This window comes from Lathyrus oleraceus, chromosome 4 (genome assembly GCF_024323335.1).
Source record: "Lathyrus oleraceus cultivar Zhongwan6 chromosome 4, CAAS_Psat_ZW6_1.0, whole genome shotgun sequence".
NCBI classification, from domain to species: Eukaryota; Viridiplantae; Streptophyta; class Magnoliopsida; order Fabales; family Fabaceae; genus Lathyrus; species Lathyrus oleraceus.
In genome coordinates this window covers 144,010,049-144,082,137 of record NC_066582.1, presented here as the reverse complement: position 1 = coordinate 144,082,137, position 72,089 = coordinate 144,010,049, and the positions used below count along the sequence as shown (strand labels likewise).

The window sequence follows — 72,089 nt, the reverse complement described above, 5'->3', positions numbered from 1 at the left end:
AAAGTGATGAAGAGTTATCCGATGAATTGTCTCATCTACTTGAGCACGAGGAAAATCCATTCAGCCGTTTGAAGAGAAAATTGAGTTAGTCAACTTGGGTTCCGAAGATGATGTGAAGGAAGTCAAGATTGGATCTCGACTGTATCCTGAGGTTAAGAAGGGGTTGATTGATCTTCTTCAAGAGTATTCAAATGTGTTTTCTTGGTCCTATCAAGACATACATGGTTTGGATTCTGAGATTGTGGAGCATAGATTGCCGTTGAAGCCAGAATGCTCGTCAGTCAAGCAGAAGTTGAGAAGGACTCATCCTGACATGGCAGCAAAGATCAAAGAAGAAATGTAGAAACAGATTGATGTTGGTTTCCTTGTTACTGCTGAGTATCCATAGTGGGTGGCCAACATTGTGCATGTTCTGAAGAAGGACGGAAAAGTCCGTATATGCGTTAATTAAAGAGATTTGAACAAAGCTACCCCGAAAGATGATTTCCCTCTGCCACACATTAATATGTTGGTAGACAATACATCTAAATTCAAAGTCTTTTCATTTATGGATGGATTTTCCGGATATAATCAGATCAAGATGGCACCCGAAGATATGGAGAAGACCACATTCATTACACCTTGGGGAACATTCTGCTATAGAGTGATGCCTTTCGATTTAAAGAATATTGGTGTAACTTACCAGAGAGCAATGACCACTCTTTTTCATGATATGATGCATAAGGAGATCGAAGTCTATGTTAATGATGTGATTGCTAAATCCAGTAATGAAGAAGAACCTGTTGAGCATTTGTTGAAGTTATTCCAGTGTTTGAGGAAGTACAAAGTCCGCTTGAATCCTAATAAATGTACATTTGGTGTTCGTTCTGGTAAGTTGTTGGGCTTTATTGTCAGCGAAAAGGGTATGAAGTTGATCATGCCAAGGTCAAAGAAATACAAGAGATGCCTGCGCCCAAAACTGAGAAGCAAGTCAGACGTTTTCTCGATCGCTTGAATTATATCTCCATATTCATTTCACACATGACTGCCACATATGTGCCTATATTCAAGCTTCTTTAGAAAGATCAGTCTTGTGATTAGACCAAAGATTTCCAAAAAGCTTTTGACAGTATCAAAGAGTATCTGCTTGAGCCTCCAATTTTATCTCCATCTGTTACAGGAAGACCATTGATCATGTATTTGACTGCGCTCGATGAAAGTATGGGTTGTGTTCTGGGTCAGCAAGATGAAACTGGAAAGAAAGAATATGCTATTTACTACCCTTAGTAAGAAGTTCACCGAATGTGAGACTCGATATTCTATGCTTGAAAAGAATTATTACGCATTGGGTTGGGCTGCTAAGTGTCTGCGTCAGTATATGTTGAATCATACCACTTGGTTGATATCCAAAATGGATCTAATCAAGTATATTTTTGAGAAGCCTGCTTTAAATAGGAGGATTGCCCGTTGGCAGATGTTGTTATCAGAGTATGATATCGAATAACGATCTCAGAAAGCGATTAAAGGTAGTGTCTTAGCTGACCATTTGGCTCACCAACCGATTGAAGATTTCCAGTCAGTGCAGTATGACTTCCCTGATGAAGAGATTTTGTACCTGAAAATGAAAGATTGTGATGAACCATTGCTTGAGGAAGGGCCAGAACCTGGTTCCCATTGGGGCATGGTATTTGATGGAGTTGTTACTCAGTATGGTAATGGCATTGGGGCAGTGATTATTACTCTTAAAGGAACGCATTTTCTGTTTACAGCTAGATTGACTTTCAAGTGTATAAACAATATGGATGAGTATGAAGCTAGCATTATGGGGCTTGAAGAGGCCATTGATCTCAGAATCAAGTATTTAGACGTCTATGGAGATTCAGTTTTGGTTGTGAATCAAATCAAAGATGAATGGGAGACGAATCAACCCGGTTTGATACTATATAGGGATTATGCGAGGAGGATTTCAACTTTATTTACAAAGGTTGAGTTTCATCATATCCCTCGAGATGAAAACCGGATGGCAGATGCTCTTGCAACGTTGGCTTCAATGATTATGGTGAAGTATTGGAATGAAGTTTCCAATTTGATTGTGATGCGTCTTGATAGGCCAACTCATGTATTTGTTGTTGAAGAGATCAAAGATGAAAAGCTGTGGTATTTCAATATCAATTGTTTTCTCCAAAGTTGGATTTACCCACCTGGGGCATCTTTGAAAGATAAGAAGACTTTGAGAAGATTAGCCGATAACTTCTACCTGAATGGTGATGTACTTTACAAGAGAAACTTCGATATGGTTCTGCTCAGATGCGTGGATAGACACAAAGCAGACTTATTGATGACTGAAGTCCATGAAGGTTCCTTTGGTGCTCATTCTAATGGACATGATATGGCTAAGAAGATGTTGAGAGCAGGTTACTATTGGCTGACAATGGAATCTAACTGTTGCAAGTTTGTGAAGAAATGCCACAAGTATCAAATCTATGTAGATAAGATTCATATTCCTCCGACACTATTGAATGTCATTTCCTCTTCATGGCCCTTCTCCATGTGGGGAATCGATATGATTGGCATGATTGACCCCAAAGCTTCGAACGGACATTGTTTCATTCTGGTGGCTATCGACTACTTCACAAAGTGGGTTGAAGCGGCATCGTATTCGAATATAACCAAGAAAGTTGTCATGAGGTTTATCAAGAATCAGATTATATGCCAGTATGGTGTGCCAAGTAAGATCATTACTGATAATGGATTGAACTTGAATAACAATATGGTGGAAGCTCTTTGCAAAGACTTTAAGATTGCACATCATAATTCTTCTCCTTATAGACCTAAGATGAATGGGGATGTTGAAGCTTCAAACAAGAACATCATCCAGAAGATGGTTATGACGTACAAGGATTGGCATGAGATGCTCCCTTTTGCTTTGCACGGGTATCGTACATCCATCCGCACTTCAACAGGGAAAACCCCTTTCTCACTTGTTTATGGCATAAAAACCGTGCTCCCAGTAGAGGTTGAGATCCCATTATTGCGTGTGCTGATGGAAGACAAGTTGACTGAAGTTGAATGGTGTTAAACTAGATTTGATCAGCTGAATTTGATTGAAGAAAAGAGGTTAACTGCCATGTGCCATGGTCAGTTATATCAGCAAAGAATAAAGAAAGCATTTGATAAGAAGGTTAGGCCTCGTGTGTTTAGAGAAGGTGACCTTGTGCTCAAGAAGATTCTATCTTTCAAACCAGATTCCAGGGGCAATTGGACTCCTAATTATGAAGGCGCATATGTTGTTAAGAGAGCCTTTTCAGGTGGTGCTTTGATTCTTACAACTATGGATGGTGAAGAGTTCACTCGTCCTATGAATGCCGATGCAGTCAAGAAGTACTTCGCCTAAAAAAATAACAACTCGCTAAGTTGAAAATCCGAAAGGGCGGCTTAGGCAAAAAAATGAGCATCTCGGTGGATTGAAAAAACGAAAGGGCGATTCAAGCAAAAGTTAGAGATATAAAACAAAAATATTATCCCGATAAATTGAGTACCCCACCTTGGAGCAATTTATGCAAAAATTAAGGATTATGGCAAGTAACTACAAGTTGTTGATCTTCAATTTTGAAGATATTCTTGAGCATAATGTTTGGTTCTGAGTCATCTTCAACCAAAGCCAAGAGCACAGTGGATATCAAAGTTGATAGAAGGATTAGTGATCATTATATTCAATGTAGCCCTTTTTCCATGTAAATTACCATTTTTCAGCTTTTGTGAAGATCTATGGAGTCTTGTCATTTACAGACTACCATTCCATTAAATAAAGTTGAGCTTTTTATCCAATTGTTTCTAATCTTATTTATTTAGTTAAATAGAGTTAAATTTTATTGTGATCATTTGTGAAATTAAAATTTTAAATTAAAAAATCATGTTTTGTTAAATAATAAATGCAATTACTTTTTAAAGAACAATCGATTCCATTAAGGGATGTCCACAGCGGTCCGAGAACAGGTAAGCCCTAAAATACGAAACAGTGTTGGTTTTTCCCCAAGCAGTTGGCGTGATCTTTGTTTCTTCCCCAGTAGCTTTTCAGCATCTCTAGCCGAATTTTGTTGGTTTCCCCAGCTGAGTTTGTATTTTCCTCCCTCGAGTTGTAGGCGCATTATCCCAGTAGGTTGCATAGATTCAGCAGATTTTGTTTCCCCGCAAGTCGCCAGCGGAGTTATCCTTGACCCCTGTTAGCCCTGATTCTTGAGTGATATTCTCGATCCTTTGCAAGGTTGTCTCTCATTTGATATGGTGTTGACCTAAAGTTCCCCGCATAGTTGATAGTGCAGGTTTCGGCAAACCTTTTCCTTTTCCCCAGCCAGGGTTGAGCCTTTGAGGTGGCTGATTCTCTTCAGCAGATGCTTATCTCCTATGAGGATTGGCTGAGAATTGTATCGATGATTCAGACCCGTGACATTTGTATCCTTTGTAATCGTTTTGTCAACATAATCATCATATATAACATATACATATACATATACATTCATAGGTTTCATTATTGCATTATTAATACACTTTGTGATTCATCATTTTTCTGATCCTCTGCTATGGTGGTATCCTTTCCGCCACACATATTTGATATGCCTGTCCTCTTTCAATTGCAGAGTGTCAGCCCATTAAGCAAAAAGAATTTAACCTTTCTCATTTCCCCACTGAGTTATTTCCTCGTGGATGATTGTTATTTTAGCTTCCTCCCTAGTTGATTATCTGGATGGAATCACCCCCCCTGAGTTATATCCTCATTGGGTTGAGTCTTTGATTGACCATTTCTTTCTAGATCTTACCTAGATAGATGCTTTGGGTCCTCTTGAGAGTCTATTACCCAGTAACTGGTAATATTCTTCTCAATTTACAAGTATTTCGCTTCTGCCCCAATATCTGGAAAAAGTAACCCTTTTCTCCCCAGCGGATTCGTTTTCACGTCTCCCAGAAAGTTTATCCTTGATATGTTCATCCTAACCGGTGACAAATATTTTCTTTCCCTGCTTTGAGTCTATCCTTGATATGTTCATCTTAACTGGTGACATATATTCTCTCTTTGGTATTCTACCCAATGAAAAGATAGCTGTAATCCCTATTTTATTCCCTAGAAGGTTAGTCCTTGATATGATCATCCTAACCGGTGATGGATTTCCTATTCTTTGTGGTCTTCTGCCCAATAACTGGTAGTTGTAAATCCTGCTTCCCCTCAGAGTTTATCCTTGATATGTTTATCTTAATCAATGAGGGATACTCTCTTCCTGGTATTCTATCCAGTAACCGATATATGTAATCCCTACTTTTTCAGGCAGTTTATCCTTGATATGTTCATCTTAACCTGTGACGGATATCCTTCCTAATGTCCCCAGGTGAGTCTATCCTTGATATGATCATCTTAATCGATGACAGATATTCTTCCCCTTTGAGTTTATCCCCGATATGTTCACTTTAATCGGTGACAGATATTCTCTTTCTTTGCGGTCTTCTACCCAGTAATCGATAGATGTAAATCCTATTTGGCTTTTCCCCAGCAAGTTATTCTTACTCAGTAACTGGTAATGAATACACCTCATTTTTGCCCTCAGCAAGTCATCCTTGATATGTTTACCCTAACCGGTAACAGATATCCTCCCTGTCAGAATTTGTTATCCCCTTACCCAAGAACCGGTAGCGGATAATATAGTTTTGTTTCTCCTGTGTTGAAGATCAATTCTTCCCCAGTTGAGTTTGAGTGCGTATTTCCTCAGCAAAATCGCCATTTTCTGTTTGGTTCAGGCATTTCAGCCTTGTTCTGATTTACTTGTTTCCCCCTGCAGGATTTTTCCTTTTATCCCTAGATGAGTCTTTCCAAAGATTTGTTTTTGTGGAATCCCTCGAGTCCCCTAGTAGTTCTAAAGTTGTAGCCTAGCCTACGCACAACCTTTTTCCCCCAGAGTCTCTATCTCCCCAGTGAGTTTTCCTTATGGAATGCATTGTACTCCTACGGACTTTCAGCCACTCCGGATTCTTTTCCTTTGTGGCAACATTTTCCCCACAGAGATTCTTCTTAACATTCATATCATATGCATCATGAGGTCTCTCAGGGACCAAAATTTGTTTCTATATGTTGTTATTTAAGCCCATTCTATTGAGTCTATATGAAGATTTTAATCTCCACCTCCTCAGCTAGAATATCCTTAAATATGGGCAGCTGTAAGATCCCAATTTTGACCCTAAGATCCCTCATTCTATTCTCATCATATCCATTAGCATTGGGATCACACCTTGGCATCCTCCTTACCCATCATTCATTGGGTTTGCATTTGGAGAGATCACCAAGCACCATTTGATTGTATTGTATTTCATTTTTCTTTATTTTTACTAACCAAAATACCAAAAATATGTCATTGTATAGTCTAACTCTTTTGTAGGTAGTGCACATGCTCACCTTTGATCTATCAAGCTCATATCTAGGGTTTAAGACCCTCATTGCAAGGAGCTCAATCAAGAATTGGTCTACATTGACTCTAAGTATCATATATGGATCCCCGTGATCTTCACATGTTATTTTGATCAAGAAATCATCAAGAGTTTGGAGTTGGTTTGCCTTGGAAACCCTAATTCATATGGGTATCTTTTGTGACTTCTTCAAGACATTTCTTCACCAATTGATCAAATATTTCAAGGGATACTTCACATTTCATCATCTTATGCATATATGATCCTACATTAGTCCCAAAAATCAGGAGAGTATCAATCTAGCAAGTTGGTTCATGGTGGTTGACCAGAGGAAGTCAACTGATCAAAATTGGGGTTCCCTAGAACCTATCTCCTACAATTTATGTCATATGAACATTATCCCAAGACCAAAGTTACTCTAAATGACATTCCCAAAAACTTTCATGTTGAGGTCTAGATCTAGTTTTGCTTCGAAAGTCATTTTCTATGGTGAAAGATTATAGGTCATTTTGTCTAAACCCTAATTTGGAGGTCAACTTCCCAAGGACATAACTTGCTCAATTTTTATGAGATGAAATCCATTCAAGTTTCATGATCAAATTCAAGACGTCTACTTTAACTTTTATTTTTGGAGAAAGTGCAAATTCAACTTGAAAATACATGTGATAAGAGGAAACATTATAGGTCATTTTGGGCCAATACCATTGAACAATTGATTTTCCTCAACTTCTAAAATGCATAACTCCTTCATGCTAAATCCAAATGAGGTTAGATTTGTGACCAAATTGAAGAAATTTGGAAGAGATATAACTTTTATGAAGGAACTTTTCTCATTTGAAGTCATAGAAAAATTTATCCAAGGTGGAAGAAGTGAACATATGGCTTGGTACTTATAATTTTTTTTGATATGTTTGATTTTCCAAACTTCCACCTCAAAATTCATCATGATCCAAGCTTCAAATGAAAAAGTGTTCAACACAAAAGTTGTTACTCTTGATCTAAACTTTCCAAAAAGTCCAAATTGATCTCATTTGGACAAAGAATGAATAACTTGCGCATGGCATAAAGTTGAAGGACCATTTGGAAGATTTGAAGTTCCACTTTTCATACACAAATGCATGGCCTTTCCACATGATTTCACCATTACTTACACACAATTTTGGACCTAAGTTCATCATTTTATGGGCCTATCACACGCCCATGCAAGCATGCAAGTGAGATTTCCAACTTTGGCAGAAAATGGAAGTGTGCATTTATCAATCTCCTTGGCTATAAATAGAAGTCCTCTTGCTCAGAATTAAGGACCCTGGCGCGCAAGCTTTGAATCAGCAACCCTAAACCCTCACATTCAAAGGATCAGCTTAAAGATTTTCTTTGAAAATCGAGTTTGAATCTCACACTATTTTTGAGATTGAAACTCCAAGAGTACATCCCTTTACTTGATCCATTTCCACTTCATCAAGCATCTGAAGTAAGGCCAAGCATAATTGAGAGCAAGATCATGTCAATTTGAAGCTGCAGTGAAGGTGATTTTCAGAATTTTTCATCTCTTCGATTCTCACTCAATTCTCCACTATTCTTGTTGATTTTTGGTTGTCTGAAGTCCTACCAATGTAGGCAAGAAGATTGAGTTGCTTTGAGGTTAAATCGAAGCAACTCAGATCATGATCCTCAAAATTCACTTTACTGTATCTTTCTATATACTTGGAGTTAGACAAAATTGAGGTCAAATTCGAGCTCCTGGGCATTTTTTCTTTAAATTCATGTCCTCCTTTTTTATTCTGGTGATGGTTGAAGGCGGACCAGTCCGGTGAGGTCCACCGGAGAAGAAGACTGAAGCTCTGGCTCCTGCGATGTGTTGGCACGCTTCTAAACCACATGATCCTTTTAAATTGTTTTAATCCTGAGCGTCCAAAGTGATTACCACGCGTGTGGGACATTTGACTAGGGAACACATGGATAGCGCGTTCTGATCCATCTGATCTGCCACCTTAATTAATGAGGGAGATCAGATGGTCCACATTTTTTTTGTAATTTCTGATTTTCATTTTAATTGCCTTATTTTTCATTAATTCATATTAATTTTAATATTGATCCAAAAAATATGGGACTTTCACCCAAAAAATTCAAATATTTTTCTCTTTCATTTTCTGAATTAAAATTATTTTTTGGATCAATATTAATATTTTTTATGATTTAATTATTTTTATGCATATTTTTAATTGTTTAAAAATACTTTTAAGTTTCCAAAAATTATGAAATTTTTTCTCGAAGGTCCTTTGACCTTGTTTGACCTGTGATAAATCTCTTGGCCATTTATTTGGTGTTTTGAAGAGGTTTTAGGTCTTTGATCAACCATAATTTAATTTAATTGATTTTTAATTGTGTAATTGTGAATAAATTATGTTGAGCTATTTTTGTTGAGTTGTTGAGTTTGACTATGTTGTTTAGGCCTTGGTCAAGGTTGATTTGACTTTTGTTGGATTAAAATCATTGGATTTAGGGGATTTGTGAAATGTACATTTCATCTCCCAAAATGAATGAATGATTTTAATTTGATAAAATTCCTTCCATGATCAATTTGTGTTTGTTTCATTTCCCATCCCTCTTCATCTTCAATCCCATTCTATCACATCCATTCCATTGACCAATGATATCTCTATATCCTAAGGCTAATTGGTTCATAAACCAATACAAGTATGGAGGAGATTAGGTTCACCCTTTTTCCATTTTCTTTTAAGTGTGGTATGTTTTAGGAGTGTGGTTCATTATACCATATCTCTAACATGCATTAACACTAAAATTTCTATTACCCGGCATCAGATAGTTGTGACTTCTACATAAGTCCAATTACGATTGCTTAACATAGCGCTAAATTTTGACCCAAAAGCATGGCATTCTAGTAAGTGAGATTGTAAGCCTCCCCCCTTTCATGGTATTGTGTGGAAACTTGACCTTTTTTCCTTCCTTTGGAAGATGTCTTGGTTCAAGGATTCATGCTTGTGAATAGAGGGTTGAGTGTTCTCAAAAGAATGACTTAAACAATAAAAAGCAAAAACAATACGAACTTCTAATCAACTAACATTTGACTAACTTTTAATTTTAAGCCATTTACTTTTATGCACTTTAAATTCAAATCTTTTATCATTTGCCATTATTTATACCATTTAACTTGTTTATTTTAATGCCATTTTCACTTTGCTCACTTGAGTCATATCTTGTGATTGTATATACTTGTTTGTGTATTTTGTTTGTATTTGTGGTATTTTGACCTTAATGTATATAATAACAACAAAAACTCTAAAAGAGATTTGTGTGGACTGTTGGATTTGATCTGAGACTTGGACTTAGGACTAGGCAACATTCCCTATGCAAAAGGACTTGGCCAATGCCAAAATTTCTCAAACCAAGTGCTTGTGAAGTAAAATTTCATCTTATGCAAGTATTGAGATCCCTTTTGAGTTTATCTGCTACATGGTCTTAATGCAAATGTTATTTTGAATCTGTGTCTAATGCCTTATTCTGAGCCATTCAAGGAGTATGTCATCTGATACATGGAAGCTTATGAAGAAGACTATGAAGTTGCTTGCTTGGATGTGGCTATCTTTATTTGATACCTTGCTCTTCATCTTGCTATTTGTGTATTGATATTGCTTGATCCTAAAGTCTAAGGGAAAATTGGGTTTCTATACGAAATTCTTGTCTATTGGATTGCATCCCATTGGTCAGATCTTTTCAACTCTTAACTTTTAAATTTTTTGCTTAGGATTAGTCTCTTCATCTCCTCCCACTTCTTTAATTTCCAATCTCTCCCTCATTTTAAAATCTTCTTTGCTAGTGATTTCTAAACTTAGACTTTATTGCAAATTAGAAACTTTGGTCATATTCCGTTGCATTTTCAAACTCTTTTTCTTAGTCAAATTTGTAAATGAATCTAATCACATTGACTTAAAATTTCAAAAGACAAAAAGAACTAACACTCATTCAAATTGTTTTAGGCCTTTTGTGCCTCTTTTAAACTTAAAATTTTGTTAAAAGCAATCAACTCACTTTGAAATTGATACCACGAACTACGAGGTTTTGATCCCTCATTTTATGTTGGTACGTAGGCACAAGTCCAAAGGTCTTGTCAAACACAAAAATATTATTAATGAATTCTTTTCTCATCCCCATACTCTATTGCAAACATCATTTTTATACCAAAATACATACACACATAAAAAAAGGGCTCCCTAGGAGTACCTAGGACACTTTGGGTGCTAACACCTTCCCTCTGTGTAACCAACCCCGTTACTTGTAATCTTTGGCATTTTATTAGTTTTGATTTGAAAACTTCTTATCTTTGGGTTTTGTTCGTACTTTTCCCTTTTCCCTTGGAAACAATAAAAGTGTGGTGACGACTCTAGTTTTATTGACGTTAAGTTTATCCATAGCTTAATGGTCATGAATTTATCTCTACAGGTACTACTTAGAGTTTTTTCAGTATTATAACATCATGTTTCAGTTTATATATGAGGATTATTATTTTATGATGACAGTTCTGATTCGGTCATCTTCTCCGGTGGACCTCACCGGACTGGTCCACCATAAACCGTCATGAAAATGAAAAGTAAGAACATGGTTTTATAGGAAAAATGCTTATGAGCTCAAATCTGACCTCCATTTCTTCCAATTCCAAGTATATTAAAAGATACATGGATTTGAAATTTGAGGTTCATGATCTGAGTTGCTTCGATTTGACCTCAAAGTAACTCAATCTTATTTCCTACATTGGTAGGACTTCAGCCAACCAAAAATCAAAGAGAATGGTGAAGAATTGAAAGAGAATAGAAGGCTCAAAGTTTCTGTAAAATCACCTTCGGGTAGCTCCAAATTCGCTTGATCTCGACCTGAATTTGCTTGGTTCTTCCTCTTCTTGCTTGTAGTGACCAATTGAGATGAACTTCAAAACAGAAGGTAAAATTCAAACTCAATTTCTAAGAAATCCTCAAGGTATTCTATGGTGTGAGGTTATGAGATCTATTGGCAAAGCTTGAGCAAGGTGTGTGTGTGTTGATCTTGAGGTTATGCACCTATTTATATAGCCAATGGAATTCAGTTTTCACCCATTGAAATTTGGACAAAATTAGAAACCATGGTGCATGGATGCATTGGAAATGCATTAGGCCCAGTCAATGATGTAATCCAACTTCAATTCGTGCATAATGAATATTGAGCTTATCACATGGAAGCATGCAAAGAGAAATGATCATTTCAATCCAAAATTTTCCAAAATAAACCCAACAAAGGAGCCATCCGCAAGTCCCTCAAATATTGTCCATATGAAGTGATCTTGGACTTTTTAGAAATGTGACATTAAGGGGAACAACTTTGTTGTTGAACATGTTTCCATTTTAAGCTTGGATCATTATGAATTTTGAGGTGGAAGTTTGAGAAATCAAACATAATTGAAATTTTTCTAAGTACCAAGTCAAATATCCACTTCTTTCACCTTGAATAATATTTTCTATGAGTTTCAAATGGAAATGGTTCCTTCATCAAAGTTGTAGATATTTGAATCCTATTAAATTTGGTCCAAAATTTTACCTCATTTGGATTTGGCATGAAGGAGTTATTCATTTTAGAAGTTGAGGAAAATTGCTTATTCAATGATGATGGCCCAAAATGACCTATAATGTTTCCTCTTGGCACATGCCCTTGGAAGTTGAATTTCACATTTCTCAAAGAATCAAAGTTGGAGAGGACATCGTTAAATTAATCATGAAACTTGGATGGACTTAATATCATAAAAATCGAGTAAGTTATGGTCCTTGGAAGTTGACTTCCTAACTAGGGTACATACAAAATGACCTATAACCTTTCACCATACAAAATGACTTTCCAATAAAAACTAGCTCTTGATGCCAACATGAAAGTTGTTTGGAATATCATAAGGAGTAACATTTCTCTTTGAATAATTTTCATATTACAAATATTGTAGGAGATAGGGTCTAGGGAACCCCAGTTTTGACCAGTTGACTTTCTCTGGTCAACTACCTTGAATCTACTTGCAAACTTGAATTTTTCATGATCTTTAGGACTCATGGAGGATCATATATGTATAAGATGATGTGATATCAAGTATCCCTTGAAATATTTGATCAAAAGTTGAAGAAACTTGTTGAGGAAGTCACATAAGATACCCAAATGAATTAGGGTTTCCAAGGCAACCTAGGTTCAAACTCTTGATGATTTCTTGATCAAAATGATAAGTGAAGATAATGGGGATCCATATATGATGTATAGAACCAATATGAACTATCTCCTGATTAATATACTTGCACTGAGGGTCTCAAACCCTAGATATAAGCTTGGTGAGGCATAAGTGGAAACACACATTAACTATAAAAGAAACAAAGCTATACATAGACATATTTTTGGTATTTTGGTTAGTAAGTAATGAAAAAAAAAGTATGATCCAATAAAATGTGCTTGGTGATCTCTCCCAATGCAAATTCAATGGGTGAGAGGTAAGGAGGATGCCAATGTGTGATTCCAAAGTCAATGCATATGATGAGATAACATGAGGGATCTTAGGGTCAAATTTTGGGTCTTACATCATCTACCTAAAAGAATAATTCCATGTTGAAATAGATGATGAGCCAAGTTGGTTGTGTCAGCCCAAATCTAGTGCGGGGCAGTATCTAATTGAGATATGAGAGAATATACATTAATGGATGATTGAGGATATCATAGCCCAAGATTTGGGCAATCAAGTATGATTTTTAATCACCATTAAAAGTTCATAGAAATTATAAGTAATCACATTAAATCAATGTTGGTGAACTTTTTTGTTGGACAAGTCAGAGCCTTGTTAGTGTATAAGGCACTTTGAGTGAGCGAAGGAATGAAAGAGAGAATGAAAAGTAAATTGAGGAATTGTTATTATTGAAAAGATGTTAAAACTGAATTATAATTATGTGTATATATAAAACTATGTTACTTGTATACTAAGTAACTAACATAACAAACTCTAATCATAACTAACTTGGTTTGGGCTGCAACTTGAATTATATCACAACATACCCCCTTATAATCCAAGTTTCCGAACACAAACTAATCATAGTCTATCTGAACTATTCCTAATTTCTTTCTCAAAGTTAGGAATTTGTCGATCTTCAATCTTTTGGTGAAAATGCCAGTCAACTGTGCTTCACTCAGGCAATGTCTTACTTCAAGTTTACATTGGTTTACCTTTTCCCTTGGAAAATGAAACCTAGCATCAATATGCTTACTTCTTCCATGCAAAACATGATTCTTTGCAAGATTAATGGTTGTTTTTTTGTCGATCTGCAACACTAAAGGTTTCTTCACTTCGACCTCCATCTTTTCCAGCATAGATCTGATCCAAATTGCTTGACAAGAAGCATATTATCCTACTCTATATTCAACCTCACATGATGGTAATGCCACCACCAGTTTATTTCTTGAGCATCATGAGATTGGGACACCAAATATTTGAAAGAAGTAACCAAATATGCTTCTTCGATATTTCTTGTCTCCCCACCAATTAACATTTGAATAACATTTAATAATAACTTCTTTGCTTTCAGAATCTTGTTGAAATATGATTCCACAGTTCATTAATCATTTTAAGAATCTTAGGATTCTTCTTACATCCTTCATGTGAGATACTTTTGGTTCATCCATGCATCTGCTCACTAAACTGAATGAGAAACCTATATCAGGTATGCTATTGTACACATACCTCAGTGATCCTAGAACTTATTTGAACAAATTAGTGTAAACCTTGTCCTCCTTTCCATGTCTCTCTAGTTTCTGATTTGGTTCGACAAGTGAGGATGCATGATTCAAGTCTTCCATCCTGAATATCTTGAGCATTTCTTTGACATACTTTATTTGATGTATCACCATACCTTTCTTCGACATTTGAAATTCCCTGCCTAGGAAATAAGATAATATTCTCAGATCCGACATTTGAAATTCCTTTTTATCAACTCTTTGAACTTCGACAAGTTCTTCATACTATTTCCAGTTACTAATAAGTCATCAACATATAAGTAGATAATTGTTATATATTGTGTCATAACTTGAACATGGACACCATATTTAGACTTGAATTTAATGAATCCTAATTTGACCAAGTATGAGTCGATCTTCTTGTTTCATGCCATAGGTGCCTGCTTGAGACCATGGAGGGCTTTGTACAACTTGTACACTTTCCTCGCTTCTTCTTGTATCACAAACCCAGGAGGTTGTGTGACATACGCGACTTCATCTAAGGAACATTTCAAAAATGCGGATTTCACATCTAAGTGAAATGTCAACCAACCTCGCTTGCATGCCAAGGCTACCATCAATCACACAATCTTCAATCTTGCTACTCGTGCATATATGATTAATGAATTTTAATACACCATATTTTATTTTATGATAAGGGATTTTTGTGACTTGTTGCTTTTATTTTACCGTTTTTAGTGTGTTTCTTAAGTTTAGTTTATTTATGTTTTTATTTTAATCCAGCTACTTATTATTTGAATAAACTATTATTTACACCTTCTCATTGTGCAGGTCATAATTTGAGCTACGAGAATTGGATTCATGCTTTCTAATATGCGTTGAAAAGATGAGATGATAAGTTACAAGTTTTGTGTTGAAGTCAGAACTTAAATCTAAGTGAAGAAGAGTCGAATAATTCGTTTTATCTCTAGACTTAATAAATAATTAGTTTTGGGCCAGTTCTTATGTTTTTCGGGCCGGTGCTCTTAAAATCCAATTTTATTTATTATTTAAGCTAAACTCAGTATTAGGGAAAGGAAAACAATTTTTAAGAATTAGAGAGAGCATTAAGATTACATGGCAGACTAAACTCCAAGGTTAATCTACTGTTTCAGAATTTCATCAAGACTTTGAGGTTATTATGTTATCAATTTTTGTTCAATTACTTTCAATCTTGTTTTGTGTATTCTTGTTTTCTTAATTCGATTTGCGTAGAATAGGATTGATTAAATTTGATCGATGCATGTTCCTTAACTTCGCGTGCTAATTTAGCTTATTCGTTAACTTCGCATTCAGCCATCATGCTTAATGCAGAAAATAGGAATATAATTCAGATAGTGTTGGTCACGCTTGTTAATCTATACTTTAATCAAATAGGAACTGAATTCGCTTAGGGAATTGGTGATGTAATAACCAATGATAAGTCTGGAATTACCAAACTAATAGATTAATCCATTAATCATAATTGTAATCATTTTCTTTATTTTCAATTGTATCAAAACCTAAAACCCTCATTTTTTGTTTCTTTCCTTTGTTTTAATTAACTTAGACTCCTTGTGATATGACTATAGTGACACTTCCGTATACTACATTTATTAACTCATTTTTGACTCGTGTGTGACAACAGATCAAATTGACGTCGTTGTCAGGGACTCTCTATTTTTTTAGCCAATTTTAGAATCATAGTTTAGAGTTTGGTTAGAATTTTTTATTTATTGATTATCAGGGTTGTATTATAGTGATAAGTATTCCAGACTATCACGTGACACTGTGTAAGCTAATGCTTCGAATTGCTCCGAAATTTTTCCATAAATTCAGAAATAATTCAACAAACAGTACTCTCTTAAAAGAAACTTTTAAATGATTTAGTCCCTCAAAATCGCAAATTCCTCATTTTTCTATTTTATTTGATTTATTTTCTATTTTTATTTTCTAAAAAAAAATATACAAATTTTTTTGTGGATTCGTTATTTTATTTTATTTTATTTTTAGCCATATTTTCATAATTTTTAGATTTTATTTTTATCGTTTTTCATTAGATTTTAATAGTCATATTTGATGGTGATTTTATTTGATTCCGTGTTGATTTTATGTTGATTTGATTTTGATTTTGATTTTATTAGTGATTTTATTAATCATATATTATAGTGATTTTATGTGCTTCTATATTGATTTGATTCTGATTTTGAATTTGATAATCATAGCATGACTGATCAAAATAGAATCTTAAGAAAACTTGATGCACCTGATTCACTTTTTGTTGATTTCCCTTCTATGTCTGATTTTGATGACACTTATAATTGTGATGTTTGTACTGATACTCACTTATGTTCAGTTTGCATTGAAATTGAAGTTGGTTTATAGGTTGATATTTCTTATAAGATTTCTACTAACAAAATTGATGTTACAGATGTAAATGTAGTTCATGCTGCCAAAATTTTACCATTCATTGAGCAACCATCTGCTTTAGAGCTAAAGAAACTCCTTGTATTTTTAGAATTTAATGAAAGTTTTCCTATAATAATTTCATTTAAACTTGAATCTGAACAGGAACAAAAGTTGTTACAAGTATTGTGGGAACATAAGAAGGAAATTGGATGGACCTTGGATGGTATTCCTGGTATTAGCTCCTCGATGTGTATGCATTAGATATTACTTGAAGATGGAGAAAAAGTAGTGAGACAACCCCAAAGGCGGCTTAACCCCTTGATTTTTTATGTTGGGAAAAATTAGATCTATATTGTACTAGAGGACAAAAAGAAGACCATTTTCATTTATTCATTCAACACTTTCACCTATAGAAGAATGTTCTTTGACCCAAGAATAAAAAGTGAAGGCACTGATAAAAAATTTAAAGTCAATGGACGCCACCTTAAGCTATTCCATGAGAGCCCCACATTGGAAGCGAAAATTGTAGAAGAACTCTCATTGGGAAAGACTATTTATGAAGTCATCTATTCGTCTTGACTCCTTGGGTATGTTTTTCGTCTGTCTCATCTCTCTTATTTTATGCTTGTTTCTTTCATTGAGGATAATATGTGTCTTCAGTATGGGGGAGGGAACCATTTACTTTGTTTTATTTCATGCATTTTTCATTGTTTTTGTTTGTTTTCTTAAAAAAAAGTTAAAAAATAATTGCATGTCTTTTCATTGATTTTTGGGTTACAAGTATTGTGTGAGTAATTTCTATTTTCTATTAATTAAAGACTTGTGGTGTGATGTGCTTGATTTGTTGTGCATTCTTGGCATGTTAAGTATGACTAAAATCTGAATTGTGCATCATTTATGGTAGACCATTAATCTTTGTGAGATTTTGAGTCTAATAATTGATAACATTCAATAATCTATATCTTTCTTTCTTGTGTGATTTCAATCGTGTTTGTTAGTCTCTAGAACTTGATCTGACTCTATTTGAAACTGTTTGATTACATATGCACATTGATATGATAAAGACAAGTTCTTTGTGTTTTATTTTTTTAACTAGTTGGCCAAAAAATAAACCCTAAAAAATATCATCCCTTATTTGAAAATCCCTATGAGTCTATTTATTTCAATTTTTTATAACCCATTACAAGCATATAAGTGAAAAATAATGTTATTATCCTATTCAAAGTATTGAAAGAGTCTTGTTTTAAGTTGTGTGGGGTTAAATAATTATAGTTGTGATATTTCATTCAAAAGTTGGCAGAAAATAGAAAAAGAAAAAAAAGAATAGAAAGAGAAAAAGTAAAGAAGGATGACAATACATATTCCTTATAAAAAAAAGAATAAAAAGCGAAAAGTGAAGAGAAATAGTTGCAAGATTGTTGTTTGAAAGTGAATGAAGTTTTATTTAGTTCAATTCCTGCAATTTCCTTCAATTATCTTTCGCCCCTTTAAATTTTAGCCTAGTACCCCTTATGATTTATCTTACCCTTACCTTGGTCATGTTACAACCTGAATAAAATCATTTTGATCTTTGTGTGCATGTATGTCAAATGTAGATGTTAGAGTCTTTTCAAGCATATGGTAATGCTAATTTTCATGATGTGCTTTGAGTGTAAAAAATTAGCCTAAACACTTGAGAGTTGAGGGAATTTTATCATGTGAGGATCTTGCTGTTTATGTTGTACTTTTTGGTTGACTGTCTTAGTTGTTTTGACTGTCACAAAAAGTTAGTCACAAACACCATATTCTTGAAGTTTAGAGTGAGAATTTTACTTACCATTTTGTGATCTTGAGAGTCTTTGAAATTGCATGCTCTGTTTTGTTCTTGTTTTTTATTTGTGATAAGAGAATTGTATGACTTGTTGCTTTTATTTTAAGTTTATTTTATTTGTGATTTTATTTTAAGTTTATTTTATTTTTTCTTTTATTTTAATTCCGCTACTTATATTTCAATAAACAGTTATTTACACCTTTTGGTTGTGCAGGTCATAACTTGAGCTACGAGAATCGAATTTATGCAGTCTAATATGTGTTGGATAATTGAGATGATAAGCTACAAGTTTTATGTTGAAGTCAGAAGTTAAATCGAAGTGAAGAAGAGAATAATTAGTTTTATCTTCGGACTTAATAAAACAATTAGTTTTGGGTCAACTCTTATGTTTTTCGGGCCGGTGCTCTTAAAACCAAAATTTCTTTATTATTTAAGTTAAACCAAGTATTAGGGGAAGGTAGTCAGTTTTTAGGAATTAGAGAGAGCATTAGGATTACATGGCCAACTAAACTCCAAGGTTAATTTACTGTTTCAGAATGTCATCAAGACTTTCAGGTTATTATGTTATCAGTTTTTATTGAATTCCTTTCAATCTTGTTTCATGTATTCTTGTTTTCTTAATTTGAGTTGCATAGAATATGATTCATTAAATTTGATCAATGCATGTTCCTTAGCTTCGGGTGTTAACTTAGCTTATTCGTTAACTTTGCATGATCTTTTCTCATCGTGCTTAATGCAGCAAATAGGAATATAATTCACATTGTGTTGATCACGCTTGTTAATCAATAATTTAATAAAATAGGAACTGAATTCACTTAGGGAATTGGTGATATAATAATTGATGGTAAGTCTTGAATTACCGAACTAGTAGATTAATTCATCAGTCATAATTGTAATCATTTTTTATTTTCAATTGTCTGAAAACCTAAAACCCCCCTTTTTTCGTTTCTTTCGTTTGTTTTAATCGACTTAGAGTCCTTTTGATACGACTCGAGTGTTGCTTACATATACTACATTTATTAACTCGTTTTTTACCTATGTGCGACAACGGATCAATATACTTTAGAGTAGTCGAGTCCTACTCTCTGAAGAAATCCTCGAGCTACTAATCTTGTCTTGTGTCTTCCAATCGACCCATCAGGTTTGTGTTTTAGTTTAAACACCCACTTTGCTTCGATAACTTTTTTGTGTGCTAACAATTTGATAAGTTCCCATGGATTGTTTCTTTAGATCGCTTGTAACTCTTCGGCCATAGTTTCCTTCCATTGTTTATCTTTGATGGCCTCTCTATAGTTTATTGGTTCAACACATACAAGTAAAGCGAAATGAACCAAATCTTCATCTGGTGTGACTTCATCATCACCAACCACTTCACAGTCTTGAAGCCTTGTAGGGAGTATTATGGTTCTTTGAGGTCTTTAGCTTGTGCTAGCTATACCCTCTTCATCTTCGATTATATCTTGAATATCAGTAACTGTTTTGACTTCGACTTCATCAGTTTCTTCTTCGATGTCATAACTCATCAAAGGTTTGTTAATTGTATCACCAGAATTCCAATCACAAACAGAATTTTCATCAATCACGATATCTCGACTCATTATGATTTTCTCATTTATTGGATTGAATAACCTGTATGATCCAGTTGTGTGATATCCTACTAGAATCATATGTTCACTTTTATCATCAAGCTTCATTGTTCTTGCATCAGGAACATGTTTGTAGCAAATAGAGCCAAACACCTTCAGATGACTCACTGATGGTCGTTTTCCACTCCATACTTCTTCAAGAACCTTGTTCTTCAGCTTCTCAATGTGGAACCTATTCAGAATATAATCAACATTGGTAACAACTTCACCCCATAAGAATTTTAGCAAATTCTTCTTCTTCAACATGCATCTTGTCGTATCCAATATGGTTCTGTTTCTTCTTTCTTCTATTCAATTATGTTAAGGCGTGTAAGGAGTAGTTACCTCATGATCGATACCATGTTCTGCATAGAACTTTTCAAACATCTTGGACGTGTATTTTCCACCTCTGTTTTTTCGTGGAACTTTGATCTTTTTTTCACTCTGATTTTGGACAAACATCTTGAATCTCTTAAAGATTTCAAATACTTCATCCTTATGCTTGATCAGATAGATCCAAAGATTTTGATTATAATCATTGATAAATGAGACAAAATACTTGTTTCCTCCAATGATATGATCTTCAAACGAGCCACATACATCTGAATGTACTACTTCTAGTTTGCAAGAGGACCTCATTGGCATTAGTCGAAACGAAAGACTTTCTGGATTGCTTCCCTATGCTTTTGAGTGTTCGACTAAGACTTGTTACTCTGAGTTTTGTCTCATTTTCCTTTGAACTTGGTGGAACCACCATGTTTCTTCCATGTCTCAGTCTGTAGTGCTTGTATCGAATCTTGAACACCTTTCCTTTCGACAAACCTCATCTTATGTGCCTCCAACGAACCAACCAAATCTTTCAGTTTCATGGTTTCAAGATTGTTAGATTCTTGAATGGCTACGCTAATGTGATCAAAGTGAGAGGTCAACGTATGTATTACCTTCTCAACTACCACCTTATCAATGAAGGGTTTCACCATAACATGTCATAAGATGAACAAGATTTTGCACCTTCGAGATATAATATGCAATCTTTTCTTATTCTTCCATCCATCATAACTCATATTATCTTCACAATTTTTGCAATTTGACGACTCTAACCTTCTCACCTCATTTGTAATACTTGACAAGAATATCCTCTATCTCTTTCGTCGATTCAGCATGAAAAATCCGATCAAAGTTCGCCACATCTATTGCAGGTTTAATACAATACGCGATCTTGCAATCTTTCTTCTTTGCATCCTTGTGAGTGACTCTTTAAGCATCAGTTGCATTGTCAGCAAGCTCAAGGATGTCATTGTTGACCACTTTTAGGATTTTATGAAAACTGAACAAAGACTTCATCTGCTTAGTCCATCAGTTCCAATTTTTGTCATCAAGAAATGGAAGATAATTTAAAGCGCCATTGGTACCATTCATCTTTGTAGCAACTGTGATTCAGGATCCCTAGAAATACGACCATTAACATAAAGTTCTTGGAAACACGATAAAGAACACGAACCAGAAACTCTAGATACAAATTTGTTAGTGCATGAGACACTTTGAATGAAAAAAAATAAAAAGAGAAAATAAAAAATAAATTGATGAATTATTATGGAAAAGCTATTAAAACTGAATTACAAATATATATATATATATATATATATATATATATATATATATATATATATATATATATATATATATATATATATATATATATATATATATATATATATATATATATTACTTGTATCATAAGTAACTAGCATAACTAATTTAGGATTGGGCTATAATAACATTAAACCACATTTTAATTCTTTTCATTTGAGTAATGTTTTTATCCGGATAAAGTTGGATATGAAACCCAACAATTTTCTTATGAAACCCTACAACATTCTACTCTTGATTGAAATATACTATGTGTAGATAAGGTTGAGTTTAATAAGAATAATATAGATTCCTAATAAGAATGAACACAAGTTTGCTGATTCCAATAGTAGACATCAATATTTTAGCCAATACTTAATAGCAATTGGAACTGAAATTATTGTCATATTTTATTGTTTCTATTATTCTACCTCATATAATTGGCATGTGGTTCCAAAATTTCATAAATATTTTTAAGTGATTGATTGGTTCGGCATAGGCTGTATAGTTAACATATTTAAAATCTTAGTCAGCAATTTTCTCTTTCTAAGTTGTATATAAAAAGCCACAAGACCTTTAGCTCCTTTGTGCCCATACATACCTCATTACTTCCTCTTATTGGTACCATTTTCACTTCACCACTCATATCCAAATGAGTACTCTTCCTCAAACTCAGGGGCAAACCATTCAAGATGCATGGGATTCCAAGGGTCATCCTGCAGATAGGTCCAAAACCGGTGGTTGGACATCTTCTGCAATGATCTTAGGTATTTTTTTCCTCAACTAGTATTAACAAAGACACAAATATCAGCCACAACACCAATACACGTTAACATCAATAATAACGCATTTATTATAATATGATGTTTACTAGTTTTGTGGTGTGTGATATATAAAATCTCAGGTTCAGAAGCATGTGAGAGGTTAACAACAATGGGTATAGCCGTAAATTTGGTGACATATTTGACTGGTACCATGCACTTAGGAAATGCTTCCTCTGCCAATACAGTCACCAATTTCATGGGAACCTCTTTTATGCTCTGCTTGCTAGGTGGTTTTGTAGCAGACACTTTTATTGGAAGGTTTGTGTTCATCCATCATTAAAAAAAAATCTGTATTTATTTAATGTATAACATCAAAGTTTTTTTTTGTATTATACTAGTATTAAAGTTTTTCATTATCTTCTTTGACAGATACCTCACCATAGCCATCTTTGCAACTGTTGAAGCAATCGTAAGATATTCTACATAATATACTATTTTAAAAAAATATTTATATATAAAAAAATATAAACTTTTTCTTTTTGGATCTTAATATAAAATTTGTTTAATATACACGTACCAGGGTGTTACAATATTGACAATATCCACCATAATTCCAAGCCTGCGTCCAGCAAAATGCGCACAAAACATTCACAATTCTTGCGAACCAGCAAACAACCTTCAACTAACGGTTCTATACACAGCTCTATACGTAACCGCACTCGGAATCGGCGGTTTGAAATCAAGTGTCTCCGGCTTCGGTTCAGACCAATTCGACGATTCAAACGAAGGAGAGAGAAAACAAATGGTGAAATTCTTCAACTGGTTCTTCTTTTTCATAAGCATAGGTTCATTAACAGCGGTGACAGTTCTGGTTTACATTCAAGATCATGTGGGAAGAGATTGGGGATATGGTTTGTGTGCGTGTGCTATTGTTGTGGCGCTTCTTGTGTTCTTGTCGGGGACAAAGAGGTATCGGTTTAAGAAACTTGTGGGGAGTCCTTTGACTCAGATTGCGGTGGTTTTTGTGGCGGCGTGGAGGAAGAGGAAGTTGGAGTTGCCGTATGATTCGTCGTTGTTGTATAATTTGGATGATGTTGAAGATAATGATATGAGGAAGAAGAAACAAATGTTGCCACATAGCAAGCAATTTCGGTATGGATTTTTTTGTTTATCATTATTTTTCTTGTTATGATATTTTTGCTGACTACATGTTATTTACAGTTTTTTTAATATTCTTTGATTGTTTAAAATTAAAGTGGGATAATCGGATTGTTTGGATTGAAATTAGGTGTAAAACTTAAATCCAACATAAATTGCGGTTTCTTTCTTAAGACCTAATTTTGATTAATAAAATTTTGATTTTTTTTATCGAATTCAGTTAAATCAATAAGATTGATTAAATCAATTTAACATATAAATTAAATAGATCTAATTAATTTAATATTATTTAATTTAAACTATAAAAATATCTCATCTTTTATAAATTCAAAAATATATTTTTTTTTAATTTTTTTTTTTGATGAATTAAGAATGGTTGAATTTTTTTTTTTTATCATTGAAGAGTTATAATATTTTTAATATTAGTTTAATAATTATCATATTTTAAATTAAAAATTAAATAATATTCAAAATTTTATATTATATATTGTATTCTCTGAGTATACAATATCATCATTAAATTATAAAAATATTATAACTTAAATAAATGAACTTTAGTTTTACAAGGGATTGGTCTATATCCATTTTTATAATAGATCCGACTTATAGGAGTGAAAATAAATAAATAAATATTATTTAGATTTGGTCAAGTTTGGTTTTCGGGGTTTCAATTAATCAATTGAGTTTGACCGAAGCAAAATCATATCCTATCTAAATTAAGTAATAGGATTAACAAAACACAATTTGTCTCGTTTACACAAAAATAACAATGTATCAGTGAGTTTCAGTCAGACGGTTCAAATTTATCTTTTCCTATATGTAATATACATCATTTTATATTTTTTAGAATCTAAATTTGAATCCATATAAAATTTGCATTTTAGATTTAAAAAATTATTTATAGTGAAGTTTTAAGGCTTTGTAGGTCAATTAAACTATTCAAGTAATGTTTTAAAAAAAAAACTATTCAAGTAATGTTTTCAAAAAAAAAAAACTATTCAAGCAGTAAGTCAACCTCTTTTCCTTGTCTAGGACTTAAATACTCCAAGAATATTTTTTAAACATTAATTATACACTCATTAATAAAAAAAATTAGAACCACTTACTTCGGTTATTTAATAAGATTCACATGAAATTTATTTGATATGTTTTCATTTCTTTGCAACTATCAATTTTCTCCTAGAAAAAATTATTCATATTTACTCGTTGCATTTAGAAATAATTATTGTTTTGTTAATAACCCTCTTAACTACTTATTACAAAAAGAAATAATAAAATGAAAAATAAATAATTATAAATATTATAAAAGCAAGACAAATAAGTTTCTTGATATAGCTTAAATACTCAATTTCAGAAACAAAATTTCTATGAAGTAGAAAGAAATGACCAAACAAAATGTTCCGTCCAATTAAGTGATTTGAAATTGTGTAAATTTCTAACTTTAAGTGGAAATCTTTGGCTTACGTGGGGTCCATGGAAGACTAAGTCAAACAAAATAAATCTCAATCACACGTTAAGGAGAGTTACTTTTCTCTTTCAAATTATGGACAAAAATATGTTGTTGTTGAATTTTTTGTTAACGTAACTTTCAAATTCAAATAAAACAATTATTTAATTTAAAACTTTTATAGATTAAAAAGTGGAACATGTATTGAGCACCTAATAAAGTTAGTGACAAAATCAACAACTAAAGAATTATTTATAAGATACAACTCGTTGTTATGTTTGCTTTTGTTGGTATATTAGTCATACATAAATTAGATATGTGTCATTTCCAACACACCAAATATTTCTCATACCTTCTCAAATTCATATTCTCTACCGTCACGCATCACATGTTCATATGACTGTGGAAAAGATTCAACAAATGTAACCGAATCATCTTATAACTTTTTACGACTCTTCAGATTCCCTACGGCGTATCCCATTATTTTTTTCTCTATTATTTTCTTTCCAAAATCAATTTTTATAGTTTGACCAATGTTATTCTCTATAAAATTATTCTAAAACATTATCCATGTTACAAAATTTTTGTGTTGTTGATACTAAAATTACTATAAATTATATAATGTCGGTTGTAAAACTCAAAGGAATCTGAATCACGAGGCAAGGCTATTCCCAATAGATGTTCACACTTTCTACTATTATGTCCCTTGTCACGGACATGGTTTCTGGTTTAGGCACATAGAAAAATTCCACACTATTACTACAAACAAACAAAATATACATTTAATTATGTCGGATACCAAAACCTTATACTCTGTATTGTTCATATTATTCTTGAAATAATTGATTAATTAACTAATCGAATATTTTTTCAATGTGTTACACAGATTCTTGGACAAGGCAGCAATCAAGGAACCAAAAACAGATGGTAATGAAATCAACATGGCAAGAAAATGGAATCTATCAACGTTAACAGATGTTGAAGAAGTAAAACTAGTATTAAGAATGTTACCAATATGGGCCACAACAATAATGTTTTGGACAGTTTATGCACAAATGACCACATTCTCGGTGTCACAAGCAACAACATTAAACCGTCACATAGGAAAATCATTTCAAATCCCACCAGCTTCTTTAACTGCTTTCTTCATAGGTAGCATCCTCTTAACAATCCCGATTTACGACCGCGTCATCGTTCCCATAACAAGAAAAATCTTCAACAACCCACAAGGACTAACGCCTTTACAACGCATTGGAGTTGGCTTAGTCTTCTCAATTTGCGCAATGGTTGCAGCAGCACTCACGGAGTCGAAGCGGATGAGGATGGCACATTTGCATAACTTGACACATGATGCTAATTCGGAGATTCCCATGAGTGTGTTTTGGTTGGTCCCGCAATTCTTCTTTGTCGGGTCAGGTGAAGCTTTTACTTATATAGGACAACTAGATTTTTTCTTAAGGGAATGTCCTAAAGGGATGAAGACTATGAGCACAGGATTGTTTTTGAGTACTTTGTCTTTGGGATTTTTCCTTAGTTCTTTGTTGGTTACTTTGGTGCATAAAGTGACTGGTCGCCATCACCCATGGCTTGCGGATAATCTTAATCAGGGGAAGCTTTATGATTTTTATTGGCTTTTGGCTTTGTTGAGTGGTTTAAATTTGGTTATATACTTGCTTTGTGCTAATTGGTATGTTTATAAGGATAAAAGACTTGCTGAAGAAGGCATAGAATTAGAGGAAGCTGATACAGCTTACCATTCATAGGTTTTTCTTTGTAATTGTAACAACTAATAATAATATACACTTTAAGTTTTCATGTACTATTTTAGTTTTTGTTGACTATATGATGGTAGTTTGGGAAAAGAATAGAGAAACTATTATTATTATAAGAGCGTTTGCTATTGAGTACGATGATTTTTATTTCTATTTTTGAAATTAGATGGGCCAAACGTGCAAAATTATAAATAATCGAGGAATGGATTAGTTACCACCATACACGGTTGAATGGAGGAAAATTAGTCACTTCAATTTAATCACGGATCTAAACCAATGTTAATGTTATAAAGTGATTAGGAGAAAAAAAGGAAAAGGAAAGAAAAATGAAGAAATAAGTAAATCAAAAGGAATATGACTATTTGGTATATCTTTCGTTTTGGAATCAAAGGTTGATGGAGGTGACGGAGGATTATTATAGCCTTTAGTGTGGTTGGCGGTTGAATGGAGGATCATGCAAGATTAATACTTTAATGTTTAAGTCAATATATGAAAAAGAAGAGTAAAATGAAATTGTATCTAAAAGTAGTTACCTCGATTTTCCACCTAATATATATATATATATATATATATATATATATATATATATATATATATATATATATATATATATATATATATATATATATATATATATATATATATATATATAATGTACTTTACGACTCCATATATATATATATATATATGGATGTACTTCCACCTAAAATAGTGAGTTAGCTATTTGCTCGTCGTTCTTTGCAAATGACCAATGGATGTACTTTACGATTGAGATCTTTTGGGATCGTAAAAGTAACTATCTCCACTGATTAGGAAGATTCTTGATGGAGTTGAACCTTTATCAGATTGTAGGCCGAGTCGTTATGGACGGCTTCACTACACAAAAGAATACATTTAATAACGTTTTTTTTCATTAATAGCTCTTTAAGCGCTATTATAGGTTGGATATCAATGATAGTGCTTTTGAACGTTATTAAAAGAGAATACTTTAATAGCGTTTTATATAGTCTAGTTTGTGTTGGTTTGTACCATTGATAAAATACCCTTAACTCTCATAAAACACAAATAACACATAATAACAACAATTCAAGCAAGACATATATTTACTTAATTAAATATAATAATTTAAATAAAGTAAATTTGGGGTGTTACAACTCCCCGCATTTAAAATGATTTTCGTTCTCGAAAATTACTTGGAGAAAATACTCTAGAATAAGACTATTTGATCCGGCTCTCAAACTCCAACATAATGCTACCTCCAACAGGTCTTCCCCACACCACTTTTACCAGAGCAATCTCTTTACCTCTTAATTGCTTCACTTCTCGATCCTCAATCCCCAGGGATGATGCCTCAATAGTTAAATTATCTCTTACTTGTACATCATCCATTTTGATCACATGTGATAAGTCATGAACATACTTCTAAAGCTGAGACACATGGAAAATGTCATGGAGGTTCGAAAGAGATGGGGGTAAGTGTGAGTGCAACTTTCTGTTAGATGTATTTTGCATGATGTCAAAACTAAGATACTTTAGCGTTAATGCATATTGGAAGACATCCTCTGATTCTTAATGTGCATCTTAACATTAGAAAGCATAAAAACATTTGAAAATAAGTTGGAAAATGTTTCATTCATCAAAAATGCATTAAAAACAAGTTTTATGGGCAAATTAACCTATGTGTGGACACATAGAAGAAATTTTTTTCTGTGCCAACACATATGTTTTCAGGTCAGCACATGTACTGCATTTTTAAAGCCTATAGATTTTTTTATGTGTCGCCTTTACAGGTCGACACTTGCTTCGAACAAGTCGGCTCATGACTTACACATGTCGGCTCATGCAACAAAATTTTCCAAAAATTCACAACTTTTTCAAATCTTTTACATTTCTTTTGGCTCTAAACATGCATGCATATAGATAATTCATAAATGCATTATTTCTAGTAAGGTTCTAGAGTAAACCTATATTGAACCAAGATTTCAAAGCATTCTCATCATCTCCAACCTCATTATATGCATACACACAAATAAACTACACATAATCATTCGTTGTCTGGGTGCCATCTAGAATTAGGGTTGATAACGTCCAATTTATGTTGATTGAATTGTAAATTGGGTTGAGAACTTTGAGGATTTCAAATAAGAAAACTGAGATGGAGTTTTCCTTAAAGATCAATTTGGGATTTGAAGGTTTTTGGACAAGATTATGCAATTTGGATCCGATCGAGTAAAGGATTTGAAGAACAAAAGGTTCTTGCAAAAGAGTAGTGTGATCATATTGGTAAATCTTGGGTTATAAAAATTTGTGGTTTAGATTTGATCAAGTGAAAACTTTTAAGAATAAAGGGTTTCTTGCAAAGAATTAGCGTGAGATGGTGAATCAAATCAGCATTGTGGGATTACTTGATCAAGCTTTGATCAAGGGAATAGAAGATTTCGGAATCAACATCAAACTTAGGGTTTGTAGGATTGTATTGCTACATCTCTCCAGTTTAAGTATCTTGGTCTTTCGGTGGGAAATAATCCTCGTCTATCTTCTACGTCGAAAACCTTAGTTAGCCTCATCATTAGGCATCTTCAGTCGTGGAGGCATATGTATGTGTCCCTGGGAGGACATGTTGTTCTTCTTAACTCTGTTCTTAATGCAATCCATATATTTATTTTGTCTCTTCTTAAGATGGTTGTTAAGGTTTGGAAGAAGATTGTTAAAATTTAGAGGAGGCTTATGTGGGATTGTGTCAAAGGGGTGTCTAAGATCACCTGGGTTAGATGGTCTAATGTTGTAAGCTAAAAAAGTTTGGAGGGCTTGATGTCTAGGACCTTCAGGTAGTCAACCTGGCTCTGTTAGGAAAGTGGATATGATGGTTGATCTCTGGAGATTTAGGGGTCTGGAGAGATATTTTGTCAGCTAGATATGGAAATACTTCGACTTCATTTGTGCTTGGAGGTAGAGTTATTTACCTTCACTATGTGTCTACCTAGTGATAGGGGTTTCCGTTCTTGGTGCCAAAGGGCATGATCTATTTGATTGGTTTCGTGATAATATGGTTAACAAATTTGGCTTGGGACTTCTCACTAAGTTCTGGAAAAATCATTGGGTTAGGGATTTTCCCGTTAAAGCTAGGTTCCCTCGGGTTTTTTCTATCTTTGTTCAGAAGGACTTTTTTGTGGGAGAGGTTGGTAAATGGGATGGACAGACATGGATTTTGGATCTTAGGTGGAAAAGATCTTGCATTTTTTAGCACGAGCAAGTTTTGATATCTGATATCCTCTTAGAAGCTAAGGATTTTAACCCTCCCACACTGGTCAATAAGTGGTGGTGGAGCCATTATAAAGGTGGTTTTTATTATGTGGCTCCGCTTACTATTTGCTTCAGTCTCATGTGTCTTCGACCTCCTTTGGGTGTGTTCTTGGTGTTTAGTGAAGATTGATTTCGTTTTATTGCAGGTCTTTGATTGGGGAGATCTAACTTGTGATTTTTTTTTTGTTCTCTTAATCGTCTTCCTTTTATTGGCTCCAACTTTGACTTTAGTTTGACTTACTTATTTCATTGTTTTTTTGTTGTGATTGGTTTTTTTACAGAATTTCTCCTTATTTTGTAACGCTCTTTTTAACCTTTTTTATAGGCTTGTTGTTTAGACAAATCTTATGTTGTTTATTTGGTGTTATATTGTACTGTTAGACCTTTAGTGTCCGTTTATTTATATATATATATACATATATATATATATATATATATATATATATATATATATATATATATATATATATATATATATATATATATATATATATATATATTGTTTTTTTTGGAGTTGGCTGTTACAATGTTTGTTATATTAGGGATATGGTTAGTAAGAGTTCATAATTGGTGTTAGTTTTATAGATATATTTTTGCACAAATATCTAGATTTAAGACCAAGTAGATGGTGTATTGAATAAAAAGGAGCATGTGTTATACTTATAGGAATGTTTATTTTAAATATTATGTTTTTTATTTTGTTTAATACAAATGTAATTTATCATTTTAAAAAGTATAATAAAAAATTTCTTATTCATTTATCTAAAAATCAATTAATTTTATGAATTATTTTTAATCATAGTTAAAAAAATATTAATGCATTTTATTTATTTATAACTTTGTGAGTTGATATCTTAAAAATTAAAAGGTTATTACATATTGCAATGGATCCTCACACTTTTTCAAAATCTCACACTAGTACACCTTGACTCTACTATTATCTTTGATAAAATTAGTTTTATCCATATAGATTGAAAAGATAACATTTGCTACTTCCTACATTATTATTCCTCAATGATACCCAAATAACTATGTCATAGATTTTATCTCTTGTTTTTTATGTCCATTATTGATTTTATGTAAAAGAATGGCCGTTATGTAAAAAAATGGCGGTAGCTTTTGTGTTTTTTAGAGTCTACCTAAGTGTTATGAAGTTATTATTGAATTATATGATTTTGAATAATCTTGTTTCTACATTTTTGTTATTCTCTTATAAGTTTTGTATTGTAATAATTAGATCCGGATATTAATCGTAGTTTTGAAAAAAAAATTAAAAATTAAAAAAATTCAAATATTTATTAAAAAATATATATATAAAGATAATATTACAGAGTATAAAAGAGATTTGAGGTAAAGCATTATTCAAACACAATTCAATTATTTTTTTTTGAAATATTTCTTAATTTTTTTGAGTCAAAAAAAAATGTGCGTTAAAATTATAGTAAATGAGTACTGTTTAATGATTGGACCCATTTTAAAATATAAATCAACAAACCTCCATTATATATATATATATATATATATATATATATATATATATATATATATATATATATATATTCTTAGACTAATGTATTGATATGTAAAAATAATAATTAACAATGTATTTTTAATCTGTGTAATACTTATTCTCTTAAGACATTCATTAATATATTAATCATGTTTAATACATAAACAATGAGAGAGAATGATTGTGATGATAGATATCAAATTAGATTAGTTCTAAATCAAGTTTTACAATTTATAAGTTAATGAAAATTTATAACACTTAAAATTATAAAATTTAAATTTTATTTTACTTTTAATTTTTTCATATTCATATTGTTCAAATTTGATAACATTGGAATTTAAATATTAGAAATGACTTTAGAAAAAAAAATCTTTTTTAAATAAAAAATTAAATAATAGTAAAAACAAATCATATGTTTATGAACAAATTTCAAAAAATTAATAAAAATGAATATCATTCTTATGAATATTTGGGGTAGAAGTGTTTCAACTAAAACTAATTAATTAATATATGTTAATTTTGTGAACTCTCTTTAATATCTCTAAACAAAATTAATAAAAATGAATATCGTTCATATGAAATTTTGTTAATATCCCTCAAATGTTTGATGTTTACTTATTTTTTTCTTATTGAAACACTACAAAATTTTATGTTAATTTTTTTATTAAAAAATTAGTTATTTGATAGAGGATATGTAGCTATAATATATAAGCTTAATAAATATTTGCATTTGGAATCATTATATTTTTAACATATATAAAATATTATTTCTCAAATAATATGCATGATTCAACAATCATGTTTAACACATGAATAATGAGATAGAAGGAATCTCATAATACATATCAAATTAAAGTCATAATAAACAATATTTAACGAATGTATGAAGAATGACTTGCAATAAAAATAATATGAAACTTGCACCACTGATTTATCTATACTTAAAATTGAGTTTTTTTTTATTTAAACTTAACGATTTCTTAATTTTTAAAACCATTTTAATTAAAATTGGTATCATTTAAATTTCTAATTTTTTTTCTATTTTAGATTAAGATCAAAATCAAATACTAAATTAGAAGTATCTAAGTTTGATATTTGATTTGAACAATGATTAATAGATTTACTTACCTCTAGACTGGATTTTAAATTAACATAACATATTTAATTTTTTTTATAAGAAAAAGATTAGATTAAAATGGGTATAAAGAGTACTCACCTTAAAATACAAATTAATAAAATACACGTGTCTACGCACAGCTACCGGTATCGAATACATATTTGTTTTCAAAATATAATAAAAATAAAGTGAGGAACAAAATTGTTTAATAAAAGAAAATTATTATTTTTAAAAGAAAGACATATATTTATGATCATAAATATTTTTTTTAATATATAAAAAATATTTGGATCAACACTATATATATTTTCTATATATAAATATTATTTTTTGTTTTAACATTATTTATAAGAATATTTAGATCAGTAAAAAACTTATATCTGTTTTTATAAAAATTAAAACCCACTCATTAATTTAAAAAAAATTAAATTAATTAATAAAAAATATATATTTTCCGTATTTATATATTTAAATTTGATAAAAATAGATACAATTATTTTTTCAAAAAAAAATATCAATATATAGAAACATAAATTAAAATAATCTGATTTGATAAAACAAAAAAATTAATCAATCACTCTAAAAAATAATATCTAAAAGAAATGATAAAAGATGACAACCACTTTACATAACTTTGTTGCATTGTTCAATATATCTTCAAATTTATGCATGACAGTTTAAGGAGATGTTTGGTAGTAGGGAGAAAGTGAAAAGAGAGAACTAAGCAAGAGATCGTAGGAAGAAAAAAAGAGATTAGAAATATAATAGATTTGGGAGATTATTTGATAAAGTAGAAATAAAACAGAAATAGAAGAGACAAGCATTTCTCTCTTTTCACTTGTTTGATTAAATTGAAAGTGAAAGATAAAAATAATATTATTTTTTATAAAGACAAAAATACCCTTAAATAAAGTATAATACATAGCAGTTTTATTTTTGTTAATTTAGTTAATTAATTATATAATAGTATGATACTAGCTTATTAATTTTAATTTAATGGAATTTAACTAATTTGTTAATCTTTAATTATGTTTTTAAAATATAAATTTTTGTTATAGGTTATGAATGAAAGAGAATCTGCTTTCTTTAATGTACTATGAATTAGTAAAGTAACAATAAATACTATATATTTAATGGATGATATTTTTTGGCAAGGGTATATGTAAAATAGAAAAGCAAATAGTCAATTCTCTTGCATTTCTTCGCTCACATGAAGAGAAACAAAAAGTACATTAAATAACTATTACCCTAAATATTTGCATTTTTTTATAATTATACATTAATTAATATTATCATTATTTTTTATTTTATAAATATACACTTAAAATAATATAATTTCTTAATTGTATTGACAAATATAATTTAACACTTATTTAAAATATGATATTTTTTAATTACAAATTATTACATATTTAATACTTTTAAGATTATTAAAAATATAATTATTAATTATTTTATAATTTTTTATTTTCTATATATAAACATTAATTATAAATATATTTATTTTTTTAATTTTTGACTCAAATTAAGATTTGATGGCAACAACTCATTCTTTCTTGCTACGAAAGAGAGAACCAAGCAGAAAGGCTTCTACACCCTAACTTTCTTGAGTGAGGAGATGCTATGTAATCAGGAGACTATTGAGAAGGAGATATTGGATTTTTACACCTTACTGATAGGCACAAAAACTTCTGAGTTAAAGAGTATTGATATGCCTTTTATAAGAATTGGTAAAATGCTATCTGATGGTATGACTCAAAAGCTCATTACACCTATTGAGAAGAAGGAAATCTGGATGGCTTTGTCCAGTAATGGGGACACTAAGGCTTCAAATATGGATGATTTTAATGCTTACTTTTTCAAAACCTCTTGGCAAATTGTAAAGGGTGATGTTATTGATGTAATATTGGGGTTTTCTACTAAGTGTAAAATGTTCTTGGTTGTCAACTGCTCTTTGATTGCTTAAATTCCAAAAACTTATGAAGCTAAGACTATTAAGGATATGAGACTTATATCCTGCAGCAGTACCATATATAAGATCATTTCAAAGATCCTCACGACTAGATTAGGAGAGGTGATAAACACTATCATTGATGATAATCAATATGCTTTTATTCCTGGATGAATTATTCATGGTAACATTATGATGGCTCAAGAGTTGGTCAGAGGATATGGTAGGAAAAATATATCTCCTAGATGCATTGTTCAAATGGACATCCAAAAAGCGTATGATACGGTGGAGTGGTCAGTCCTTACGCACATTATGTATGAACTTGGATTCCCTCAGATTTTCATTAATTGGATATTGACTTGTGTTACAACAGTCTCTTATAGGTTCTCTATCAATGGAGTCCCCTCTAGAATTCTCAAATCTAAAAGAGGTTTGCGGCAAGGTAACCCAATATCCCCCATTTTGTTTGTTCTCATTTTGGAGTACCTGCATAGAACCTTGAAGGGTCTTAGTATGATCCCGAACTTTAACTTCCATCCTAAATGCGAGAAGTTAAAGATTATTAGCATTTGTTTTGCTGATGATATCTTACTATTGGCGAAAGGGGATTTATGCTCTACGAAGCTGATCATGGACAAGGTAAGAAACTTCTCTGGAAGCCACTGGTCTTAATGTGAGTATACCCAAGAGTAAAATTTACTTTGGAGGGGTCAATGAGGATACATGTAAGCTTATTCAACAGGAAATTGGTTTTGCTATCGGTACAATGCCCTTTAAATATTTGGGGTCCCTTTGGCTAGTAGAAAGCTTATGGTTTCTCATTATCAACCTTTGATTGAGAAAATGCTTGTGTGGTTTAATCATTGGAGCAATATACTGCTTTCATATGCTGGCAGATTCCAACTTGTGAAGAGTGTGATTTTCTCTATTGCAAATTACTGGATGCAAATCTTCCCTATGTCTAAGAAGGTAATTTCTCATATTGATAGTTTATGCAGGAAGTTTTTGTGAGCGGGTAAGGATAACAATACTAGGCGGGCACCTGTTGCTTGGGATCATATATGTGATCCCCTTTATGCAAGCGGTTTGAATCTGATTTCCCTCACGGAGTGGAACAAAGCAACAATTAGGAAACTCCTCTGAAATGTTTGTGCTAAGAAGGACAAAATGTAGATCAACTGGATTCACACATACTATCTGAAATAAGTGGACCTCAATATTTTTACTCCTGTTACACATAGTTCTTGGCTGATTAAAGCTATATTCAAACACCAGGATTCCATTATGCAATCGGAAGAGTGGGAGGCGTTCCAAACTACAGGAAGGTATGATACAAAACAGGTTTACCACATGTTAAGAGGTGGAAAACCGAAAGTTAATTGGAGAGGATTATTATATGGAAATCGTGATAGGCCAAGAGCTATGTTTATTTTGTGGTTAGCTTGTCAAGATAGGTTGCCAACTAAAGATAGATTACATCACTTTGGAATTGTTACTGATGGTAAATGTGTTTTTTGCAGATTAAAAGAAATTTGTAATCATCTCTTCTTTGAGTACGAAATGACCAAGAAAATTTGGATCCATATCCTTAATTGGATGAACTTGTCTTGCACTCCCTAGGGTTGGGATAATGAGCTGAGTTGGGTTTGTCATATGACACATGGTAAGGGTTGTAAGAAGAAGCTTATGAAGATAGCTATCTCCGAGTTTGTATATACTATTTCGATGGCTAAAAACAAGATTATTTTTCAGAATATGTTGCTTGATTGCTTCTGCAGCAAAGGTATTATTGATATGATCCTTGTTAGAGCGAAAACTGATAGAAAATTGTTTTGTATTGTAGTAGATTTCGATAGATAGTCTTTCCTCTTGTCAGCTGGTCTTTGTAGTCTTTTGGTTGCCTGGATCCTCGGACCGGCTTTGTATTACTCTATTTTTTGGAAATATATTTCTTTCTTGATAAAAAAAAGTTGTTTTTATAATTTATATATAATTCGTGTATTATAATAAAAATAATATTTACTATTATAAATTATACAATTAAATAAATAATTCTTGGTTAACTCTTTTGAAATTAAAAAATATTTATGTACTAATAACTAAAATATATTTAATGTTTATTCAAAAATTTCTTATAGTTATATAATCATTGTAAATATATATAAGTTATAGTTCTTTAAATAAATAAAAAAGTATTTATTTACAAGTAATTCATATAAATAAAAATACTCATTAATTGAATAAAATTTGAAGATTAAAAATACAAAAGGCCCTTTAACGCTCTGGCGATATTCGATAACGGAAAGACGATTTTCAGAGAATATTGATACGACAAGTTCCCTAGGGTTGCAACCACCATGTTTTTCTTCCGAGATGGTTTAAACTCATAATCTTCGGATTATGGACCAAATCGTGGGGAAGATTGAGACTGAACACTATTAGAAAAAACACATGTAATCTCGGACGCAGTGTTAATTTAACCTCGGTTAAAGAGACGAGGTAGCGAAGAGCGTCATGAAAAATTGTCACTTTATCCCTTAGTTTAAGAATAACCAAGGGGTTAGTTAAAATGGTCATGGGTTTAATCCCCATCAATAGCTTTTTCATATTTTCCAAACTAGCACCATATACCTCTCGATTTAATAAGAAAATCGATGAGAAAGATATATTCTTTTTTAAAAATACTCATTACATTGTTTACAAAGAATATTAATAAATTAATTTTTTATAAACTATATTGTTTCCACAAAATATTACATTTTTTAGACAAAATATCAAGAACAAGTGCTAGAGAATAAAATTTTGAATCCGATTCATCATCATCCGTTGTCGATGAAGAACAAATGTTAGATATCGTAGAGAAGAACAACTGTTGTGGATCCTCGTTACATTGATCTTGAGGAAGATCAAATGTATGATATAAAACAAAAAAAATGCTAGATAAATAAAATAAATATCCAATTATATGATTATTTATGAACATCAAACATTGAACCCAACTAATTTTCTGCTCTTGCAATTCATCATAGAGAAATATTCTCAAACAAAATAAACGCTATTTTAAGTTTCAAAATTTTCATGTCAAATGTTTCATTATCAATTTTTAATATTCAAAATGTTTTTATAATGAGGTTTTAGGTTTCACGAGGATCACTAATGGTAGTGTCTTAAGCGTTGATACTCATTAAATGAACATTAAAGATTTGTTTAAGGACGGTGAAGAAACTGAATAAACACATTTATATTTTACCTCACTTATTACTCAAAACCAAGGTAAAATATGTTTCTAAAAAATACAATAAAATATATTTCACCCCAAACGCCACATACCTCTCGGTTTCTATTAAAAACCAATGGGAAAAAGCTTTTTTATTTTTTTTATTTTTATATTTACATTGTTTACACATAATATTAAAATAAATTGTTTAAGCAAATCAAGATTTTGACAATGGATTCTTGGAGAACAACATATCTTTTTAAATTTATGATAAGTTATTTGTTCCAACTAAGAGAAATTTATTTTTATGTATTTGCAATCCATCCCAGAGAGATTTTATTATCTTGAGAAAATATTTTTATGAAAAATGCTTTCACATGAAATAGAATATGAAAGAGAAATGAATGATTGTATTTAGGCATAATTTGTTCAATGTTGTCGACCGAGGAAAGTAATAAATTTCTCAATATTTTCTTTGATTGACAACATAGGAAGGTTATTACAAAAATACAAATACAACAACAACATCAACATCATTTTGTTTAAGATTGAAGAACATCAAAAAAAAATTCTGTCTTGAAATCCATCCCAAAGAATGATGTGTAAGACTACGGAGCGGCTATATATAAATTATCATAAACTCCTAGATGGTTTACCATCAACTCGAGTTCCTCGTCTTTACTAATCCTCCCATGATCTAGAAGTTTTCCCTAACTAGAAGATGTAGCTAACACGATACGTCGTCGAGTGCGATAGACATATCACCAAGCAATAGAAGAAATGATGGCATCTCAGTGTGCCATCTGTAACACCCCGATTTAAATATTCGCTTATTTAAATGATTATTTTTGTGAATATATGACATGTTTGGCCAGTGACAGTATTTGTGGTGTTTTGTGTTAATTAATTGGTTTAGTTGAGATTAATTATTTAATTAATTGGAAATTGGTGAGAATATGTAGAATTGGGTCAAATTTTTGTGAATTGAGAGAGTTAGTGGTGAGTGGAGGAGGGCTGAACTTTAGTCGGGAAAAAAGTGTAATTAAGGGAAACTAAATAAAATAGTATATATTATAAAAAGCTGGACAAAAAATAGGTTTTTAGAGGCTATATTATCAGTACGTGAAAAACAAGGAAATTGGAGAAAAGAGCTTAGAAAGAGAGTGTTAGTGCTTGAGAGAAGAGATTAATTGAAACTTGTCTTGCTGAATTTTGCTAGAGTTACAAGGTATGGGGCATATGGGTTCTTAATTCATGAAAGGGTAGAGAAGTTTCCCTTAACCTCCAATAGGATTTTCTCTATTTTGTTGATTGTGTTGTGTGATGAGTAATGTAATTTCAATTCTATTTTTAAGCCATGACTTAATTGCAAACGAGTTTACTATAATTATGATGATTGTCTCATATGTTATTTATTCATAAACATGAGTTTTGACATGAATTTGGGATCTCTAAGCATGCATAAATTCCGAGTTTTGTGGTTGAATCAATGGAATAACATGTTAGATTAATAGGAATTAACATGCTATTATTGGTAATCATGTGGGTAATAATTTTGTACTGTCTGGAAGTATTTGGAGATGTTTTGAGTGAGTTTTACCAGTTCTGCCATAGTAGAACACGATTCTACTTTTGTTAACAGGGTGACGGGCATCACCCGTATGATGCCCTGAGCGTCATTTGCTGTAAAGCGCTCACGAGCGTTAGGCATATGACGGGGAGACCATCATGGCCTCCAGTGAACATGGTCTCGCCAGGTCTTCACCAGTGTGATATGTTAAGGGATAAGAAGGATGACAGGCGTCATCCTGATGGCGGGTTACTTGTCATCATGTCAGAAGACGTGTTCTGCCCTGCTGAGTTGGATTCAGGGGATGGTTTTGTCTGGAGGTTGATGATTGGCTGTTGTTTGGTGGATTCTGTTGAATATGAGTTAATTAATTAAATTATATAATTAATTGAGTGATATTATGCATAAATGAGTGTTATGTGTAATTGTGATTATGTGTGATGAACATGCAAGTATGATGTGGTGTGGATATTTGTGCATACTTGTTCATGAGTTATTAAGATACATAATTTGGGACATGAATTGCTATTGATGCAATGAGTATATATATTTGTTTATGGTCAAAGTGGGGATGTATTACATCTGTTGTTGAGTGATTATGTCTAGTTAAAGTGAGGCTATACTGCATTCTTATATACCATACATCATATGTATCATTGTTGTGAAAGAGACATGTTCGCTAGTTCATAGTGGAGACTAGCGACTTGTCCAAAGCCTTGAGTGGGTGCTTGGAGCTTAGAGTAGGGGCTCGGGGTTCGTAGAGATTGGGGCCCGGTTCGTATGAAGAATCAAACATTGAGTCGGTACCACATGTATATAGATTTGAGTTGTGAGTCCAGTTCAGATTGAGGATCTTGATGAGCATGAGTCGAGTCATTGATACATTAGATTGTATGATTGTGTGTGGATGATTGTGATGCGGGTGAGATATGAATACATGATGTTGGTGTATTTTCCTGATTATATGGATGACTTTATAGATATGTGAACCTATCCTGAATATTTATGCACTGTTTATTATTTGAATGTATTCTCCCTCCTTTTTATGTTGTTACGTATGTGCTCTTCTAGAGTACATATAATCAGGTACTTGAGTAGGAGCTTGAGATTGAGGACAGTGTTGTGCCTCTTTAGTTACTTGTAGTTCAGATGTATAGTTGGAGTCACTCTGATACGTAACACAGGGGGATCGGGATGTCCTATATTTTTGTTTATGTTGCGTATCTTTTTATTGATTTTATTTTATGATGAACCGCCTTTTCAAACTAATAATTTCGTTGAGGCCTTTATGTCAAATATTTTTGTAATTTCGCTGCTTACCACACGAGTTGTTTTTCCATTATAATGTGGTTCAAATTGGTTTAATGATTGTGAGTAGCATCCTTCTTGATGATTAATTATGATTTATTTATTTAATTGTCGAGTCGAGAAGTAGGGTGTTACATCATCCCTCCACGAATGGATTAAGAATCCAGTGGTTGACCGTAACATAATTGGTCTTAGACAAGTCCTTCATCCCAGATAGGGACAAAGCAATATGAAACCACTCGCCATTAGGCTGAGGAAAGCTAATAATCTTGCGTCCATGATTAATAAACTTCAGCTGATCACTGTCCTACAGAAAAATAAATATATGTCAAAAACTTGTAATATAATGATAAACATAATTTAAAAAGAATGAATCCAACTAGTTTTACCTCTCTGTCCCAGATATGTCTGGCAGTATGGTTCGGAGACAGAGGCAGCAATGACAACTCAACAAGGCCTCCTCCCAATATTTGAGGTGGTACAAGCTCATTAGCCTCAACAGCCTGAGATGGCCTTGGCTTAACATCCTAATCAGTCGGAGGTGGCACTAACTCATCAACATTAGGCCCCTCCGATGATTTAGGTGGAACAGTCAGAGGTGGCACTAGCTCATCAACATTAGGCCCTCTGATGATTGAGGTGGCACTGGTACCTCAGGTACCACCGGTGATACGGGTACCTCTGACGTTTGAATAGGTGAAACTTGTCGCCTACAGAAAGATGAAGGCAGTGATGCGTTAGTAGGTGACATTTGTCTCTTACGAGAAGAAGAATATCGAGAAGCATGAGCCTCAGAAGTCAATGCATCCGCATGAACCGGGCTAGACTGAACATGAGCTTCTGAAACATGACTCTTCTCTCTCTAGATTGATGCATGATCTTCAATTCTCCTTGCTCTCAGTATGTCGTCTCTATCAGCCATAATGTTTGTAAGTAAACCAGACAAGTGTTAGACAATTACTACAACCAACCCTATAAGCAAGAAAAGAAAAGAAAAAACAGACAGATAGATTACGGAGATGCATCTTCGGTTTCTGGGAATCCAAATATTAAAAAATTTCAGAAATGCATCTTCAGAATTTCCTGCAACTTTTCAGGTCAATCCATGGCGGTAATGCAAACCACCAAACCCCCAAAATTATGCTTAGATCATTATTTTTAACCATCAAACATGTTTTACATAGATGCATCTCCGTAATATTTATAAAGATATATTTTTGAAGTTTTTTAACGTTAAATCAAAATTCTTTTTACTTAAGGTGCATTCAAAGACGCATCTTCGAAAACTGAATACATTTTTCAATTTTCACATGATGTATTAGTAATACATAAGATGAATTAAAAAATTCCGAATAATAATAGACTTATAGTTAGCAGGTGAATAATAATAGACTCAAAAATATGTATGAAAAATGAAAATAGCTATATGAATGCACATGGAAATCCTTCAAATCTGGGATCATAAGAGGATCTTGCCTGAACCAAGGGAATCAACATTGTGGATATTGTGATAAGTTCCTAGAGCCCTATTTACGATGTTACGTGTCCACAAATAATGACCAATAATCTATTCATGTCAAAATTCAATAATGAATCAACTAAATTAATTTAAATATAGTAGGGGCCTTCTTTGTTTGTAAACTGATCAATAATGTTGAATAAATAATTCAAGGGAAGTGCATAACATAAATGCTATGTTCTGTCGTCTCCTATAACCAAAAGATCTGAAATATCCACTTTTATTTTAAACAAAACATGGATGGGTGAATTGGCAAATCAAGAGAAACTCAAACAAGTACTTAAAGAAATTTTGTCAAAGTCGGCAATTGACAGTTTTCTATTTTAAGGAAAGAAAGTGCTTTTTTTAACACACAGAAAGTGTTTGTTAATCATATGTCACTCTTATAAATAAATTTGATTTTTTAAATATATTTAATATTTAATATTTTAGACTAGATTAAATACATTAATCTTTAACTGTATTAAAAAAATCAGATTTATTTGTAATAATGATAAAAAATATATGTATTCATCAAAATATACACAATGTTTGAAAAGAAATATGACTCTCCCGTTTTAAAAAAAATATATTTCAAAATAAGTATAATTTTTATTTTTAATATATAAATAATTGTTATTTTTTCAATTATATTTTTTAATAATTATTTTCTATATTACTTTCAACATACTTACTAATTTGATAAAAGTTATGATAATATCAATAAATTATTTAATTTGTGTGCAAAAGTTTTAAACTAATGTCATTTTAAAAGGAATATAATATTATTAGCAAGAAAGTTTAATGTTGTCTTAAAACTATTGTTTTCAATTCTTGTTGTATTAAAGGAAATGTCATCTGCGTGCAATTATAGTTATGCTAAATACATTTTACCTTTTGCTTTCTTTCTTTTTTAATTTGAAAGTTTGATTTTATCAATCTTATTTTTCTTTTTATCATTAATTAGTATGATGGACCCGTCTTTTTGACTAATTGCTTTATAAGAACTTTAAATAAAGACATCATCATAATAATTATTGTTAATTGACATTTGTTCAAGAATTTATGCATTAGTGCTTTAACATGTAGGTAAGAGATTCATTACATAATTTTATGATTTTACCTTTTGTAGTTTTTCTAAAACATTCTTTCACGCCATTTTTTTGAGTCAAATTTTGGATTAAACGATTTTTTTTCTTTCATTTGTCAAGCAGTATGACTGATGTCTCAAACTTATTACTCCCTTTTATATTATAATTTGTTTTTAAAAAAAATTATACTACAATATTAATGAAACTTTTTTTATTATAATCTTAAAAGTTTATTATTCTTTTCTTTTTAATTGTGTAATTTATCTTTCTTTATGTTATTAATGAAGATAATTTTGTAATACGATTAATAATTTCTCATTTTTATATAACAATCACTATTTTTTTAATATGCATAAAAAAGTTAAAAACGACTTATAATAACAAAAATGGAGGTATTATTAAACAAGATTGAAACTTACTATTTTGGTTTTAGGTACCAAAACTTTTTTAGGTTTTGATTTGTTAGCTTGAGATTGTATTTTCATATATAGAATAAATTCTCCTAACATCATCTAATTTAATACACTGTTAAGCTTGTGAGAGTTCCTAACAAGGGCGACTTTTGAGTTCCCGCATGGAGAGATGTCTTTTAGGCGACATCCTTATAGGACATGGGTTTCGCCTTTGCGACAAATGACATGTATTGTGTTGTTGTCTCTAGTTATTTATGTAAGATGGAATCTTACCACAACTCTATGGAGAAGATAGTCAACATTCTCCCTTAATCACGGGGGATCAGTTACTCCCATAAGGGTTTCCCAAACCCTATGCCCAAAAAGATCTATATAAATACTTCTCCTAAAAGGGAAAAAAAGGTAGAACCAAATTTCAAACGCTTATACCTAAGCATTAGATAAATAAACAAAGCATTTCGCCTCATGTAAGCAGGTTCTTTCAACCACCATAAACGCCATCATAGAGGGTTTCATGATGTCGTGAGCAATCCATAACCATCATACAACATAATATACCTATTAAGGCCTTTAAGTATCCATGGCCTTACATGGGGTAACATGCACACTTGTACTTTTGGACTAGTATAATGGTGCCCAATGCAGATCTCCGATAAAACTAACATGGGTCACACTTTCTTCATCATAATCACCATACTTACTATTACCTTCCACTCTTACATTTATCCACCTTCGGTCCTGGTTAACAAGAGAGCTCCACCCCAACATTAGAAGGTACCAACGGTTGAGGAGATGCATATGCGTCGGCGAAGATGCGTGCCACCATGGACGAACTACGTTGTCAGACCAAACACTGGAGGAAGATGTTCACAACATCAGACAATGCCAACTGTAGTCCAATCTCCGGAAGAGATGGAAGTGCTGGATCCCTAGCCACTCTCAAAAGAGAAATTGAACTTATCCCTGAGGGATTCAAGCCTCCCTCCTTGTCCAAGTTTGATGGGCGCATTGATCCATACGAATATGTCGGCTCCATCAACACACATATAGCCATCATCAGAATGCCCGACTCCCTGAAGTACAAGCTATTGTATGGCACTTTCATGGAAGCTGCCCTATGATGGTATATGGGTATACCATGTGCATCCATCGCCAGCTATCAGAAGCTGGTAAATAAGCTTGTACACCAGTTCATTATCATCCGTCATAGAAAGATGTCCACCACCATCCTATTTAATAGATGACAAAATACATCAGAGTCGTTGAGGGATTATCTTGCTCGGTTTAATGAAGCCACCATAAGGGTCATCCCACCAAACCAAGAAATGTTTGTGGGGGAGTTGCAAAATGGACTTAAGGCGGGACACTTCAACAAGTCCCACGCCCATAAGTTGGCACTTTCGTTGGAGAGGTGGTCACCGGAGCAGAATGTTATATAAAGGGAGATGACGAAGACAAAACTACGTTCAAGAGAATAGGCAAGATGACGAAGAGCTTCACGCCTATGAACACTCGCCGTGAACAGATCTGGCTCGAGGCTCTTCACATGCACAACATTTCCATGTCTCCATCCCCAAAGACGGATGTGATGGGTCCCAAACATGGAAGATTATGCAAGTTTCAGAGAGTCAGGGGACACCACATAGAAGATTGTTACCTGTAAGAACAAGATTTTGTGTCTATAATTCACCTCTAAAATTTTGATGATAACAAAGGGTGAAACAAATTGGTACCCTAACAAATTTATCTAAGTGTGTAGGACTCTAACAGAAAAGAAAGCTTTGCAAGTCCAGAATAGCAACTTAGAATAAATTAAAGCATAGGTTCTGACTCTAAAGAAAAGAAAGCTCACAGAGTCCGGCGAAAGAAGACTTAGTCACTCTATATCTAAACAATTTCACACAATGAATCTGATAACTTATACTCTGAAGAAGGCACTATCAGATAGACACATCAAGAACTTCTGAAGCAAATCTGCTCTCAGCAACTATTTGAAGATATACACGCTGAACAAGAACATTCGAACTCCGCGTACTCTGATTCAAGGACAACCACAAAGACTTAGCTACGAAGTTTTCTGCATTTGGTATGAATATATTTTTGGAAGAGATTAAACACTCTCCAAAATTGCTATGGAAAGGACAACGAGACTAATGACATTTAAAGTCCATCATTGCCAAGATATTAATGATTTCCTCAGCTAACGGTCTCTTGATCAAATCACTATATAAAGGCAGGATCATCACCTTACAAGACAAGAAGCATACACGTAAGAATACTGCAAACATAATCCATAATCTCTTTTATTCTTGTTCAATTTTGTTTACACGAGTTGTTGCTCTAAGTGTGAAACATTTCAGTTCTTATATTGTGTAACTACTGCTTACCTAGAAGCATTAAACACTTATTGTATTTTCAAATAGTTGTTGAATATTTCCTCAAGTGACTTGTTAAGTATGTAAACTTGAGAGGGCTAAGAGATTTTTATCTTCTTAGACGTTTTTTTTGTAATCCTTCAAGATTAGTGGATTAAGTCCTTGTTGAAGGCGAAATCACCTTAGGCGGGTGGACTGGAGTAGCTTTGAATTTCAAGCGAACCAGGATAAACTTCTATGTTGATAGCCTTACTATTTGTGTGTGTTTTATTTGCAAAAATATTTATTATCTGTGAAAAAAATTCAAACCCCCCTTCTTGTTTTTCTCTACCTTCAATTGGTATCATAGCTTCGGCTCTGTTATTGATTTTCTAATCAAACACTTAACAGTGTAGAGAGATCCAGCGTGAGAAAAACACTATGACCAACACTAATGAAAGAGACAGCTACAATGCCAAACCTCCAGTATTTGATGGAGAAAATTTTAATTATTAGAAAGATAGAATCGAAAGTTTATTTATGGGTTATGATGTTGACCTATGGGATATAACTACAATTGGCTATGTACCACCTGTATCTGATGCTGGTATTGCTATTGCTAGAAATAAAATGACTGATGATCAGAAGTGTGATTTCAAAAATCACCATAAAGCAAGAACAATACTACTGAATGCCATATCCTACAATGAATATGAAAAGATCACCAACAGGGAAACTGCTAAAGAAATACTTGACTCCCTATGGATGACCCACGAAGGCAACTCTCAAGTCAAAGAGACAAAGGCTCTAGCTCTAATTCAAAAATATGAAGCCTTCAAGATGGAGGACGATGAAGCTATAGAGGTAATGTTTTCTAGATTTCAAAGTTTAATTGCAGGACTTAAGGTTCTGGACAAGGGCTACACAACTGCAGATCATGTCAAAAAGACTGTCATAAGCTTGCCAAAGAAGTGAAGACCTATGGTCACAACATTAAAACTGTCAAAAGATCTGAACAACATAAGCTTGGAAGAACTCGTCAGCTCCCTCAAGAGTCATGAGATAGAACTTGAGGAAGATGAGTCCCAAAAGAAAAGCAAATATGTGGCTCTGAAGTCCAGATCTGAGAGACACAAACCAGAAAAGAACAAAGCTCTCTAAGCTGAAGAAGAAGAAAATGATGACTCTGAAAATGATGATTCTGATGATGAAGAATATGTATCCCTCTTAACCAGAAGAGTCAAACAACTCTGGATAAAAAGGAATAACCACTTCAGAAGACCAAGACACAAGGGAGATCGCTCATAATCAACTTCCAGAGACAAACCAAACAAAGAGGTAACATGCTATGAATGTAAAGAACCAGGTCACTATAGAAACAAATGTCCAAAGCTCAAGAATGACCGCTCCATAAAAGAAGGATTCAAGAAAAATTATTTTAAAACTAAGAAGGGACTCATGGCCACCTGGGATGACTCTGAATCTGACGCCTCAGAATCAGACTCTAAAGAAGAACAGGCAAATGTGGCATTCATGGCTACCACATCTAGAAGCTCATCAAAAAGAGAATCTGATCCTGAAGAGGTATTTGTTGACCTTTCTCGCCCAGACCTTGAATCTTGTTTATCTGAATCTCTAAGCTCATATCAGAAACTCCGACAAAAGTTCAAGGCTTTTAAAAAAATTCTTGAAGGAACCATTGAAGAATGTGATAAACTTGAGATGAAAGTTTCTGATTTAAAAGACGACATTCTGGTTTTGGAAAGAGAAAAGGAATCTTCAACTAAACAATGTTTAAAACTTGAAGAAGCTTTATCTCAAGCCTCACAAACTTCTAACGCAATCATATATAAATATGAAAAAGCATTTCAAAAGTTTCTGAAAAACGGGCTAGAAAGAAGCAGAATGGCTTCTATGATTTATGGAGTCAGTCAGAATAAGAAAAGAGGAATATGATATGACTCTGATGAAGACGAGCAAATACCTTTTGCAGATGATAAGCCTAAATCCCCTTTTTCTTATTGTCGCTACGCAAAAAATACATTGTCGTCGTCGGTTTTTATTTATTCCAAAGGAAAGGGAAAATATCGAGAAAACCCCAAAGAATGGTGATCGCAACCACGAACAAGTTCAGAAGTCGATTATGCAAGGGGAAGGTATTAACACCCCTCACATCCATGGTACTCCATGGGAACCATCTAGGATGTTTGCGCTTGAATGGATGTTGTTTATGGAAATATTTGCTTGCCAAAGGTTTGCAGAGTGGAGGTGGATTTTAAATTAGTGTGCTCGCCAAGGATTGGGTCCTCGTACCTACGTATGTCCACTTGTTGAAATGGGAAATCAGAGCCCCGTATTTCGTGGGTTTAAAAAGTTTATTTATTTTGTTGATTTTATTACCTTGAAGAAGGGTTTTCTATTGTGTCGCCCTAAGGCTCAAACAAAAGGTTTGAATGAGTTGAATTGTTTTTAGGTATTGAGAAAGTGTTATTGATTTCGTATTGCACTAAAGACTATGGATAAAGGTGAACACCTCGAACTACCAAGCCAAACGTCTTGTGTTCGAAGCATTCAGAACGAGTGTAGGAAAGCTCCATTCTCATCCCTTCTTTACCACTTAAGACTCGTGGCGTACAATCCTAATCGTATTTATTGTGTTTTTGAGTTTGATTTAAAAAAAGATTGCTTGACGTTGGATCAAAGGTTTGTTTATTGATTGCGAAAGAGTGATCGTTCATAATGCCTAAGGAGTAGCTAACAAGCAATAAGAAAGATAAGGAAAACAAGTAAAAACATACATCTGAAAAGGGAGGGGGTACATGTAAAGTACAAGGGAGTGCAAGAAATAAAAGGTCTCATTGTCAGGTAGCCCAAGAGAAAGCCTTGTGTGTGCATAGTATCCTAAACTAGAAAGCGCATAAAATATTACAAGTTCTTGAGTCTTAAATGCTCCTTCCATGTTCGGGTCAAAAATTTGTCCAAAGTCTTTTGCAATGGTCCTAATGAGAAGTCCCTAAGTCCATTCCAATGTTCTTTACATGCATGGGAATTATCTTCTTTTTGTATTTTTTTAAGCAAATAAGGTAAATGACAAAAATTAAATATTAGAGTTAATTGTTAGATGTTAGATCAAAGTAGAATAATGTTCAAGAAAACAATTATTAAAATCAGTTCTAAAATATTAACAAAAAATCTAAAACAGTTAACCAACCAATGAAAATCTCACAATCATCACCAAATTAAAGTCCAAACCAACAAACCAAAATTAATATCCAAAATTAACAATCAATTAATATCTAAAATTAGCAATCAAAATTCTCAAATTAACAATCAAAATTAATATCTAAAATCAACAATCAAAATTAATATCTAAATTAACAAACCATATTAATTCTAATTACTAACAGAATTATTCTAATTATTAACTAAGCATTCCTACTAAACACACAGCGTGGGCCTTGATATAGGGAATTAGGCCCATGCGCAGGGGGTGTTGAAATGGATCGGAGTTTGAAGCCAAAAATGCAATTTGGGCTTAATGAAGGCCCAAGGTGGAAAATGATAAGGAGAAGCATGGAGGCCTCATCGTCCTCCTCACGTTCACATTCACCAGCTCCAAGGGAGCAAAACAGATTGCGACGGCACATACCATTGTAGTGCCGGATTTCATCACCGGAGACAGCGATTCAAACGATAGAGCCTCCGCGCGGCTTCGACCATTCTTCCTCTTCAATCACGAAAACAAGCATCCTCTGACGATGGCGACGCTCCGAACTAACTCAGAGATGCACGAACGTAATGCCAACGTTCGCGAAATCTCCCACCGGATGCGAAGACGTGGCTTCGCAATCTCTGACATCAGTCCACCTTCATTTGCTTTTCTTCTTTGATTCTTCTTCTTCAATTCCCTTATTGATTCTTGATTTCGATTTTTCAAACAGAATTGAGGATTCTGATTCTTCTCTTGCTTTGTTGTGAAATATTTCAGTTATGATGGGCTGCTTTCACGATTTTTGATGAATTGTGATTCGTGAGTGTGGATATTCACATGACTTGATGTGGTGCGGTGTTGAGTTGCGGGAATTGTGGTGGTGCGGCGAGCTGTGAAATCGCGGTGTGCAGGTGAGAACTGAGTTATTGTGGATTTGCAAAGTTCGTGTAGTTTGGTTGTAGTGTGATTCGCAAGAAGGAGAAGATCGTGATTCGACTCCAATTCTGGAAAGAAGAAGAAGACGAGGTGACTTTGTTAGCAGGAAGAGAGGAAGAAGGAATTCTGGAAGAAAGATTCGAGAGAGAACCCCCTTCACTCCATCAACTGTGCTTATATATACTTTCATGTGAGTTAGATTGTGTAATTGAATGCCATCTGATTTTCGCTTGCAATTCTGCGTTTCACTCTTTCATTTTCCGTTTTTGCGTTTTGATTGTTATTCATTCCGTTTCTCAATTGTATCTGCACTGCGTTGCGTTTTGCTAGCTTGCACCTGCGTTTTGTGTGTGCTAGCTTTTTCTGGTTTTACGTTCATACTGTTTAGTGTCGTTTACTGCCACGCTGTTGGAGTTGCTAGCTTGGAGCCGGTGGTGTATTTAGAGTTGTACATAGCCGCTTTCCACTTGCGTTGGCTTTCTTGTTGTGCAACTACAACTTACTTCTGCTGCGTATTCTGTATTTGTTTTATTAAAAAAAATGGATCAAAATGATTCTGGCCTGTTGGATAATGGGTTTAGGATTGGTTAAATGGGTACATGAGGTTTAATGTGGATCAATTGGGTTTTAATGGATTTGGTTTTTTTGGTTTGGATATGGGTTGGATTAATTGAAAAAATGGATACAAAAATTATTTATTACTAATAACAAAATGGAATTGGATATGGTTTGAATTTAAAAATGGATAAATGGATATTTGGATTAGTAAATGAAAAAGGATTTGGATTGGTTAATGAATGGATTTTTTAAATGAATATAAAAAAGAAATTGGATTTGGATGAATGGATTTTCTAAATGGATAGAAAAATGTGGATTGGATTAATTGGACGGTAATTTGAAGAATTGGATTATGGATAAAACAAAAAGGTTAAACGGGCTTAAAAATGAATGGGCTTACTCTAGCCTGAAATGACTAATTCGACTTTTCAATAATCAATTTTGAATTGTCCAACTTAACTTGAACTTCTAAAATTAATTCGAAAGAGAGTGAAATGATTTTTAAAACCAAATTTATTTTCAAAGATCAAATCTAACCTCAAAATCAACTTAAACTTCAAAAGCTAATTTGAAGTTGAAATCAAAACGAAGTTAGAATAATCAAAACAATTATTATGACACGATGACAAAATGATGACTGCATATGCAACAGACTGATGGATCCAACTAACGTGATTTGTAGATCGAAATGAACCATAATCAAATGAATGAAAATCGACCCACTCACGCACCAGAAGCTCCTGACCAAGAACCAAACGGCTAACCAAGAAAGGTCATGGATCAGGCCTCAAATGGGATGTAAAACCAAATGGCCACCTGATTAACAAAACATGGCAAGTCCTGATGATCAAGGCATGACCAGGCCTGATCAAATGCCTCGAAACCAAGCAGTTTATCACACAAATGAAATTGTTCACCACTAGTATACACCAAGGGATTAGGGCTAGATGAATGGATCCTCTTCAAATTATGGACGAACCAAAGTATCCACTGGATGCAAGTACAAGCCATGAATTCAGGTCACGTGTCTCCTTGTGTCGAACCATTCTTATTCAAATGAAATGAATGGATGAAGATGATATGTAAATGATTAGGGTTAATGGCCTATATGATCTATGTGAAGGGTAGGGAAATTTTTGGGGTATGACAGTTGCCTCTATTTAATCTTCTCAGACCTGAATGTACGGATAACAACGACGTTCGTACAATCAAGGTGGGAGGAGATTAAATACTAGAATATCGGGAAACTCACCCACCAGGAACAAATGGAATATGATGTGAAGATGGGGTATGGGATGAACAATCTGGTCTTTTGTACAGGGCAATTGCTGGGAATTGAAATGTTATGTGGTAGATGAGTATATGTGAGAGGTTAAATATGCATGACGTATGCAGTATGCGAATGCGGTATGATTGATACTTGATTATTTTTTCGTCTTTCTCTTAGCTTTTCTTTTTCTCTCTTTTCATATTTCTATTTTCATCTTTCTTCATTCTTTTATTCTTTCTTCTCTTTTCTCGCCTCCCCTATCAAGTTTTGGCCTGTAACAGGTGACCGAGGTATTCCCGCAGGATTCCGCAATGATAAATGAGGTCTCTTGCTGGGGATATATAACTTTCTCGCACCACAGGTAGCAACGACTCCACTGTACTAGAAAAAGGTCCTCCGAACAAAAGGTTAAGAAGGAGAGTGAGGTCCATACAGACGAGTGATGGATACCAATACAAACAAGTATCAAATGGGGTTTAACAACACGGGCGAGCGTTGAGGTCAATACGGACGAGTATTGAAAAGAGGATCAACACGGACGAGTGAATCAATTCAATATGGACGAGTATCGAAAGGAGGTACCAACACGGCCAAGTGTTAAGGATCAGTACAGACAATTATTGAGAAAGAGGGCATCAACACGGACGAGTGTCAGAAAGGAAAGACCAACACGGACGAGTGTCAGAAAGGGGGGGATCCACACAGACGAGTGATAGAAAGGAAATATCAACACGGATGAGTGATGAAGATCAGTACATACGGGTATTGAAAGGATAAGATGTCAACACGGACGAGTGTTAGAGATCAATACATACGAGTATGGGAGACCAATATGGATGGGTATCGAAAATCAATACAGATGAGCGTTGAAAAAGGACCAACACGGACGAGTGTGGATGCTCAATACGGACGAGTATTGCAAATCAATACGGAAGAGAATTAAAAATCAATACAGACGAGTATTGGAAGAAGGTAACAACACGGACGAGTGTTGAAGATCAATACGGACAAGTATTGAAACTAAATGATTAACACAGACGAGTGTTGTAGATCAATACAGACGAGTATTGAATAAGAAGGTAACAACATGGACGAGTATTGAAGATCAATACATACGAGTATTGGAAAAGAAATTATTAACATGGACGAGTGTTGAAGATCAATACGGACGAGTATCGAAGGAAAAGGCAACAACACAGACGTGTGTTGAAGATCAATACGAACGAGTATTGAAAGAGAAAGTAACAACACGGACGAGTGTTGGAGATCAATACGGACAAGTATCAAATATGAAATGATTCACACTGACGAGTGTTGAAGATCAATACGGATGAGTATTGAAAGAAGGTAACAACATGGACGAGTGTTAGAAAAAGAGAACCAACACGGACGAGTGTTGAAGATCAATACCAACACGGACGAGTGTTAAAAAAAGAAACGATTAACACGGACGAGTGTTAATGATCAATACTGACGAGTATTGAAAGAAGGTATCAACACGGACGAGCGTTGAAGACTAGGGCCAACACGAACGAGTGTTGAAGATCAATACGGACGGGTATCGAAAATCAATACAGACGAGTATTGAAAGAAGTAGTGATTGACACGAGTGTTGAAGATCAATATGGACGAATATTGAAAATCAATAGGGTTCACACGGACGAGTGTAAATCGCAATACAAACGAGTATCAAAAAAGGACCGACACGGACGAGTGTGGATGCTCAATACGGACGAGTATTGCAAATCAATACAAGCGAGTATCAAAAATCAATACGAACGAGTATTGGAATAAATAATGATTAACACGGACGAGTGTTGAAGATCAATATGAACGAGTATTGAAGAAGAAGGTAACAACACAGACAAAAGTTGAAGATCAATACAAACGAGTATTGAAAGATAGGGTATCAACACGGATGAGTGTTTGAAAAAGAGAACCAACACAGACGAGTCTTGAAGATCAATACAGACAAATATTAAAAGGAGAAAGGATCGACACGGACGAGTATCGGGGGTCAATACGGACAAGTATTGAAATAAGGAATGATTAACACGGACGAGTGTTGATGACCAATACAGACGAGTATTGAAACATAAATGATTAACACGGACGAGTGTTGAAGAAAGATCGAAGAAAAAAGGGTCAACACGGAAGAGTGTTGCAATTCAATACAGACGAGTATTAGAGATCAATACAGACGCACATTGTAAAAATGAAATGATCAACACAGACGGGTGTCAAGAATGGAGACTTCCCTGGGGATCAACACAGACGAGTATTGAAATAAGAAAAGGGGCATCTCAGGCAAAAGGAAGGGGATTACTTACGAAAGTTAAGTGACTAGTTGAAGATTTTCAAGGTATTTGCAAAAGCAACCCAAAGAAGATGTTTCAAAAAACCTGTGGGGAGTACCACTTGAGGGTTTCAGGAGGCTGTTCTCAATTGGGGAGGAAGAATGTCTCAACGGAGGATTCTTTTATGCTTTCGAGCAAGACGTTTATGCAGTTATGCATGTTTATTTTGCAAGGCGTAATGCTCCACCTTAATGGAATATGCTAAGAGCTTCACGGTGCAATGTTATGTAATACATGATTACTTATGCATGCTGATGCATGGTCAGGCTTTTGGTTAGACGGTATGGTAGGAAGTTTCTACAGATTGAGATCATCGGGTACCAGTAACCACTAGGTCTATCAATTATGATTGGGGGTTCTCCGTTGTAGGGTTTGGGGATGTGTTTAGCGTGACTTCCCGACATTCACCTTGAACTTAGAAGTCTCTTATGCACAATGGATCTTGCTCTGAATAGCCTCAAAAGTACATAAAGCATTTTCCTTCTCTAGTCAGTCATGCCCCAGTCAATTGGGAATCTGCGTGTGTTGCCCCAATCACAAGTTATGAAGCAACTTTTTCATGATAGCCATCTTGATCTGACCTGCCTCAGTATCTTGGAATTGTATACCTCTGATTAACTATCTCGGAGAGATTGATTTCTTGGATTCCCGAGATATCTTGCCCCCAGTACAAGTTTTGGGATAAATTTATCCTCTGGCAGACCGATCTTTGAGGGAATGCCCCTGACTAACATGTCTTGTAGATATTTGTTGAATCTCGACATAACTTCCTTAGATCAATTGAATCTTATAGAGATTTATCGACGTTATTGCTTCAGATTGACTGAAAATTGAAGTGTCTTGTCTTTCTGCTCAACGAAGCTCTTAGGAATTCTACTTCTTGATATGATGACATGAAATGGTTGGTCGCTGCTCAATGGAGTCTCATGCGTTCAACACTTGACAGGATCAATCAAAACAATTTTCCCCCGCTCGACGGAGTTCTCAGGCGTTTGGTCTTCTGACGCGATCAACTGGAGTGATTTACTCCATTGATTATCTGATCTTTGGAGAGATTCTCTGAATCTCGACATAACTGTCTCAGACTAACTGGATCTTGTTGAAATTTCTTGATGTAACTGTCTCAGATTGATTGAAAAATGAAACCTCTTGTCCTTCTGCTCAACGGAATTCTTGGACATTATGCTCCTTAATATAATCACATGAGTTGGTTGGTCGCTGCTCAACAGAGTCTCGGGCGTTCATCACTTGTTGTGATCAATCAAAATAATTTTCCCCTGCTCAATGGAGTCTCAAGCGTTTGTCTCTCTGAGTACGATCAAATCAAGATGACATGTCTCTGCTCAACAGAGTTCTCAGGTATTCTGTTTTATGACTCAACCAGTTGAAGTAATGTGCCTCTACTTAACAAAGTCCTTAGGCATCCTTCTCTTTTGGTGTCATCAAGATTTCCAATTCACGTTCATTATGAGAACTCTCTTGACGTCAAATGCTCACTCATGAGTAACACATGTTCATTTTTAGAAATGATAATAGTAATGTCATGTTTATGCTAGTTTTGAAATCCAAGCCTATTCACTGGAATTATGACATACAATGAATGCATCACTGATTAAGAATGTCATATCAATATCAACACAAATGATGAACAAATCATTAAGGAGTCAGTTTCAACATGATTGTACTGACCATAATACACTTTCGAAATAAACCCTACTTCAATTAGGTCTTTTGAGGGTTGTAACGTGGTCTGGTTCATGGTTTCAGAAAGAAAGGATTTAAGGATCAAACCTATCCTAGCCCACCCATTCTCCTTGATGTTCTCCATTCCTACGTTCAACTAGTTTGATACAAGCGTTCTTCTTCCAAAAGGGATTTGGGAGTGAAAAGGAACCTACGAGGTTTTTTCTTTTTGGAGTGGTAATCATGCACTTTCTATTTGGTTTGTAGCCTCACGAATTTGTTCTTGTTGAGGATTTTCTTTTGATTCCTCTCTATATTTTGTCTTTTCATTTCCCTATTTTTGCTGGATTGGTTCAAATTTTTAAATCCACATGGATCCCTTAATTTTTGCCTCAGCCACTCGTTTTCGAGTTTTTGACTTAGCGAACTTTCTCTCCTTTTTTTCTTGTCTCTTTTTGTTGAAACAAATCGTGAGACATCTATCTGTTTTATTTGAAAGGGTTCTGACTGCCTCGTTCATTTGTTGATGAGGGACAACCATTTGGAATTTGGGGTTTTCGACCTCTTGTGAGGGATAGGATATTGTTGATCCTCAGATATGACACTCCTCTTTTTATCTTTGGAATTTGAACGCATGGTCAAATTAACTGATGATTGCCCTGCCCCGGGTTAAAATGGAGGGTTTTATATTTAGAAAGAAACTCCCACTCCTTGGCTCGAAGGGGTTGACTAGGGATTATCTTCCTTATAACTCCGGTGTTTGGGATTTGAAACAATGCCTTACATCATCATCAAGGTTTTATTCAAAGGCATACCGGAAGTGATTTCGTTTCGTGTTTTTAATTTCATCATCCTCCTCTTGAGTTTGCTTAAAACAAAAAGTTAGATATTGACAAAATAAAGCATGAGTGAACACAAATGGATTGATTCAAAAACATGCATATTCATTTCAATGTCATTATTATTCAAAAAATGTTTGATTTCCCAAACTTCCACATCAAAATTCATCATGATCCAAGCTTCAAATGAAAACGTGTTCAACATGAAAGTTGTTCCCCTTGATCTCACCTTTCTAAAATGTCCAAAATCATCTCACTTAGCAAAAGTATGAGGCACTTGCGCATGGGTGAAAGTTGAAGTACAATTTGGTTATTTTCAAGGTCCAATTTGCATACACACTTGCATAAGCTTCCAAGATGATTTCAGTACATTGCACATTGGATTATGGATCAGATTCTATCATTTCATGGGCCTCATGCACGCCCATGCAACCATGCAAAGAGGACTTTCAATTTTTTTCCAAAATTGGAAGTGTGCAAATATCATTCTCTATGGCTATAAATAGAACCTCTAATGCTTAGAATTGAGGACCTCGTTCCCAAGCTTTGATTTAGAAACCCTAAACCCTCACCATTGAAGGATAAACTTGAGGATTTTCTTTGAAAATTGAGTTTCAATTCTCCATCTGTTTTGAGATTGAAACTCCAAGAGTCCATTCCTTTCTCTAATTTATTTCTCTTCCATCAAGCATCTGAAGCAAGGCCAAGCATAATTGGAAGAAAGATCATGCCAATCTGAAGCTCCATTGAAGGTGAATTTTCAGATTTTTCGTCTCTTCGATTCTCACTCATTTCTCCATTATTCTTTTTGATTTTTGGTTGTTTGAAGTCCTACCAATGTAGGCAGGAAAATTAAGTTGCTTTGAGGTCAAATTGAAGCAACTCAGTTCATGATCCTCAAAATTCAATTCCCTGTATCTTTTCATATACTTGGAATTAGACAAAATTGAGGCCAGGTTCGAGCTCCTGAGCATTTTCCATTCAAAATAGTGTACTCATTTTCCATTTTTCTTTGAGTTGAACTTGGACCAATCCGGTGGTCCTCACCGGAAAAGATGACTGGAGCTATGGCTCCGGTGTGTGGTGGCTTGTCCAGAACCCTTTGATCTCAGGGGTTTTCATTGCTAACTGAATTTTCAACTTTCCAACTGTCATTAACTGCTCCCTCAACTGCCATAACCATATGTAAAAAACTCTTGTAACATTCCTGCAGGAGGGAAATTGGTAACATCTCTAAGTCTCCTTCAACCAAAAAACGGAATCTCAACTCTTCTAACTTCACTTTCCTACTTCATTCACACTGGGAATTTTAGGAAACCCTCTTCCAACTGTCTAACAAAACCTGACAGTCACATCCGAAAATCTCTTCGAACTTTCACTCTCGTCTTCAACCGAATTCATACTAACTGAGTTTCCTATCAACTAACCAATTTCTCTTCACTCACCTATAACTTCCGTAACCGAATTCCCTCAAACATGCTCCAACTCTAACAAACATAAGCATAACAGAGAACCGAAATTCAACAACCCTGCAACATAATCATTCTTCTGGCTTAAACCACATAATAAAGCCCTCACTTGATCCTTTTTTTCTCTAACGCTAACAGAACCAGCTTCTCAATTCATGTTCATTGTAGCAGATTCCTGGATACCAGATGCTTACTCACGAGTAAGACAAGTTCATTTTGGAAATGATAATGCAAATGTCATGTTTATTCTAGTTTTGAAATCTCATCTTGTTCACTGGAGTTATGACATATAACGAATTAATCACTAATGAGAATGCCATATCAATACCAACACAAATGGTAAGTAAATCATTAAGGAGTAAGTTTAACACGATTATACTGACTATAGTATGCTTTCGAACTAAACCCTACTTCAATTAGGTCTTTTGAGGGTTGTAACATGGCCTAGTTCACGGTTTTAAGAAAAAAGGATTTATGACTCGAAACTCATTCTAACCCACCCACTCTTCGTGATGTTCTCCAGTCCTACATTCAGCTAGTTCGATATAAGCGCTCGTCTTCCAAAAGGGATTTGGGAGTGAAAATGAACCCAGAAGGTTTTCTTCTTGGAGTGGCAGTCATGCACCTTCTGTTTGGTTTGTAGCCACACGTTTTGTTCTAAAAAAAAATCAAAAGGCAAAAGGCAAAAAGCCCGCTAAGTCGAAACTTGAGAACAAGTGACTTAGGCAAAAACTAGGGCATCCCTGTGGATTATAAATCAAAGTCAATCCAGCAAAAGTAGGGAAATGAAAAAAAAATCAACAAAGAGGAATCAAAAGAAAATCCTCAGCAAGAACAAAATCGTGTGGCTACAAACCAAACAGAAGGTGCATGACTGCCACTCTAAGAACCTCGTGGGTTTATCTTCACTCCCAAATCCCTTTTGGAAGAAGAGCGCTTGTATCGAACTAACTGAAGAAAACAGAACCTTCCAACGAAAACTTCACATAAAAATTGAAATAACCTCCAAGTTAACTGATATTTGTTTCCCCGTAACAAAATTCCACTACCATTCACAAACTGCTAAAAAAAGAGAATCATTTCCATAACCTGATAACTCCCTTTTCAACTAGCTTCACTCTTCATTCGAAATCGACTTCATTTTGCAACTGAAAACATAATGAAGTTATCCAATAACCTAACTGCAGTCTTGATAGCAAAGAATAAAATCCAACTATAACTGAAATTCCAATGGTAGCAGACTCAGGGGTTTTCATTGCTAACTGAATTTTCAACTTTCCAACTGTCATTAACTGCTCCCTCAACTGCCATAACCATATGTAAAAAACTCCTGTAACATTCCTGCAGGAGGGAAATTGGTAACATCTCTAAGTCTCCTTCAACCAAAAAACGGAATCTAAACTTTTCTAAGTTCACTTTCCTACTTCATTCCAACTGGGAATTTTTTGAAACCCTCCTCCAACTGTCTAAGAAAACCTGACAGTCACATCCGAAAATCTCTCCGAACTTTCACTCTCGTTTTCAACCGAATTCCTACTAACTGAGTTTCCTATCAACTAACCAATTTCTCTTCACTCGCTTATAACTTCCCTAACTGAATTCCCTCAAACGTGCTCCAACTCTAACAAACAGAAGCATAACGGAGAACCGAAATTCAATAACCCTGCAACATAATCATTCGTCTGGCTTAAACCACATAACAAAGCCCTCACTTGATCCTTTTTTTTCTCTAATGCTAACAAAACCATCTTCTCAATTCATGTTCATTGTAGCAGATTCCTGGATGCTTGATGCTTACTCACGAGTAAGACAAGTTCATTTTGGAAATGATAATGCAAATGTCATGTTTATGCTAGTTTTGAAATCCCATCTTGTTCACTGGAGTTATGACATGTAACGAATTAATCACTAATGAGAAAGCCATATCGATACCAACACATATGGTAAGCAAATCATTAAGGAGTCGGGTTAACACGATTATACTGACTATAGTATGCTTTCGAACTAAACCATGCTTCAATTAGGTCTTTTGAGGGTTGTAACATGGCCTAGTTCACGGTTTTAAGAAAAAAGGATTTATGACTCGAAACTCATTCTAACCCACCCACTCTTCGTGATGTTCTCCAGTCCTACATTCAGCTAGTTCGATACAAGCGCTCATCTTCCAAAAGGGATTTGGGAGTGAAAATGAACCCAGAAGGTTTTCTTCTTGGAGTGGCAGTCATGCACCTTCTGTTTGGTTTGTAGCCACACGATTTTGTTCTTAAAATAAATAAAAAAATCAAAAGACAAAAAGCCCGCTAAGTCGAAACTTGAAAACAAGTGACTTAGGCAAAAATTAGGGCATCCCTATGGATTATAAATCAAAGTCAATCCAGCAAAAGTAGGGAAATGAAAAAAAAAATCAATAAAGAGGAATCAAAAGAAAATCCTCAGCAAGAACAAAATCGTGTGGCTACAAATCAAACAGAAGGTGCATGACTGCCACTCTAAGAACCTCGTGGGTTTATCTTCACTCCCAAATCCCTTTTGGAAGAAGAGCGCTTGTATCAAACTAACTGAACAAAACAGAACCTTCCAACGAAAACTTCACATAAAACCTGAAATAACCTCCAAGTCAACTGATATTCGTTTCCCCATAACAGAATTCCACTACCATTCACAAACTGCTAAAAAAAGAGAATCATTTCCATAACCTGATAACTCCCTTTTCAACTAGCTTCACTCTTCATTCGAAATCGACTTCATTTCGCAACTGAAAACATAATGAAGTTATCTAATAACCTTACTGCAGTCTTGATAGCAAAGAATAAAAACCAACTATAACTAAAATTCCAATGGTAACAGACTCAGGGGTTTTCATTGCTAACTGAATTTTCAACTTTCCAATTGTCATTAACTGCTCCCTCAACTGTCATAACCATATGTAAAAAACTCCTGAAACATTCCTGCAGGAGGGAAATTGGTAACATCTCTAAGTGTCCTTCAACCAAAAAATGGAATATAAACTCTTCTAAGTTCACCTTCCTACTTCATTCCAACTGGGAATTTTTTGAAACCCTCATCCAACTGTCTAACAAAACCTGACAGTCACATCCGAAAATCTCTCCGAACTTTCACTCTCGTCTTCAACCAAATTCCTACTAACTGAGTTTCCTATCAACTAACCAATTTCTCTTCACTCGCCTATACTTCCCTAACCGAATTCCCTAAAACGCGCTCCAACTCTAAGAGCATATCCAACCGTGAACCCATTTTTGGGTTCTTTGTGGGACCTATTAAGCCACGCCAGCTTGAAGCAACTCAACTACCTTTTCACTCCAATGGTGCAACTCTGAAGAACTCAGATTGGATCTCACAACTTTATTTTATATATTAATATTTTATTCATATTAAATTTTATATTAATTAAAATAATAATTTTAATGTTTTAAATTAAATTTGATATAAAATAAAAAAAAATTAAATTAAACTTATAATTTAAAATGATAATTAAAATTAATCATTGAAGAAACCCATTGAAGTTACCGTTGATTCACATTACGCTGCTCCCCACGTTGTCATATGCTTGAAACGAAAAAAAGTGAAAAGATGGATGCCATGCTGGCAAACCCATTGAAGGAACCACCAGTGGAGGTGGTCTAACAAACAGAAGCATATTGGAGAACCGAAATTCAACAACCTGCAACAGAATCATTCTTCTGGCTTAAAGCACATAACAAAGCCTTCACTTGATCCTTTTTTTTTCTCTAATGCTAATATAACCAGCTTCAATAACCCACAAAGAAGCCTTCATTTCATCTTCACCTAACAGACTATCCAATGGAAAGGTGCGCGATTCACCACAACTTCTAACCAGATTCACAGCCTTAAACACCGATAACAGACTCACAAAGAAAAAGAAAATAGAAGAAGCAGAAGAAGGGCGCAGAGAGGGATAGCCGAAAAAATGGGAATGAGAGTAAATTTACGACAATGAAGAGGGGATTCTTCTTCGTTAAACTGAAACCTCTTCATTCCTCAATGATACAACATCTTCAATCCTCATCGCAAACACATCGCTCTTCAGCATCAAAGACACCAAGTCGAAGGACAATAAACATGCAACAAGCACCAAGAACATAATCGAGCCTTGAACAACGCGAACGGTAGGTGCTTCTTCCCCAATCCATTCATTTTGCACACGCACGAGGTCTATCTCCACTCCGGTGCGGAGGGAGGAACCACTTTCTTTATTATTTGTTGAGAGTTCCTGATGGGGAGAATGAAACCGGTGGAAAATTATACATGTTACGGGCGAAATTTTCTTGCGCTTAACCTGAGATTTTCGAGTCAAAATGAAGTTCTGGTATGGGATGTTTGAGCGAGGGAGGCGATGTTGCATTATCGTTTAGGTTTAGCCGTAGATGGTTTTGGGCATCGAGCACGGTCACACAGGGTGGATCCTTCGGAGGAGTTTAAAAAGAAAACGGGCCTCAGGCTTAAGTTTTCATTTTTAGCATACTCCTTTTCAATCCGTCACACCCCTCTCCCATGGTCCATAAGTTTTCTTAACCCAAATTAACCCATAGCTAATTATTTGTTAACATGTTTTAATCTTGCTTAATCCTTGTTAGTTAGCTTCACTTCTGATTTTTCTTGTTAGGGTTAAAAATAGGGATTTCTTGATTCTTTCTAATTAGGATTTGACATAATTTCGTTGTTAATTAGGTTAATTCATAGTTAGATTTAACCAGGTAATTAGTTAGAAATTAGAGTTGATCATTTTTTAGATTAGATTTAGTTTTAGGATTTTTCAGAATTAATTCAACATTGGTTTAATGCCATGATTAGAATAATTAGTCCTTAGGATTTGATAATGCATTTTTGTTGATTTTGTTGTGATTAACGTGCCTAAGTGGTATATTTTATCATGATTTGTTTTAGGTTAATTTTTCCATTCGATTCGTGTATTGCATTGTGATTAACATGTTTAGGTAGATTAGAATTCAATTCTTGATATAGATTATTAATTTCCCATTTGATTAGTAATTCCTAATTCATGTTTAGGTAGATTTAACCTTTAGAATTAATGTTCACTTTAATTGTCCATTTAATCGACTCGTTGGTTTATGATCTTTTTGAGTAAATTGAAAATCCCATTTCAATTTAGGTGATGATGTCTTGTAAGTCTAATTTCATTTTCCATGATCATAGGATAGATCTTTGATTATTTTTCATTGATTAATCCATTACCTTTTGAATCGATTCTAACCATTGCATGTACTTACATATTGTTGCATCATTCTCATTCATTCGACTTTATCTCATGCTAACTCGTTTGTTGTTTTGTGTCCACATGTTGACTTCGAGATGCAAGCTCACTCTTAGCTAGCCATGCTTCTAACCATTTCATTTTCATTCAATATCTTTGTATTGTTTGAAGTACCATGTCACTTGTACGCCTTAGGCATGGTACATAGTTTAATACTTTGTAACTCGTATTCTCCTTTCATTCCCTTATGTTGTATTGTGTGGATCCATCCCGCCATTATGGGTTAAATGTTCCCCCACCCCATAGTCATGTAATAGCTTAGATTTATCTTTTTCTAGCTAGTTTACCACACATGTTAATAACCAAGATAAAATACAAAACAATAAACAAAGCATTTCAAAAGAAACAAAAGGTACTTGATTCAACGTCAAGTTGTTTTCCAAATTAAAACTCACACCATTGCAACATAAACGCTTGATCCAACGTCAAGTATTCTCCCATCCATTCCATGATCCATTATCCACATCTTCTCCATTCTCTTCTCAATCTCATTTTATCTCTCTCCTCCATTCCTCACTCACTATTTTCATAATAAATTCAAATGCTTGATCCAACGTCAAGTACCTTTTTCAAAACCATTTTCTTTATAAATTGGAATGTAAATGGGGTGTACGTGTTTATTAATAACATTCAAGTAATTGGGTTGTCGACCGTACCTAGCCTGAGGACCCGACCCTTGACTTTCCCCCTTAAAACATCTAATGATTCAAACAAGTTAGATCTAGATGCTAGGAGGAAGAAAAAGAATAGTTAGGACTCCAATGTCCTCTCGATTCCCAAGTACTCTGATTGTTGACTGTACTTAGTCAAGGGTTAGAGACTTGTCTCCCTCTAAGTTCCAATTATTAGACTTGCCAAACTCTTTTCACAATTCAAATCTCTTTTTTGGATGAAAAAGAGTGGTTAGGACAACCTTGTCCTCTCAACTCCCGAGTTATTGGACCGTTGACTGTATCTAGCCAAGGGTCTGATGCTTGTCTCCATGCATAAAATTGACCCCAACAAATCAAATCATCTTTTGCCTTAGGGCTTTCTCTTCAAAACCTTTCGAAAAGGACGTGTTGCTTCTGTTCTACCGTGAACGATGCTTAAGCCTCCATGTGCGAGCAAGTAATGTTTAACTGCTAGAGTGCGAACCAAGCGTATCCACTTTACCGCAACACAAGCAAATACTTTCCGCTCCCATGACAGAGTATACAAGCAAGTAAACAGTAGCGCGCGAATGTCAATACTGTTCAGTAAAAACAACCAAACAAATATGCCATTGTTGAGCCGAACTACGAAGCTCTGACTTCCTCATTGCACGTAAAAGGATACGTAGGCACGAGGGCCCAAATCCTTGGCGAGCACACTAACTTAAAACTTATTTTCTCCCCCATCTTATTCTCTCATCTCATTCCCGATAGCAAGCAACATATAGATAAATAAACATCCATACACATTTGATACGAGCAAGTGGTTCCCGTGGAGTACCATGGATGTGAGGGGTGCTAATACCTTCCCCTTCCATAACCGACTTCTGAATCCGCTCTTGGTTGCGAGACAATTTCTCTCATTTGGGGTTTTATCGTTATTTTCCCTTTCCTTTGGAATAAATAGAATCTGGTGGTGACTCTGTATTTTTTGCGGCGCTTCAAATGGCACCGGATCAACAAAGTGTGAGTGTCCTTTTAAGGTGTGTGGATACCTTAAGGTGAAAAGTACATGGAAATTTAATGTGGTTTCTAGTATACATATTCATGACTTGTGTCAAAAGTATCAGGTCATCCATTGTATGTGGCCTTAATCTTGAGAAGAATAAACTTATTTCTAACATGACATTAAATATGGTGCCGCCCAAAAACTTAATTACAATGTTGAAACACAAAAGACCTCAAAAATTCACAAATGTTAAGCAAATATACAATGTTCATGCTGAAAACAATAAGGAAATAAGAGGACCAATAGTTTAAATGCAACAACTGTTAAAGCTTCTGGATGATGATCACTAGGTTTTTAGGTACATTTTGTGTAAGGATGGAGTCATTATTCGAGATATATTTTGGACTCATCCTGATTCTGTCAAGTTGTTCAACATATTTCTCATTATGCTCATAATTTATTCAACATACAAAACTAACAAGTATAAGCTTCCACTTCTAGAAATTGTTTGTGTTACTTCGACGAAGATGACTTTTTCAGTGGGTTTTGCATTTTTCGAAAGCGAAAAAGAGAACAATGTTACACGGGCTTTGGAAATGTTAAATACTATGTTGAAGGACCAAGAAGATGTGCCAAAGGTTATTGTAATCGATCGCTTCCCTGAAACGAGTCATTTTATAGGAAATGAATATAATAGGGTGTGTATGGATCTAACAAGATATGGTTTCTCGGGAACATTTATTCCACTTCCGAGTAGCCCACCTTAAAATCCATCTGGATGGATCATGTGTATTTTGTTGCTTTCAAAATCATTACATTTTGTTCAAGTTTATTTGAAACCAAAATGTCCTATACCAAAGACATTACCGGAGTGGACAACACAGTCCACAAAAGAGGCTGAAACTTGGCCGGATCACTTTCTAGAAAGAATGGAAGCGTTCATCAAGTCCAACAAGATTGAAATAGAATCAAATAAGAGAAATTCAAAGGCGGAAACACTCATAGAAATATATTTAAGCGGTGACATGTGTTTTGATGCTTTTTAGTTTTTATCTAACTATGTATTTATGTGGTGACTCATTTTTTGTATGTATTGTTGACACCGATTTAATTTCGATACAATTTGATACATATGTAATGTATATTCAATATTAATTGTATAACAATTGGGGATTAATTTAAAAAAATAATATATATTTCAAACTATTAACAACTTTGTCGTTGCATATAACAGGTTATGTGTGATCAGTGGGCCAGTTCCGGAGATGCACTTTCAGACTAGCCCCATTTTAATTGTAAAAACTATCAAACATAAGATAATTTGGAAATGCATCTTTGTATAAACCCTTATTTTGGAAAAAAATAGTGTGTGTCTGGGAATGCATATTAGAAATATTCTTTGAAACAAGTTAGGGTTTCTAAGGTTTATAATGATTTAATACCTGTATAAATATGGGGTCTCTCATCTCATGTTATTTACAAAAACATATCACACCATAATGAATACATATTTCCATCTTGTGTTTGTGTATTTCAATGGCGCAAAGCCCTCACTTCAATTTAGGGTCAACGAGGACACACGTCTCGTCGATTTGAAATCGAAACTGAATAATCTCCAATATCTAGATAATTGAAGAGTTTTCAAGCTCGAATATCATTCACCCTCAATTGAGGACGAAAGGGTGATACAATTCAACAAGTTTGAGTTGAAGAAATATGATTATTTAAGGATTATATGGAGTATATTTTACTGTTACGAAACAATGAGTTTGATTGAAGTGGATCCGACGGTTGAAAGATCAACCAAAGATATTCTAAAGATGTTGAAACATCCTGAACCATCTGTTTGTAGTGAATGTAATGTTAAGTATTTTGATATTTACTTAATGTTAAGTATTTTGTTGTTAATTTACGTTTTTCTTTCAAAATTCTGTAAATGTTTTTGGTTTGAAAAAATATAACCTATTTTCGATATTCATCTCCGTAAAATTCACAAAATTTTGAAATCAAAATTATCACGGAAGTGCATTAACGAAATCATTATAACATATAACATTGTTATGGAGATGCATCTCTTAATTAATTTGGGACAAAATGGAGGTGGCTTACTCACGAAGTACTGAGGTATGTATATTATGAGTACATTCGGAGATGTATTTTTGAAATTAAGGGACATTGCACACCCCGTGGGATGGATAAAGTAACCCCCTTTCAAAAATGATTCTTCAGAAGGAAATTATGAAATCTTATCCCGGAAGTATTTGTGTATCTCCAATAGATTAAGCCTAACTTCAAAGATCTATAGAGAAAATACTTGATGCAAAAGATGTATTGATCTACATACCAGACGATCCAAACTTAAAGTTCAACAATTAGATGGTTTAATTTTTGAGATGTTGACAATGATCCAAATTTATGTTCATCAGCCAGATGATTTGGCTTTTAAAACATTGATCAAATAATCCAAGGCTACTATTTAAATAAGACAATATGACCCTCAGGCGAAGCAACTACCACCAAATATCAACTACCAAACAAAGTGGCGTCGTGCTTCTTCAAAACTAAAATTAGAGATTAGTGTATTTCAAACCAACTTGATTTTAAACAATTGACAAGAATAATGATATTTTAGTGTAAAGAAAAATGAGATTTTGATGTAAACAAAGAGAAATAAAGGGTGAAGAACTGTTGATGTTGACTTCAATGTTGAATTAGAAAAACAACTCAATTACATATTGACCTACAAAAAATCTACGTTCAATTTTCTGAGTAATATTTTCACTGCATCCCTTCAAAATATATGTACTTCTTTCTCTTACAACCTCTTTAACTAGCTTATTGTTTGTGCTACACACAGCTTCTTTAGGAAACACAATATCACCATAGTATTAGTATATATTCTTTTACGACAACCCATGATGGCTTATTCACAACGTCAAGTACTCTTTTCTTTTTCTGAATACACGTGAAAGATTAGCGGTAAAGTTAATCAAATTAGATTAAAAATCTCTTGATTTATTGATAAGAAAATGCAAAATATGAAATAAATCGATATATAACCTTTTCGGCCATGTCAGTAGTAGTTATATCAGAATTAAAGGGAAGAGAATCTTACATAAACTAATACCCCAAATAATTACATACTAACTGTAGGACCCCAATTTTTGCCCTAAGATTCCTCATGGCCTCAAGGCATCATATCATGTCATATCATTGCCTCAAGGATCATTTGGGCACCTTTGTTTCCCTCCTAGTGGGTGGGTCATCTTGTGAGTGTGATTCTTGATCACCAAACATGTATTGCATTTGTATATCATTGCTTTTCATTTGTTTACTAACCAAAAGTACAAAAATATTGTCATCTAACCTTGTTTCTTGCAGATGAAGCAAACTAGGTCAAACCAGTTAAAATCAGCCATTGGGCAATGGATGGTGACCATTCTTGAAGAATTTGGACACCATGATCATTCATCAAGAGTTCATATGAGTTGTGATATCATTTTGGATCAAGATCTCATGTGGTAGAGGCTTGAAATTCATCAAAACATGGCTCAGTCAACCAAAACCCTAGCAAAGTCAACTGTAGTCAACTGTGCGTTTAATCAGGATTTGGAAGGTGTGAGATGGTTGGAAAGGTCTCATTCATGACCATATAAGCTTCAATTGACATTTCAAAGATCAAGGTTGAAGGATTTGAGGTCAAACAAAAAGTTTCCCAAAATAGAAATGACCTGTAATTTTCACCTGCCCAAAATGGAAAGTTCTTCTCCTCAAAATTACATGTCCAAACAAGCTTCAAATAAAAATTTGTCCAACATGAAAGTTGAAGATCTTGCTCTCACCATTCCAAAAAGTCCAAGAACACTCATTTCCCATGTGTGGTTGGCAAGTTATGATCAAATCATTTTCAAGAATTTTGGAATTTCAAAGTGGCATATCTTACAAACCATTAGGCCAAATTGGTTGATTCTTTTTTGAGCAAACCACATTTGAGGTGTACTATCCAAATCCATCATCACATTTCATCAAAAGCCTTCACATAAAAAGGTCATTTTTCAAGTGAACCATTTAATATTTGGTGGGAAGAAAGGTCAAATTCAAAAATACAAGGGATTTTCACACCAAACCAATTCAGTTCACTTCCAAATGCAATTTGTGACTTGCTTCAAAATAGAAATTACTGTTACATTGGTCTTAAGTGAAAAAGGGTAATTTGGCCAAAATGCATAATAAGCTTCATTTGCTAATCCACTCCAATTATGCTAAACATGATTAAGGCATGTATTAAGGGGTACTATAAAGGCCTAATCATAACAGAAAACTCAGAATCCACAATCACAATTTCAGATCAAAATCCAAAAATTCACCAATTCTCTCAAATTCTCACATTTTTCTACACACTTTTTTTCATTCATTCATCAAGAACTCTTGATTCTTTCTACTTTCTTTTGCAGTATTCATCATTCACAGGTGTATTTGGATTTCTGTTTGAAGCAATTGAGGAAGAAATCGTGCAAATTCTCACTGTTGCAAAGCTTGAGCTTCCATGGCAGTTGCAAAATTTCATTGATCCAAGCATTGTTGAGTTGAGCATTCATCACCATACACCTCCTACATCATCCAAGACTATCTGTTTCACACAATTTGGACCAAACACGCACGGATTCCGCAGCTGCACATCAAAAAGGTAAAATTTCGATTCCTTCAATTCATGAAATTGACATGTGGTTTAGGTAGAGCCTTGAACATAGAGTAATCTGACATTTGAATCGTGCGATTTCATCCATTATTCATCAAGAAATCTGGATTTAAAGTTTGTGCATCAAAACGTTTCTTGATCGTATTTTGTTGTATGTTGATTTCTGGACAAATTCATTGCCATATCCATGATCCTTGTTGAAAGATGAAGAGATCCATATATGATTTATGCCATTCCATGAAAATTTGTTCGTAATGATTTTTCTGGAAATGATGAACTCGTTGATGTTATTGAGATTTCTGTGTTCATGTCGCGTTTGATCTTGCTGTGCATGGCTTCAGTTTCGAATTGTGTTTACCGCGAGAATGGACCAATCGCGTGAAGCCATGCCGTTTAATGAAACGGGCGCGTTTCGCCCTGGCTTGGATTAATTACAAAAATGCCACTCAGCTTAATTGATTTCATTTCATAGTTTAAATAATTATTTCATTATTTAACCAAACTTGAAAAAATCATAATTAATTCATTTTTGATCGAAATTGAATGAGAATTTTTGTGTTGATCTCCAAATTTTCTCTAGTTTTTTTTAGGTATGATAATCAATGTTGTGCCTGGCTGATTTTAAACTTTGCCTAATGATTTTGGACATGTATGCTTTTGATGTATGTTTTTCCATTTTACTCACAAAATAATGATGCTTGTTCCAAAATGCATGAAATTTTATAGGCATGATATTGACTCTTTCCTGGTGATTTTGATGTATAGTTTGCTATTTTTGAGTTCCTGGTTAGAGAGATATGATGTGATCTTTTTGAGCGTGACAATGTGTATCACACTATGTTATGCCAACTTCATGAATTTTGTTTCCATGCTTATTGAATGCCATTTGTTCTGGATTTTTGCATGTGATTGCATCTGTATGTCTAGTTTGAGCATGATTTTTTGTAGGATTTGTTGATCAATTTCCTATTTGATTGGTATTTTTGTTTGCTGTTTACCATTTTGTGAACTTTTCTTGAGTAATTAACTTACATGACTTGTAAAATTCTCATTCCTTATCATGTGGATATGAAATTTGGTGGAGTGTTTCTTAACATGTTTAACTTCATCTTGGATTTGGTCCCATTCATTTATCATTTGTTTCCACTGTTTGGCATTCATTTGAAGTTGGAACATGATTTGTAGCCTTATTTGAAGTGGTATTTGCATACCATGACTTCCTGATTTAATTCCCCTACTTCCACTTGTCCAAATGCCATGAAATTTGATATGCTGCTCATTGAATATGTCTTGTTTGAGCTGGAATTTTTGTGGAATTTATTGAGCTGTTTTGATATTGGTTTGATTGTGATCATTCTGTTAGCTCCAATGTGGTTCCAAAATGCATAGGTTGACATGTTATGTGTATAAAATGAATTTGGTGCATAGTTTTGATATGGGACCAATTGGACTTTCTTCTTAATTGATTAATCTTGGTTTTGATAAATTTTCACTTGCTGTTTTGAATTTTTCACCTCCTTTTGACCCTAGGCTTGTCCTAGTGGTCTTACTTCTCACATTTGAGTTGTTTTTTCAGGTTAAAGAAGCAAATGCTTTAAGGAATTTAATTCAAGTTGATTGATGTTGATTTATTTGATTGTGATGAACTAACTTGTTTCATTTTGTAGGATGCTAACTCATTTCATTTGAGTTTGTGCTTTGCACACATGATTGATTGTGTTGTCTGTTGGTTCATAATTTGTCTGTTTCGATTTTGTGATTGGGATACTGATTATATTTGATTGATTTCAGGTACCATAGTCGCTTTAGTTCCTTGAGAACTAGCTATTGCTTTGCTTTGCTTAAGCATTGAGGTAGACTCTCTTGTCTCCATGTAGTCTGGAAGACCTGGCTTGTTATTTAGCCAGGCAACTGTCTGAAGTCCTCCTTAAGAGGCGATGTTTGTGATTGTTTAACTTTGTCCCCAAGCAGGTAAAGAC

The 72,089-nt window shown here is 34.0% G+C and overlaps 1 protein-coding gene and 1 long non-coding RNA gene across 2 annotated transcripts; one reads left to right on the top strand and one right to left on the bottom strand.

Annotated features, from left to right (window-relative positions):
* Nucleotides 1–22,111: 22,111 nt before the first annotated feature.
* Nucleotides 22,112–23,150, bottom strand: LOC127074150 (uncharacterized). Its single transcript, XR_007785934.1, has 2 exons — nucleotides 23,002–23,150; nucleotides 22,112–22,443 (listed from the first exon to the last, which is right to left on the bottom strand). It is a non-coding gene; the product is annotated as an uncharacterized LOC127074150 (long non-coding RNA).
* On the top strand, nucleotides 22,284–26,851 carry LOC127074149 (protein NRT1/ PTR FAMILY 6.3). Its single transcript, XM_051015445.1, has 5 exons — nucleotides 22,284–22,427; nucleotides 22,565–22,742; nucleotides 22,854–22,893; nucleotides 23,005–23,576; nucleotides 25,916–26,851. Exons 1-5 carry the CDS (start codon nucleotides 22,313–22,315, stop codon nucleotides 26,790–26,792), a joined length of 1,782 nt encoding a protein of 593 aa, XP_050871402.1. The 5' UTR covers nucleotides 22,284–22,312; the 3' UTR covers nucleotides 26,793–26,851.
* Nucleotides 26,852–72,089: the final 45,238 nt, after the last annotated feature.

What these genes read in the sequence shown, in the direction of transcription:
- LOC127074149 (XM_051015445.1), top strand. Translation starts at nt 22,313, where the DNA reads ATGAGTACTCTTCCTCAAACTCAGGGGCAAACCATTCAAGATGCATGG. An exon ending in ATCTTCTGCAATGATCTTAG is followed by an intron (nt 22,428 to 22,564) that starts GTATTTTTTTCC and finishes ATAAAATCTCAG; the next exon opens with GTTCAGAAGCATGTGAGAGG. An exon ending in TTGCAACTGTTGAAGCAATC is followed by an intron (nt 22,894 to 23,004) that starts GTAAGATATTCT and finishes TACACGTACCAG; the next exon opens with GGTGTTACAATATTGACAAT.